We start from the raw sequence: 72,089 nt of genomic DNA, 5'->3' as shown, positions 1-72,089 counted from the left end.
ACAGAGAACAGCTAGGGAATTCCTAGAGGCATGGCATTCATCCACAAATTCCATCAACAGACACATCGACCTGGACCCAATATTCCCATCATTACAGCGGACAGCTGAAACTGACACCCGGAAGCGGCAAGGACAGACCACTATAAATGCCGGAAGAAACATCAAAGAAGCGCTTCGCAGGAGGGCCCACTGCACTGATGATGTCTCCTAGCCAGGGGACGAAACGTTTGCAACAAAAACTTCCAGCTCGGCGAACAGAACCACTACAATTATAGAATTAATCTCAACATGAGCCAGTAATGTGTTATGAACCAGAAGCGACCCCTCAAACTATTTTAACAAATTTGGCTAGACTATAAATCTTTCCTGGTTTAAATTCAGAAGTGACGTAGTAATTTCAGCTGTGTTGCAGATTTTAAACCACTCGGCTTCAATCAAAACTGAATTAACCTGAAAAGGTACATTTGAAACATTAACAACTGAAAACAAAATTTAGATTAATTTAACTATTGAAGCATTTAAGTGACCCGATGCAATAATTTACCTAACGAACTGTTCCAATCCTGGAGCATCCCAGAAACAGAAAACTAAAGGCAAAAATTAAATTGAAGGACGGATTCTTACAGGCAGGTAGGAATAACGCCGAAACATATTTCAGAGCGAAAGACAGTCAGAAATCATTTGACGAAGCTTGCAACCTTCATTGGCTCCAGCATTTTGTGATTATGCAGAGCTAAATCAGAGTAGAAAATCAAGGGACTGCGAAAACTAATCACTCCACTGCAACTGTTATACCAGGTTCTCCTGGACTCCTTGGTATGTTTGCTTTTTCTATGTCACTTGAAAACAGAACAAGTACAAAACAACCTTGTTAACGTGGCAGCGCCATCACATCCTCCTATTCCTCAAACAGCCCTTGACAAGCTGGGGTAAGTCTCTGGACAGGGATTATTACAGTATATATTGCATTGTTCGAATGCAAAGTGCCCTTCAGGTATTGAAACTGTAATATTTTACTTTGTTTTTATTTGTAAAATCCAATAATGTCTGCTGGAAATGACGCTTACAGATACAACTAGTTTTAACTTCCCTTTGCATCAGAGGCAGACCTTCACCTTTCATCGTTGCATTTTGTTCCTCTACCTTGAATAGTTCATTTGACTGAAAGATTTTCTACGTCTGCATCAATGAAGTTTAATTAAATTGAACATTTTCCTCCTTTCTGAGATCCTCTACCTGCAAGAACACGAGTTGAAGAATAGTTCAGGCATCATGTCACTAACAGTGAAAAACTAACTTTACCCAGTGTTGCTGCCTGTATTCCCCAAACAATAATCCATAACAACACTTCCACACACACGCCCCAATTATTTGAATCAATCACTTTCATTTCTAATCTTATCCATTTTATGTCAATTAGCTCTTTGCTCTGTGAACCTGCAGATTTTATTGGATATAAGTGATAGCTGGTAATTATATTTTCTTAACATGCAACTTTCTCGACTGCTTGTGAAGGATGTCTTGGCTCTTTCTTTCTATTTTGTTGGTTTTGAGTTATCTGATCATCAATCAGTAATTCTATTCCCACTGTAAGTCTTGTGCAGCGCAGTGTAGATATCCATTTTATTGGCATGAGTCGTTATCAAAGCCATCTGAATTTCAAACCATTGGTGCACTGAGCAAGTTCAAATTCTTGTCGTCATACAGGAGCTAACACAATTCTCCTTGGCGTCACGTATGTCTTGGATTTCAATGTTTTAACATCACGACCCATTTCAATCGCATTCTCTACACTCACTCTCATCCAGATTAGATGATAATCATCAATCATTTGTGGACAGTTGGAATTTCCCACTTCCATGCGCAGCTGTAGTCTGTCTGAAATTTTCAATGTACAATCACGTCTTCCCAACTTGACTCTTTAACAAATGAAGACATACTACTAATTATGAATGCATTTTTTCATATACCAAGCAACTAAGTATCTAATTATTTGCGTTCACTTTCTCTTGAAATTGTTTCTTTTGAATTTTTGATCACAATGCAATTGCTGAAAACACTGTTTGTTTTCTAAAGCATGTGCATTTGGCATGCTTTCTCTGATAAAGGCAGGCATGCCCTCCCATCTTCATCTATCATGTACTACATTTGAATTTCAGATTCTATTCTCCATCTCTGGCGCTCTTCTTTCATGCATATTCTGAATTTAACTGACAAACGTTTACATGACTGAATCTTTGTGTCCTTAAAAGTAACGTTTCTTAACATTCTACTTGTCTTCTCCGACAAATAAGAACATTCTGGATCCTCCATTGTAAAGCTCATACTGAACTGTCCATTGCAAACTGACAAATGTTATTTTTTTTCAGAAAGGGAATAGCAATAATCTTTGGAATTATAGACCAGTCAGTTTTATGTCATTGGTGGATAAATGTTTGGAGAGGATCCTGAGCGAGACCGGATTCTGAGAGAATCTGTTTTATGATTACTTGGAAAACGAGACTTGTATTTGAGGTATAAGCAATGCGTTGTGAGCATCATGCCACCTAAAATATGTTTTAGTCATTGTGGTAAGATATATTGATGAAAATAGAACAGTGGATGTAGTACACGTGGATTTTCACACAGAGTTTGATAATATTCCCCATGATAGGCTCATTCAGAAAGTATGGAGGCATAAGACATAAGGAAAACTGCTGGTCTGGATGCACAATAGACTTGCCCATAGAACACACAGCGGTTTGGAAAATGGAAAGTATTCAATATGGAGATCAGTGACCAGCGGTGATCCACAGGAACCCGTTCTGAGATCTATGCTCTTTGTTGTTTTTTTACAAATGATTTGGAAGAGCACGTGTAAAGGTGTCTTTTTAAGGGTAGAAAGGACTCGAAAGGTTGCGGAGTTGTGGATCGTGTGGAAGCATGTTGTAGCTGGCAATGAGACGTTGACAGGATGCAAAATTTGGATAATATGTGACAGATGTAGGTCAACCTGAAAAATTGTGAAGTAATTCATTTTGGAAGTTCAAATTTGAATGCAAAATAGAGTATGAAACGTAGGATGCCTGGCAGTATAGTGAAAGAAAGAGGTTGTGGGATCAAGGTCCATAGATTCACGAACGTTGCCTCACACTTTGATCGACTTGTTAACAAGATGTATAATGTATTGACTTTCATTACCAGAATTCGAGATTTAGAGGGGTGATGTAATGCTGCAGCTCTATACCACACTGGTTAGACCATACTTGAAATATTGTGCTCAATTCTCGTTGCCTTATCATAGAAATAACTTGCAAAGTTTAGGGAGGTTACAGAAGAAGATTACCAGGATGCTACCTGAACTGGATGGCATGTCTTATGAACAAAGGTTGAGGGAGATCAGAATATTCTCATTGGAGTAAAGAAAGATGTGTGGTGATAGAGATATCGAAGATCATGTGAAGCACAAAAAGAGTGGGCAAGCAAAGATGTTTTTCCTATGGTTGAAGTGCCTACCAAGAGGAGGTTTAATTTTTAAGGTAATTTGAGGAAGCTTTAGGGAAATGTTAGAGTTAGGGTACTGAGATAGAGAATGATGGCTAACTATAATGGACAGCCAGCAGTGGTAGTAGAGTTCGATGCATTAGGGGGATCTAAGCTACTCTTGGATAGGCACGTGAAATATAATAAAATAAAGAGTATGTAGGTTAAGCTGCACTTAGTGTAGGATGCCCGTAAGTATTCTTCCGCCTAAATTTCATCGTGCAAGCTACTATCTGTCTTGGTATTAAGAAGACTAGGTTGTCTCTGCAAACTAAAGCTAAACTTGAATGACTGGCAAAGCCAGAATACATTGAACCTTCAGGCGTCACTTCACAGCAGTCAAAAGGTGGTCATCTCGATGCAAAAGATGGCCTAATAAGAGAGGGGTGATAGATTTCCTTTCCTAAATAACATTATGGAATCATTTTTGTTGTTCTATGATTTTGAAAACCAGTAACATGAGTTGGGAAATGTAAAACAAAAAAATAAGCTCTGAAACTAATTGATTCATTCGATTTCCACCCGATTGATGTTGCATTTCAATGTATTTGCACGATGTCGTGAGCCTCAATCACTGACCGATTGGTTCTGCGGTATGGGCATGCTAGTGGAGAGAGTTGACGTGTTTTATATGAGGAGCTGTTGGAAATTAATTGCATTATTACATCCTCATTCAGGGAAATCTTTTGATTCATCTGTGTCCTTTAATTGAAAGACAGCACAGATGACGGAAGTCCAAGTGACGTAGTTGTTGATGGATCATAAACAATAAATAGTTGAGTACTACTGCTAAGTTAGGGAGGTCATCACACGTATGATTATTAAATCCAAAATAACTAGAGGGGAGCTCCTCGCCTCATAATCTGATGCAGACAACAGACAAGTGGCAGAGCCAACATCTCACCTCTACAATCTGCTGGAAAGTGGTGGCTAAATGAAATGACAACCTTTCATTAACTCTACAAATATCAAGTAACAATTTATTTTACTAATGCCTATAGAATAAAAAATGAGGTCTGCAGATGCTGGAGATCACAGCTGCAAATGTGTTGCTGGTCAAAGCACAGCAGGTTAGGCAGCATCTCAGGAATAGAGAATTCGACGTTTCGAGCATAAGCCCTTCTTATGCTCGAAACTTCGAATTCTCTATTCCTGAGATGCTGCCTAACCTGCTGTGCTTTGACCAGCAACACATTTGCAGCTAATGCCTATAGAAAACAAGCTACCAGAATTCCAAGCAAACTGAAATAACACTCTCTCGTTGCTTGAATAAAACAAGATTCTTTCGGTATGCTGATTTAATAATGTAGGTCCAACTGATCCATTCAAGTAAAAAGAAAATTATAAATTCAAACTTATTTGCTCAATGTTCACAAAGAATGGATCCTCAGGAATGATCCATGTCATCCTGCTCATTCTGTTCTCAACGATATTTTATTTTTATTCACTTGTGCTTTAATGCCTTTCTCTGTCGACTGTCTACCTTGAAGAATATTCACTCAGCGTGCGGTGTACCATGTGGATGGATGTTGCTTTTACAGAGAATGACGAGATTTCTTGTTAGAGCCAGGTACTTACTTCTCAGAGAAGAGGTTTGTTCTCTGTTCAAGTGACAGTTGGTTGCCTTCTCTCTGTCCAACTTGCTCTCTGTCATACAAACCCCAAGACACATCAAGTTCTTATAAAATGACTAGTTTTACGTTGTCAACGCCATCAGATTTAAATTTAATGGATAATTAATCTCTAAGTGCCTTCCTAAATTAATTGGCTGAATTTAACCTGTTGTCTGAGTAGAAATGCTGGTTGGGCCTGGTAACAAAAAGGAGTTTTCACACACTGTTCCAAGTCGACCACCTGCAGCTGTTTGCCCACGGGCTTTTCTTTTATATTTCTAAACATAAAAAGCGTGGCATTTTCATGGGAGAGCAAGGTATTTTTTTCATTTTTCCAATCTTACCATTTTTTATGCACCAGATTCGTGATAACCCCAAAAATAGTTGCTGCAAGAATCACTGTGGCACATATTTCGTTCTTCAAATTCTGCTGTCAATAAGTGAACGTCAATATCTAAGGTTTAAACAGAATGACCGACTATTCTTCTACTGGTAAATAACAAAAGTATTTTTTGCTCATTATCGTAAGCAAGGTGCATTAAAATTATGTAAGAACATTAAACTACCGTCACATGACATGTGAACTCAAATATTTAACTCAAAACGTTCCTTATTTATACTATTTCCGCAACAAAAATACCCTTTGTTCTTACCCGCCTCTTTATTTTCAAACTCTGAAGTGAGAAGAGTAAATAATGTAAATAACAATTTTGCATTTCTGAAATACGACAAAGCTGCAATCTTGTATACTAAAACAGAAATCCGTAAACGTTCATGTGAATAAATATGTTGTGAATTATATTTTTTCTACATTCTCAAATAATAGCATTGCAACATTTTTTTTCTCCAAATGAAATCGTCAATTTATGTTTCCTAATGAGAATCTTTATGTTTGAGTGTCACTCTCTATGAGCTGGCGAATTAACTTTCAGGAGACCTTTCAGTATATTTTTCCAACCATTTCTGGCATTAGGAACAGTGCAAACTATTTGACCATTGATATAATTTGATATGTTGCAACAACTACAAAGCGACATTAATTATATTTAATGATACTGGTGGGTTTCCAGAGACCTATGTATTCTCATTCACTGGCCTCACCTTTTCTCAACATAAGATCTGTAGACGGCATTGAATGGTAAATAAAACTTACATTTGAACAGCTTGAAAGAACATACAAACTTAGTGAGAGAAAAAGATGACTGTTCAGAGCAAGAAATGAATTATCAAATGAAAAGACAGACACATTGACATCACAGTTTATGAGCAATATTAAGTACAACCAAACGTGAGTTTCTACTTTTATGATTTCTCATTAATTCATTTCAGAAACCCAAATAATCCTGCAAAAATGTATCAGCGTTTTCTGGCATTATTCTAAGGTCAAACATTATCATAACAAGGCAGACCAACAAATTAAACGAATGCTAACACTGACGACATTTAATAGCTTTGCAAAACGTACTTGACATTTAATATATAGGACTGCTGAAGGCCTTCCAAAGTATTCGTTGACTGAGCAACTTGATTTTATTTTATTACAGATCAAGTCTGTCGCATTCTTTCTGATCGTCCAGCGATCGCAAACTTCATTAAAAGGGAAATGTATTGAATGCACCAAGCATTTCACCACAAATTATCACAATCATCAATGCTGCAGTCCAAGCGCAACTGTAACTGTAACTGTCAGACTGCACCATCACGTGACATTCCATCATTGCCCCAGATTTATCAACGACATATGTTCCAATGGTTACACTTCTTGATATTATACAACTTCGAAAGGTCAGACCAGTGCTGAAAGTTTGTTTGGCGATACACCTTGAAGTATTCATAACATGTCAAGACAATTATCATAGAAACCGACTGTCATAGGTGGCCCTGCATTACATTTGTTTGTAATCTGCATGTTATTGTCAAAATATTGTCATCACTTTTGCTCCCACGTTTCTTTGGGTCGTTTCTGGGTATGGAATATGAAACATGAAGAATGTGGATTTGCATACTGTAACTTTCAGTCAAATCATGGAACATAATAAATAAGATGATCCTGGATAATGAGTGGAAAAAGCACTGAGGGGTACATGCTATTAGGAATATAAACGATAAACTAAACGTGAAAAAGAAACCAAATGAAAGGCTAGGTATTCTGCTGGAATAACTGCACCAAAACAAGAATCTCCACCCTGGTGAGTGGTGGAGTTCAGGAAGATAATTTTACAGAGGTAACACCACTCGTCTGAATTATTCGAGTTTCATCAAACAGAACCCGTTATGTATATCCTAATTAAGTTTGTAAAGCATTTTTGGTCTTTTTTTCCCACGATCTATTCTAAATTACTTGACAATTGCCTTTTTTGTCACATTGCTACCTAATTTTCTCTACATCAGGTATTGTTAGTTAACATTTTGTCGTCAGTTGGGGTTAACTTTTTTTTGACTCTTGAAACCTGACACGTATCAAGGGCATTCAAGTATATTGCTCATCTTCTTTGCTGAATGCTTGTTTCCGTTAACGTTCTCTGCACAAATTAAACATTTATATTTTTGATTTTGCGACTCGCAAGGAATTCATGTACTTCCATGAAACTATTTTGTTCATGAACTTTTGTCATCATCGTAAACTCAAATATAGAGATTTTGGAAATGCCACGTGTTTGATTAGAACAATCTAATTTGTGGGCGGCACGGTGGCACAGTGGTTAGCACTGCTGCCTCACAGCGCCTGAAGACCCGGGTTCAATTCCCGACTCAGGCGACTGACGTTTGCACGTTCTCCCCGTGTCTGCGTGGGTTTCCTCCGGGTGCTCCGGTTTCCTCCCACAGTCCAAAGATGTGCGGGTCAGGTGAATTGGCCATGCTAAATTGCCCGTAGTGTTAGGTAAGGGGTAAATGTAGGGGTATGGGTGGGTTTCGCTTCGGCGGGTCGGTGTGGACTTGTTGGGCCGAAGTGCCTGTTTCCACACTGTAAGTCTAATCTAATCCGAACAGTAGTGTCTATATGTTCAAAGTTTAACGACCAAACTAAAGATCATTTCTTTGGGGAAAAAAAATTGAACCCTTACTCTTGTTTCTACCAATAGATCCCTTAATCTCATATTATAGTCATGTTACTTGCATGTCCTTACCGTGGTCCCTGGAATCATTGTCGATTTATTCTCAGTACTTTTGCAACAGAGCAGCCATTTTTCTTTCCATTCTGTTCACCAGTTTCGTTAGTTTAAATATCAACTAAGGCACATGTGTTTTTTTTATCTTTTCTGTACGACTGACATTTACCTCCACTCTCCATTTTCCTTTTCGTGAAATTTGAAATGTTAAGTATTTCTGCTCAATCGCAATGATGTGCCGTTGTGCAGAATTAATAGCTATAAATTTGTTGCTTTCCTATTCACCTTGAAATTGTCATTTGTTCTTCTTCACGGTAAAAATGTAATTCGTCCCCTGTGGCTTGGTGTGCATTCCTCATTTACGGTGTCTTCATGTAGAACAAAGACAAAGCGTTTGTGTAACTTCTTTTCCTTTGAAACAAAATGCTTCACTTCAGTTTACACAAAAGCTTTTAAATATCCCAAACAGTGTTAATTGCCATGCACGTTTCTCAAATTTATGATAACTTCAGTGATTATTCTCCTTTAACAAGAAAATACGACATGTAATATTGTCTTATCCTTGGGTTTGAAATAAGTACGTGTGTACTGCAACTATTTTCGACAACACAAACTATAATAAAATTCTGTGTCATTGGCGTCTCAACAGCTTTGTGGCGATTAAGGTCACTACAAGGTAGTCTCCGCATTTAGAATGTAAGTAGACTCACCAGTCTTTTCATTTGCAAGGTCTGATAAAAATGCAATTTAACACTAAATGCAATCACATGTTGCAATGGAAACAAATTCAATTACCTGCATTACATAAATAATTGGGGAGTCCTGGAGGCATACATCAAGGAAAAAACATCCTTCAGTCTAACCCTTCCATCTCAAACAGGCTTCTCATTCCAAAATACTCATATTTGAAAATGTATGGACTAAACCTTTCGTATTCATGTACTCGGACAAAAGTCCTCAAATGCTGTAACTCGATTTGCATCTATCAGTTTCGAAATCAGTTAAGGCCATATACACAATGCCCACTTCATGAAAATGTCACCCATCAGGTATGTTTTAAATATCTTCCCTCTAACATTAAAACGTTTCCGTCTAATTTAGAGGTTGTCCACCCAAAGGTGGGAAAACAAACTTGGTCAATTACCTCTTCTACTCTATTGTTGGATTTATATGCTTGCATCTTACCAACTGTCACCTTGCATTTCCAATGGAATACAGCATCATCAATTCAATCTCTCCTTAATTCTCTGATCCACAAATCACATCAAAAGCCTTGGAATATATGCTTCTGAACACTATCCAATTTAATAATATTTTGTCAATAGCACAGCTGTGTACAGTACTCCAAATATGTTCTCGCCAATACCTACCAAAATCCAAGACGGAATGCTCTGATCAATGAATGCAAGTTTGGCAAACGTTTTCTTCACCAGCCTGTCCATCGATGACACACTTACGAGGAGCTGTGACCTGAGTGTTCGAACTCTCTGTTTGACAACACCCACCAAGGCCGACAATTATCTGGGTAAGTCATCTCCTGGTTGTCTTAACGAAATGCAGTCCTAGAATAGCTCTGAATGAAATGGGATCTACCACTCCTCCGCATACTGGCTCCGCTCATCAAGACCCCGTTGTTCTCTTTAACTACTTTCTTCACTGTCAGCATATCATCAATTTTAAATAATATAAAGCAGATGAGTTAGATTTCTGTTTATCTTTCTTAACTCCACTCGCTTCTCAATTCAAATATTCTGCAGAATATATTGGTACAATATTTATCGTTTCATGAAGTCCCCTATGGACCAACATACCGTCACTATTTTTTCAACAAAAGTCTGAACAACATTCAAAAAGGTAATTCATTCAGAGGCTACAGTACATGCCTCCACATGATATTTAAAATATCATGGCTTGCTCGTACTTTTCAGAACTCCTCCTGGTCGGAAAGCTCCAGCATTTTGCTGGCAGGATGAGAAGGGTGTCCAAATAGTCAACACACTTCTCGATTTTACCTTTTTTGTCCTTCTGCTTTGAACAAACGTTAAACAGATCTTAATTAGTTTATTTTAAAATATTGACCTTGACAGAAAATCAGAAATTCATTTTTGTACACTAAATGGGTGACAAATATTTTCTGCACATATGTGGGCTTGAATAGTTTGTATTCCTAATCAGATTATTTTATTCATGTTGAGCCAGTTGGGAAGAAGAAGGAGTGATGTTATAATGATGTAGTTGGCTTAATCAGTCTGGTTGTACGTGCGAGCATTGGTTACCAGACACGTGAGGAGTACAGTATGCTGTGTAAGGGTTAGGTATTGCAAACGATAAATTATGTTAAGGTTTCTGTATACTGCGCTTCATGTTGTTATGGACTAGGCCCGACCTCCTTAAAACAATTCTTAAATCTTCTGGGTGTTTTTAGCAGGAATCGAGTGGATTGAACAGGAGCTGAGCAGCTCGTCAAACCCCTCTGCTTTCAATAAAACAGAATTCATTCACAAATGAACAAACGTGAACAGAATAGAAAATAAGATAACTGATCTGAAAAAAGAATTACGTAATGATTTTGCTCTAAATAATTGCAATATCTTCATGAACACCTTCTTGGTACAGAGAAGGACATATCACAAGGAGGGTCTTAGAAGAGAGACTTCAGAGAGCAGGAGGATCAGCATTAGACTGTTACTTTGGACACCCAGCTAATTGTTTTACCATTAGCTTCAAAGAGACTGCTTGCTAAAAGCAAACAAAATCAAAGTGAAATCAGAGATCGGGGCTCACACATTTCATTGTAAAAACATTTTACGTAAAAAAAGAATGAAAAGCTTTTTCTAATCGATACTTTTGAATACATCAGATCCTCTGCATTTACAACCTCTCTCGAAATAGATGAAGAAGAAAGAAATCTTGTTGAAATAGCGTAATTGTTACAATGAATTGGGCGTACGAAATCAAATAATTGGTTTGATAGTAAATGGCAAATTGGAAGTGGAGGCAAAATTTCGAAACAAAATGTACCTAAAATCACTTTCGTCAGATTGAAGGCATGGTGAATACGCAGATTTACCAGTTTCATAAACTGTCATATAGGAGCATGTGCTTAGTATGCCATTGGTTTATTCTCGATAACACTGATTTGATGAGGGTGTGCAGAAGAACCTCGATTATCCAAATGAAGTGAGTGGCACTGTTTCTTCAGAATAATCGATTTCCTCTAGGCCTCGGTGTTTTCTGTGAAGTCTGCTCCTCGTTCAGGATATGAGGCAGCAGCATATCAATCATTGGCCTCACCCCTGTCCTAAACTCTGTACTCCAATAATCTGTCTGCACACCCGCCCGCCCTACCACGCTCCCCGCCCGCCCCACAAATCCATCTGGTCCCACTCCACCCCCAAACCCCGTTCGCCCCTCCCTAACCCCCAAACACCACTGCTCCCACCTTGCCCCCAAATCCCCGTCTGGATCTACCCTGCCCACAAACCCTGTCTGCCCCCCAAACATGTTATCCTCCACCTCAGCCTCAATACCCTTCCAAAACAAAACCCTGTCTGGCCCCAACACCGTCCACTCCCATCCCGCTGCCAAATCCTGTCCAACCCCCAAAATCATCTCCCCAGCCTCCCCAAACCCCGTCTATTCCCGCCTCCCAGTCCACCCAAACGCCGCAACCCATGAACCTTCACCCAGCGTCCAAACCCTGCCTCCACACCTGCACATCTGCTGACCCCAACCCTTTCATCCCCCAGTGCAGCTAGACAGTACACCGACAGTAAGACTGCTGCTGTTTTTGTCGTGTAAGTCTCCAAACACGTGTGTGCGCTCATGGACACACAGACACAAACACACTACTTCTTGTCTGCAACGTGTGAATAGTTCCACCTTTGCTCTGTCGGGGACAATGTTGGATAGATCATTTGGGTCAGGCGGAGTTTTCAATACACACCTGTCTAGAACTACAGGAATGTATGGATGGAGAGTTAGAGGGCAGGATGTTAGTTATTAGGAGGCAGTGCCTGGACTGTCCAGGAATGTCTTTGGCAACTTTTCAGTGAGCCTAGTTTATTTTTACTCATTGTAGCTGTAGATAAAATACACGATCAGTGTTGAAACAGCTCGTTGACGTCATGTATTTGTCGGGATTTCAAGATCTCATTTGGAAAATTATATTCGGTTAATTGAGTTCATCTGCACAATGAGAATTTGCTAACTGCTTAATACGGAAATGAACAGAGTAATTTATTTTGGAGTCTATGTCTTTATGTGATGTAAGACGAAATTCTTCTTACATCCAATGGCAAGTGTTTTCCCTTGTCTGAGTTTTTCACGTATCTTGTCATTTGCATTTTAAGAGGTCCTCTCTAGGTGACTACCTAGGCGAAATAATAATCAAGGTGAGTGCTACGGATGAAAGAGTTCGCTATCTGTCTATTGTGCCTGACATGCATTTTTGAGAGTCGTGTCTGTGATGAGAGATACACGAAGGTTATCAGAATGTTTGATGTGATAATTGTTCGTGGAATGCAATGATTTAAACATTCCTTCAGCACTTTCGAGAATGTATATTATCCGACACTATTTTAACTATCAAATTACCTGAGGTTGAATTCATAAAAGAGACTGACTGTGGTGTAAATTTGGGGAATTAACCTGGTAATTTGATATGTAGTCAATAAACAATATACAATAGACAATAGTTGCAGGAGTAGGCCATTCTGCCCTTCGAGGCAACACCACCATTCTTTACGATCAGTGCTGATCATCGTTAATCAGTATCCTGTTCCTGCTTAATCCCGATAACCCATGATTCTACTACCCTTAAGAGCTCTATCCAACTCTTTCTTGAAAGCATCCGGAGACTTGGTCTCCACAGCCTTCTGGGGCAGAGCATTCAACACACACACACCACTCTCTGTGTGAAGATGTTTCTTGTCAACTCTGTTCTAAGTAGCCTACCCCTTATTTTTAAATAGTGTCCTCTGCTTCAGAATTAACTAGAATGATTTTACTATGACCTGAAACTACTACCTCGCCAATGAGCTGGCTACAATGAGATTTACAAATGCATTCCCTCTGGCATTTTGATTTTACATTTACTCACACAAGAAACTTGGATTTTTTTTTAGTCTAGTACAGCATAGCATATTCATTTTTTTCCAATTCGGCTATCCACCTCAGTGCCAAATATGATGTTACTAAATACTGTTGTTTTTTAAAAATATATTCAGGAATGTGATCTGTCCTTTAGTTTCGGCCAAATGAATTTGTTGTTAGTTGCATATACCTGCGTCCATTCAAAAAATATATGTTTTGAGTTAACCAGTCTCACCTTCTTGACACTTCTTCAAATCTGTAGAATAAATTAGTAAAACAGTTAGCCTTGTACATTTCTTTCTTTTAATATTCCCTGATTTTTTTTCCAGTTAACTATAATCATTGACAAGAGCGATGAAAACTTATGTTGGCTGCTAATCATGACACATACCCCTATTATTGGCAAATAGAATTCAAATGTGCAAATTGCACAACAGAACAGCAACGCAATTAAGCACTACGTGATTCACACTTAAACTATATCACTCTCTCACATTCCAACTTCAATCCATGACCAAATTAATCTCTGGCTTTCTGTACAGCTTTAGAATCACGCAGTTGATGCAACTTAACATACACAGAAAACATAAATTATATATAAATCCCTACACACGATCAAAGCAATCTATTGTGTCCTTTTTCAGTGATCAATGCTGTCACTGCAAAATCTAGACACTGCACATAAAGTTCCGATACTCTCTGGCTGCGTAATCTGCAAAGAGAAAAACAAAATCTTGAACAATGTTCGGCTCTATCAAATAGTCAGTGAACTGGATGCTGTTCTCATTATTGAAGAAAAATTAAACTTTTTTATTTCATGCTATTGAATTGATCTATGACTTCTTTCTCCTCTTCACCTTATTGCAATATATATTTGGACGTTCTGTTTAATAATTGTTGAATTCTATCATCATTAAAGTTTCTCACATTCTGTTGACCAAAAGTTACTGACATCAATTGTTTTTTTTTCATTTTTTAAAAAAATCCTGAACGTTTTCTGCTTACACCTGCCAGAACATTTATTTTTATTACTTATGTATCAACTAGACTTTTGTGGCGTTGCACGTGCCAGAAGGACAATGTTGTATGTCATAGATTATGAACAGAAGAAGTTATGAAGTGTTAATAGAGATGTGTTTTAGTTTTCACAACAATTCATGTAATAGACAAGTGCAGTTTCTCTTAAAGTAAGCTTTACAAACAGGTAAGAGCAAAGAATATGAGATGCATCGGGATATGAGTAATTTTTGTAATGGAGATGAATGTAACTCAAAGGGTATCATACGGTTATAAACAAACAGGCAAGCTCCACGCAGATAACTGACCAAACCTGGAACCGTGCCCGGGGCACTGGTGCTCTGAGATAGCAGTATTAACTCAGAGCAATCATGCTGTGCAAGGCTGCGTTGTGGGCTTATGAACAAAAAGTGGAGGATAGGGCTGAGTCGCTTTTCATGTCTGACGGTCCTCTTACTGCTGTGGCAGTTTTTTTTAGTGGGTGGCATTAGTAGATGGACAATTTTCAAACGTAAAGTGGTTTTTAGCACCCTGTTTAAAATGAAGTATGCATTTTGATCTTTATTTGAGGCAAGACAGATCTTAGTTATTAAGTTTGAAGTAGACAATTAGCAAAAATTTAATTCTGCTACATATTTGGAGGAAGAGACCACTAAACATTTGAGGGATACTGCAAAGAGTTTCAAATGAGCGCATAAATGCAACATTTACTGCGTGTTTGTGATATCGGACAATGTCTAAGCATTGTTTAATTTACTGTAGTTAACGATCAGGCATGTTATTACAAGTCAGGCAGATCCTCAATATATCTTTGATGTTACATAACGAGTTTAACATTCGTAGATAAGAAAAAAAATGACTTTTTTTTTACCATTCTCCTTACTTACACGAAAGCACATCTCCATTTTTTATTGGTTCATTTCCATCACCCTTGAAGAGACTTAACGTTTTCCTTTTAATCACATTTCATTGTTATTGCCACTGCATTGTCTACATTATGTCAGAGTTCTCACCTTTTTGACATTTTCTGTAGTCTATTAGACACAACAGATGAAAATGCAAATATGTAAGAAATCATTGTTAGATTTTGAACTAATCGTGCACGGTAAAAGCAATATGGATTATTCTTCACAACTTTTGCTAATTATCTGGAAACAGAATTCCGCAATATCTGGATGCTGTCTTTCATTTCGTGATCTAACACAATCCTAGCAAACAGGAAAAAAGTCTGTATCAGATTATGATCACCTAATGAATCAACAGGAGGATCAATGACAATTTCCTGCATAATGCAATCAATGCACATTGTTTAATCAAACGACCTGTCATATTGATCGTTGCTGCGTATGGTTAATAGCATTCAGTTTTTGTTTGATAAATATGTGTTAAGAGTTTTCAAACACCAATCGTTTAAATGATTTATCTCGCCAAGTGCTCCATGTGCACGTGCAGGCAGAATTCAGATATTGTGCCAATTAGGTAAGATTTAAATGTTCAGTGTAGGAGATGGGGTGATCCTCATTAGATTAATGTCGTGTATTGTGGTCTTGTGGAAGAAAGATTCCATTAACTGTTGGTATTTAAAGTTGTTTGTTAATGGTAGGGTGTGATGGGAGAGGATTGCATGTACGAATCATGTTCGGGTAAAGGAACTTTTTTTTGTTGGGAAAACAATGCTGATGTCGAGGATTCAAATAATATACTCGTGATTACAATGGCAACTGAACAAATGGCAAGGCTGACGCGCAGATTTCAATGTCAGTTTACATTTTTATGCAGTTACTTTTGAACTTATGCCATATAAACGTTTTGGAACGGATGAATGTTTAAAATTAAACTAATTGATAAAATGCAGATCACTGGTTTCCAGGAGAGAGGATGACGTCTATTTTGAAAGTTTGGGTTGTGATAGTTACCTGGGAGAGGTGTAGTGCTGTTGATTTTTAAGATATTAATTTGAAGAATGTTTATTCAAGCATCCAATGCGTTGTGAGTCCGGAACACAGTGTTATCATCTGACGCTTTCACATGCATCCTGAAATTGCATATCTGGAATTTGCACATAAATAATATGTGTGTAACTCGTTTGGTAGCATTTATTTTTGGCATAAGTAGCAGATATCGTCCAGTGAGAAATCAGGTGATATCAGTTGTCTCTTATGTCGACACTTAGAAAGTCATCAATCTTTGATTTTGTAGTGCAGTCTGCACTCCAAAGGGCATTTCATTAGTTTGTGAGCAGTTACATTACTGTTAATCTTGTGTAACGTCTCAGGCCTGAACATGAATATAAGTTATTGAGCTTGTTTCAGAAATGTTTAGCTTCCACAAAAAAGGGGCATTTTTCCAGAGACTGTCAAAATGCCATGTTGTGCACAACTCATGCAATGAAATAGTCTGTGTCACTACACTCGTCTATGGGGAACTATCTCGTCTCCAAATGTTCACATGTAAATAATTCCCATCTTTGTCTAAGAGTTACCAATGACAATAATTAGACAACGAGCATTTTACACTGTAGGAGAATTCTGAAATTTAACCTAATGTCAAAGATTTGATTGGCCAGTCATCCAGACGTATTCACAACTGTGTCAAGAAAATTACTACATAAACTAACTGTTGACAATAGCTTTCCATGCACTATCTATATTTGCATTGCAATGTACCACATTGTACATTGTGGTTGTCAAAATGGTGTTGTCACTTTCGAAGGATGTATGGATCGTTTCTGCATGGGAAAAAAATGGAACATGATGGCCATGTTTTTGTCAACAGTTACTTTGAAGACACCTTCCCAACAATGTATATCAGGTGATGTGGTAGTAAGTGAAAATAACATCTTGGCATATATGACAATAGCAGAATCAAAGCAGAAATTAAATGTCAAATGTAACCAAATCCATGGCCAACGCAATAGGGATAACGTCCCCAGAAAAAGTAGCTTCACCTCAGTGAGGGGTGGAGTTAAAAGAGGGTATTTTACAGCATCTAGCTCACATTCAGATGCATTCCAGCTTTAACAAGCAGGATGTATTTGTAAGTCCTAATTTAGTTCACACAAGATCGTTTCACCTCTTTATCCCACGATCTTTAAGAACTATTTGATATGGCCTTTTGACAGCATTGTTACTTAATATTTCCTGCATTACGTGTTATCACTTATCATTTTCTTGCAAATTAGGATTGACATACTTTACAGTTTTGAAAACCCACCCGTTGCAAGTTCATTTATCTAGCTTGATCAGCATCTTTGCTACATGTTATTTCGGTGTTGAAATTCTCTGAGTAGCTTTTTGTACTCACTGTTGAAACTTATGCCTCCAAACTATTCATTTATTTCCTTCATATTATTGGATTCATGAATTTTGTCATCGTTGTTAAAGTTAATATACAGATTTCTGAAAAGTTACCTGATGGGTTAGACCTATTTGAACAGTAGTGCGTACATGTTCAAAATTCAAAGGACAAAATTGACAGAACATTTTGGAAAATTAATTCGAGCATTTCTTTTGTCTCTACTCACAGATCCTACAAGCGAAAATTACATTCAATTTATATGGATCTCATCGCTGTCCTCCCATAAGTGATGTTGATTTTTGCTCAAACATTTGCAACAATGTAGCCATTTTCATAGTTTTGTGTTATCCGATTTTGGTGTTTTTCGTGTCAGCTAACGTCAATGTTAAATTCTTTTATTTCTTGTCTGTCTCACGTTTCCTTCACTTATCCCTTTTTTTTTCTGTGCTTGTACATGTCGAATATTCACCGGTTCTGCTCAATCCCAATCTTCCGCCTTCTTGAAAGTTTAGCATCATAGATTTGTTGTTTTTCCCTTCACTTTTACATTTTGACCCTTGTTCTTTACATTAAAATTGCCGTTCTTCTTCTACAGCGAGCTGCACATGACCCATTCAATCAATCTACGTATGGAACAAAGAAAAGGCAATTCTCTAACATTTTTACTCTGAAACAAAATTTCGTATGTTCAGTTCACCAAGAATTTTATTTATATCACATTTCTGTTATACATAGTATATGTATTTTTTTGAAAATGTTTATAACATTGGTTATATTTCACCATTTAAAACAAAATCCGAGATTGTGCTCTTCCCTTAATCCCACACTTAAAGTAAGGATATGCTGTATCACACGTATTTTCAATGCATGCACAGCATTATAAAATTCCATGGCATTGCCTTGTTAGTAGCATTGTGGCGAGTAAGATCACTGCAACGTAATCTCAGGAGTCGAATTATAAATGGCCTCACCAATTTTTTCGTTTATGAGATCTGCAAACGTGAAATTGGACTCTAAATAAAATGATACATCGAAACAAGCTCAATTGCTGAGTTCGTATTGATCAATATAGAATCATAAAATTCTGGAGACACGCAGCAAAGAAAAATATATGTTGCTTTAGCTTGTCCATGCTAACAAACTTTATCAAACTAAACTAATCCCATTTTCCTGCGTTTGGCCGATCTTCCTCTAAAGTTTTCCTATTCATACAGTTGCCATAACCTCTTTTAAATATTATTTTCTACCAGCTTCTGACACTTTCGATAACATTTCATGTCCAGTAAACTAAGCATGCTGTGTGAGAATCCTGCCCTTTGTGTTTTTTTTTCAACGTTTTCTCTCTCAATTTGAACCCCTGGCTTCTAGTTTTTATCCCATCTAACCTATAGAAATTACTATGGCTATTTACCTTATCTATTTAACTCATGAATTTACAACCGTGCAGATTATCACTCCTCAATGTTCTACTTTCCAGGGAACAAATGCTAGCCGATTCAACATCTCCTCATAACTATAACACGCTAGTATCAATAATATTCCAGTTCCAGTCACACTCTTGTAATTTTTCTGTTAATACACACTTGCCAATGTAATGACACAGCAGGGTTAGATGCACTGATGCAAATATGGCCCTGCCAATGTCTTGCTAAACGCTTTACAAAATGCTCTGAACAATAAAGGCAAGTTGTCCCACATGCTTTCTTCACCCTCAATCTTTGACGCCACTTTCAAAAAGCTGTGTACGTCAAAAAGCTTCTCTGTTGAACACTCCTCAGGACGTATCATTCACTGCGTATGTCAGGTGTGGCTTTTCTTTCAGACATGCAACTCTTTGAATTTACCTAAATTGAATCTTATCCACAAATGTCGGCCCATTGACAACATATATCAAGATCCCTTTGTACTCTGAGAATACTTTCGGCACTGCCTACGATGACATAAATTTCATTTAATAGAAAATGTATCATTTGGTGTGTTAAATTTTTTTTAAAAAACTACTTGCGCTGCAACGTAAATGACATATTGAAATTGCTAACCTACTCAAACTGATTTCATTATTTCCTACATGGATAAACATTGACACAGTACATATATGTTTTTTAAAAATAGAATTGTCTGGATAGCATTCAAAATCAGAAGTTATATCAAGAGTACATTACATGCTGCCTTGGATTCATTTGTAGTGTCGTTGCTTGCTCGTCTAAATCAGATCACATCCCAAATGGAAGACACTTACATTCATGATGTGATGGAATGTTCAAACAACCAACATATGTTTTTCAATCGTTCTTTGCTACATCGTGCATGAACGTAAAACAGATTTCTTTTTTCTTTTAGAATCACCGTAAAGGCAACTGAGAGATGAGGATGGAACTAAGTGGGAAAGGAACGGTTCCGCACCAATGATGTCTGTATGGTTGGCATGGCAAGCGGGATTTCTCCATAATGCCGAAACGGATGGCAGAAGAAAGGCTGATATAAAAATGAGGTAGTTGTCTTAATCCGTCGGATTTTAGGCGCAAGCATTGGTTGCTGATGAGTGACGACTGAGCTGTGTGCTGTGTAAGGGTTAGATGTTGCAGGAGAAAAATCAGTAAAGTTGCTGTATACTGTGGTTAGTGCATCGGCGTTGGAAATGAAATGTTTGAAGATGATAAATTAGAAGTGGCTGTGGTAGATGTAAACAAAATATACCTACGTGCATTTACGTCAGATTGGTCGAGTGGTGAAAATCCGGATTGCCAATTTCATAAATGCTCAAGCGAAAGACCACTGAACACCTTTTTTTTGTAAGTGTTTGGGTGAGCCTCTCTTTAGCTGTTTTGATAAGGGTGTTAAATGAGCAGTTGCTGAGGTGTTAGAATAGAAAGAAATTGAGTAATATGATTTTGCGTCTGCATCTGTATATGGTTCTTCACAAAATTCTTTTTGTACCGGCAGCCAAGCCAGATTCATTGACATAAATATGTTTGACTCGCTTTTGGTGAGTGTTATAAGCCGATTCTCCGACAGTTTTTCTCAGTGTTATGAATGCCCCAGCAAAAATCGCGTTACAAACTTCCAACTGAGACATCAGAATCTTCAATAAAAAAGTTGCATTCGGTCATTTTTAGGGTATGCATTTCGGAACAACATGATACAGCAATAACTTAGAGAATGCTGGCGACCTTTCCTTGAGAGCGAGCCTGGTAGATGGATTCTATAGAAGGGAGGTTGGCCTTCGTGATTGTCTGGGCTGAGTTAATCACCTTTTGTAACTGTCTCAGATCTTGACTGTTCCAGTTGCCATACCAGTTATTGAAACATCCAGACAAAATGCTTTCGATGGCAAGGGCATTAACCATCATCCTAAATTTCTTCAGCTCCCTGAGGAAGAACAGACATTGATGAGCCTTCATAACCAGTGCGCCTACATGAAGAGTCCTAGAAAGCCTGTTGTGGATGACCACTCCCAGGTGTTGACACTCTCCAATCTCCACTTTCCCCTCTCAACTTAAATCTTTACGTTTTTGTTCAGCGCTGCTGCACGCTGGGGAAAACGCCTTTATTAGTTACCTTATCTATTCGATCTTGGATTTGTAACTATGTGTATGGTCACCACTCAACCTTCTACCTTCCAGGGAAGACATCCTACCCAATCAATCCTTTGCTCATAACTTATGCACTGTAGATGTCTTATAAACATTAGATTTTTTTTTCTGCACACTTTCCATTTTAATACTTTCATTCCCACAACAGGGCAGTATGCAGTGCACCAAATATGGTCCTGCCAATGTCTTCCCGAATCTTTTACTTAATACTTGATCAATGAAACCAGGAAGGCCAAATCTCGTCTTCGCCATCTTGTCAAACTATGTAGCCACTTTCAAAGAATCCATCGACCTCTCATCTCACCAACTCTCTCCGTGGCCTATAATTAACTGGATAATTCCTGAAACAATTCATCTTCCAAAAACACAACTCCTCGAATATGTCTGCATTGAACATGTAGAACTTTAAGATAACTCTCTTCACTTTCCACTATACCACCTATTTTAAGTAATATAAAACGTAATATGGGGGTCTATTGACCTTTCTTAACTGCAGTTGCAGCTAAAACATTTGTCACAATACTTATATTTTTGAAACATAAAACGAAACAAAAATCTCTGAATAGCGTCCCGAATGGGATTTTCCACAGAGATTATAGTCGATAATTACTCAGGGGATTCATTCCAAAACTCATTCATTTGTCTTTTACTTCAGATCACCACACATTTGCAACGGTCCAAACATTTGCTGACAGTATCAGAAAGAGTGGCCGACTTATAAAAATATACTTTTTTGATTCTACTTCCATCCGTTTTCGGTGAAGGTGAAACAAATTTTAATATTTTTTCTTTAAAACACGTCAACCTAACAGATACTCAGAGATCAGACATTTGGAAAGGAAGTGGTGATGAACTGTTCTTTAGGAAGGCGTGAATCTTTGGTATGCCTCGTCGTAATGCAGTTCTTTGCCGACGAAAGTTGGAAGAATGGATGAAGTTGAAACCAGACAGCTGGCTTAATTGGTGTGGTGGTAGATGAAAGCATTTTTTGCTGGATGGGTGAGAATTAGATTCATAGTGTGCAGGTTGGAGAATAAGTTGTGCAGACAAAGAATTAGTATTGTTGCTGGATACAGTGGTTAATGGTTTTCGTTCAGGTAGATTCCTGATGAAGGGCTTATGCCCGAAACGTCGAATTTCCTATTCCTTGGATGCTGCCTAACCTGCTGTGCTTTAACCAGCAACACATTTTCAGCAGTAGTCAAATATTTGGCTCAGCGTTCGATGATGATAAAGCATAAATGGAAGCAGAGCATTGAAACAAAATGCACGCAGAATCACTTATGCATAGTGGATTGAATGGTGAGTAACAGGACTTGGCTGTTTCATAAATGGTCAAATGTAAAAATACTCAGCATCTGGAGGCAGGTATTTGTACGAGACTCTATATTGATTTTATTGCAGAAGACATTACTGTTAGAATGTGCTAGTGAGTCAATTTGGAAACAAAGAGAAGAATACATCTGCTGAGTTTGTGCCATTATGTGGTGACCCATGAAATCCTTCTAGTGTCCACAAACAACTTGTTTACCTATTGTGATTGCTTCTGTTTGGATTTCAAGAAGTTGTTAATAGACGATTATCAGAGACAAGGAGAAATTGAAATGTGTGCTGCTGTGGAATGGGGTTTGTCATTTGTCCGTTGTATTCAACAGGCAGTATTGAGTGTGGAATTCATGACGTTAGCCGTCCGAAATGTTTGAGAATTCTTCATGTGATTTTCGTGTTTGTAATTAATTTTTAGTACTTCTTAAATAGTTCTGTAAATTCATATTGCACAACTTGTTTTCTAACTATCAAATTAACTGCATGCGGATAAATTTGCAGAATAGATTGACTTCTGCATACATTTGGGTATTAAAAAGACAGTTCCATGTGTTACCAAATTGACTATCCTGGTTTCAATACTATGTACAACTTATTCCTTGGGCAGTTCACAGGTAGTTTACTGAATGCATTCCATCTTATATTCTGATTTCACATTTACTCACATGAGAAAGTATGGAATGCTAGTTTCAGTATGGCACATTATAAAATCTATTTACTACTCAATTAGTCCAATCAAGAGACTGCTAACTTTGTGCAACAAAATAATCTTTGTCGGGCATAAATAACGAATATTATGCGATTTTTAAATCATGGTTGAAGGCATTTTAATGACAAGTACATTTATTTTCGTCCGCTCACCAAAGATTTCTTTTTGTTCTCAAGTCTCACCTTCTTTGGACTTCTTCATATCTGTAAAACGAATTATTAAAGCATTAATCGTTGTATGTTTTAAAGGATCGCTGATTTTTCAGTCAGACAGGTTTATTGACAGCAATGCTTGGCTGAGGTTTCTCAGCAAACTGTCCATATTGCCGAAAACTAGTACTCAAATGTGCAAATTGCACAACAGATCAGGAATCATTTTGTCAGTTACATATAAATTATTACATTCTCTCATAATCAAACTCCAATTCCTGACCAAATGTATTCTGGCAATGTACACAGATCCAGAATCACTTGCTTTTGTCAACTGCACAGAGACAGGAAAATGTTTTCAAGTTTAATCATTTTCAATTTAAATTAAAACAGAAGAAGTTGTGTTGGATTATTATGAACATTGCATCACAGCAACTTCTAGTTTCCACACTAAAAAATAAATAAAATAACATGAAGGGGGAGAAAATATAGTTCAAAAATTTCTGCTGTGTCAGAATGTCAGAAATTGGACGCAATGCACATTATTGAAAGAGATTTGGAAAACTTAGTTCGCTATTAATAAATTGATGCACGTCATCTTTCTCCACATCACTTTATCGCAACATACATTCTCACAAAAAAAATGACATCAGTATTCACTTCTTATTTATTTTCCCATATCTTATTGACCAGAATTTCCTTATATCTACCGTTTTATCGCTTTGATCTAAATGTATTCTGCTTCCTTGTCGTAGAAAGCAATTTTTCCTTTCACCTAATTAAGTATCAGTCAGAATTTGGGGGCTTAATTTCAGCTGGCGCATCCATGCCAACATATTTCATGCTGATGGGCATTGAGATAGAACAGGCCTATGAAGCCCCACACAACATGACTCATTGACATTTACGTACATAAATCTGGCTTGAATGAGACCAAAGAAAATTGGTAATTTCATGAAAATGGTGCTCCTGCCAGATAGGATGATGTGATGATAATACTTTATTCATCACTGGATGATACTAGATTCGAAATGGAAAATTGGCGATTTGCAATAAATGTGTCGGAATTCCCGGGCAGTTTTTCATCCCATATATGGTGACTCTTGATTGCAAGACAGCGTTGTATGTTATTGATTACGAGGATGTACTGCGAGTGGATTGTTAATGGAGAAAGATTACAGTTTACACAGCACTAACTGTCATGCATGATTGTCTGAGATCACGGAGAATGTACATCATCTCAATATAGCCTAAAAAATCGTTTGCCAATGGAAAATCCGAGGATGACAAATCTTTTCGAACATGAAAAAGTAACAAAATGGATTGATGAGGGCAGGAGCGTTGGACGTGATCTCTATGAGATTCAGAAAGACGTTCGACAAGGTTCCCCATCTGAGATTGGTGAGCAAGATTGGATCTCATGGAATGCAGGGAGAACTAGATATTAGGGTACAGAACTGGCTGGAATGTAGAAGACAGAAGTAGGATGGTAGCTGTCTGTTTTTCAGACTGTAGGCCTGTGACCAGTGGCGTGTAACAATATTTGGTATTGGGTCCACTATTTTTTGTCATTTGTATAAATGATTTGGATATGAACATAGGAGGTATAGTTAGTAAGTTTGCAGATTATGCCAAAATCGGAGGTGTAATGGACAGCAAAGAGGGTTACCTCAGATTACAATGGGATCTTGAAAAGGTGAGATAGCCAACAGTATGGAAACGGGTGATTTGACCCAACAATCCCACACAAACGCTAGGAAGAACTCATACCTATTCCGTTATCATATATTTACTCCTGACTAACACACATAAAGCAATTTAGCATGATCAATTCACCTGACCTGCACATCTTTGGATTGGGAGAGCAAACAAAAGGAAATCCACACAGAGACAGGGAGAGTGCACAAACTCCACAGAGACAGCCGCCTGAGGCAGTAAACAAACATGGGTCCCTGGCAGTGTGAGGCAGCAGTGCCAACCATTGAGACACCATGTTGCCCATAATGGGTGAGGAGTGGCAGATGGAGTTTAATTTAAATAAATGCGATGTGCTGCATTTTTGAAAAAAAAAATCAGAACTTAATGACAAGTTTTGTGTGAATGTTGCTGAAGAAAGAGACCTTGGAGTGCAGATGCATAGCTCCTTGAAAGTAGAGACGCTGGTGGATAGGATAGTGAAAAGGCCTTTGGGATACGTTCCTTTATTTGTCAGTTCACTGAGTATAGGATCTGAGAAGTCATCTTGCTGCTGTACAAGACGTTAGTTAGGCCGCTTTTGCAATATTGCTGGCAAATCTCGTCCATGTCTATTCGAAAAATGTTTTAATTAAAGTTCACAACCATTTACAAGGATGTTGTCAGGTTTGGACGAAATGACCTTTGGAGAGAGTCTGATAGGCTGGTTTGTTTTCGCTCAAGAATTGAAGTCAGAGAGATGACCTCATCGTAGTTTATATGTACATGAGGGACATGAATAGTATAAATAGTCAATGTCTGTTTCCTGGGGTGGGGGAGTCCAGAAATAGAGGACATAGGTTTATGGTGAGAGGGAAATATAGAAAGGACCGAAGAGGCAACATCCGCACGCAGCAGATGCTGTGTGTATGGAATGAGCTGCCAGAACATGGTGTGAAGGCTGGTAAAATTGCAACATTTATAAAGGCATCTGTATGGGTATATGAATGCGAAGTTTAGATGTATATGGGCCAAGGGCTGGCAAATAGGATAAAGTTAGGTTGGGATATGTGGTCGACATGGATGAGTTGGAACGAAGGGAGTGTTTCTGTGTTCTACTTCTCTGACTCTATGACTCTCAGAGTCGTTTTTCTAATGAGGAAAGAGATTAATCAAACGGTGGTGCACGAATAAAAGCTAACAGGTAATAAGTGTCCGAGAAACATGCAGATGTACAGATTGGAAACAGATCATTGCATCCACATTGTACACGTGAATCAAAAATCCTAAACTAATTGGGGCTCTTTTGACGCAATTTGGCCCATATCAATTCAACGCTTCCTATTCACATACCCATCCACATTTTAAAAAAAAAATTATAGTTAGAACTTCACCACTTTCTTTAGCAGCTCATTTCACACTGCGTGAAAACGGTGCCCCTTAAGTCCCATTTAAATCTTTCCCATATGACTTTAGTCCTATGCCCTCTGGTTCACGACTACCCTACTCCAGGTAAAAGATCTTGGTCATTACCACTTGCGTTGTTTGCTTACTTGAATAGCTGAAATCGAGTGAGGTAATGGACTAGATTGCATGCCTTTTCATGTCTGAGGGATGTCTTGTGTTTTTGCTTGCCAAGAAATGGATGGCTTTACTGGATCGAAAATTTTGAATGTAAAAATGTTTTGTGCATCGTGAATCCCGAAACGTATTCATGTCAGTATTCATATGAGTCAGTATATTTGTCATTTATTGTGTTTATTGACGAGAATTACCGTACATTTTAATTCTGCTGCTAATTCTGACGATGCTGCACCTTTAAGAAGGTTTTCATTTCTACATTATTTTCAAAAACTGAGTTGTAAAAGTTTTCCGATTTTTTCTGATGGTAGAATACGCTGATTATCGCTAGAACTTACTACCCAGGCAAACATCAGGGAAAACTAATGACAGGTTTTTTTTTATGTTTACGAATGATTTTACCATGTAGGGGGAGATACCATTTCTCCCAACTCAGTGTTTTTTTTCTAGGTTGGTTTGCTCTTGCTGACCGCCACAAGAAGCTGCTAGGAAAAAAGAAGGATCTATGTTTTAGTCACGGATCCTAGGTGTAACGCTGTCTGCCATCGTTCTCTCCTGTAAGAAGCTTTTTTAAAATTTAACTTTTTTCCAACAGGTGTGATTTTGAATGTTGCACGTTAATTTTCCAGCCTCATTCCTGATGAAGGGCATGGGCCCAAAACATTGATTTTCTGCTCCGTGAAATCTGCCTGCCTTGCTGTGCTTTTCCACTTTCACACTATTAACTCTGGTCTCCAACACCTACAGACCCCGCTGTCTCCGAGCTGATTTCAACCTTACTGCAAAGCCTCTTCCAAGGATGCCTACGTTGAAAAATTATCCTCCTCTCTGTGCAGAAATCTCAACGAGTCTGTCTCTTACTGTTCTCCCCAAGTCCTCTACTCTGCTCTGAAATTCTTCAGCCACGTTCTCAAGCACACTCGCTACCACAGCCACATTTCCTTCCTCAGCACCCACCTAATGAATCGTCTGGTAGTTTCATTCTTGATGAAGGGCTCCAGCCTGAAACGTTAATTTTACTCCTCGTGGATTCTCTCCGATCTGCTGTGCTTTTCCAGGAACACACTCTCAACTTTGTTTTATTGTGGGAGGTATCGCATCTGTTGAGATTTCATATAATTGTTATTTTGTCTTCTGGTTACCTTGCTTGTCGTTCATGCACTAGTCTGTAAATAACATCAGTTTGTTGCATACTTCAGGAGTGCTCTGAACACCTGCATCACTCCTGAAGTATGCAACTTATATCTCCTTAAGAAAAGTAGAAATTTTGCATCCTGGGCAGCTTCTTGAAATGTCTTGAAACGAACGGACAGGTCCATTTCACTGGTTGCAGTAAGAGATCAACGTACATGTCATGAATACTGCCAAGTGTTACGACTGACTGCATAAATGCCAATGTTCTGCGTATTGTGGTGATACACAAAATTGAACTAGTTTTTGAAATATTGAAAGTTACTCTTAGGCATGTTTATAATAGGCAGGCAGATTCCCAATATATCGTTCACGTCATATCTCGAGTTTAAATACCTGTAGAGCATATCAACTGAAATTAGTTTAATAATTTCCTTTCTTGTGATTAAAGCACTCGTTCGTATTTTATTAGTTCAGCTCCATCAACCTCGAATATATATAAACTTTTGGTGTCATTTATTTGGCAGAGTATCTGCAGAATTTTGGAGTTCTCTCTTTCTTGATATTTTCTGGCGCTGTAAGACACAACAGAAAAGCTCAAACACGGAAGAAGGCATTCGCTATTCATCGTGAAAGTAGGAGGAATTTTAGTACAATTCTTTTGCCAATGTTCTGAAACCAGAATTCCACAATATCCAAAGATTCAATCTAACACAACACTGGCAGATAAATAATTTCATATCAGTTCATGACCATTCAATAAATCCAAAACAGGAAGAATGACAAGTGCCTACACAATGCAAGCACTTCACATAGATTAAAGGAAACTAATTTATAGTGATGCCTGCTGAGGAGAAAGTGACATCTGCAGAAGCTGGAGATTATACATCGAAAAGCACATCCTGTCAAGTGGCATTCGAGTAACAGGAGAATCGACCTTTTGGGCATAAACACTTCATCAGAAATGAGGCTTGTGGGCCACAGAGCATAGAGGTAAATGGGAGGGCATCGATTTCGAAAGGAAGGTAGTTGAGAAAGCAATAGGTAGATGAAGGTGAGGGAGAACTTGATAGGGCGGATATGTGGGTGAAGCGGATAGCCGGGAAAGGGAATGGACTGATCAGGAGGCCGCTGCCTTTTTGGTGGTTTGGGACTGGGAATGTAGAAACCGTTGACATCCACATTGATCCCTTGTGGGCGCAGGTTCCCAAGATAGAATTTGTTGCATTTTTCTTCAAGGCTTCGGGTGGCTAGGATATGGTGATGGAGGAGGTCCTGTGTCTGCATGCCCTTGGTGGAGTGGAAGTGAGAGTTTAAGTATTCAGCTACGTGATGGTAGAGTTGGTTGGTACGGGTGTCCCAGAGATGATCTCTGAAATGATCCACAAAAAGACATCTTAAATCATCAATGCAGAGCAGACCACATCGGGTGCAATAAATAGAGCAGATGAAATTGTTCGAAGTAGAGTTATATTTGCGTCGGGTGTAGAATGATCCTTTGGGGTCTTGGACAAAAGTGAGTGAGGTCGTGTGGGCGTAGATGTTGCACTTTCTGCTTTGATTGAGGAAGGTGCTGGGAGAGTGGTGTTAGCTGCAGTGGGGCCGGAACATGACCATGCAGTCGAAGAGGGAATGTTATCTCCAGAACGCTGATAGGGATGTGGAGGGAATTATGTCTCTGCCTGGGGGGGGGGGGAGGAGGGGGGAGGGGTGTTCGCCTGGAGGTGGTAGAACACACAGCAGATGATGAGATCTATGCAGAGGGAGTCAGTTGGAAAATCAGGGCTGAGGACTGCTGTCCTTGCTGCAATAGGAGCTGTGTGTTTCATCTATGGTTGTGTCGGAAATGGAGGAGATGCACTGGAGGGTATGTTCGAACACGTGGGAGGGAAATTGTGATCTTGGAAGAAGAACAACATTTGGAATTTTCTAAGGTGAAATTCAACGTTTTGGAAATAGATGCAGAGGATCCAGAGGAATTAGGAATCATGATGTCTTTTTTTTTAAAAAGAGGTAGGCTGGGAGGTGGTTTTGTCTCGATAACTATGGGACTAAGTGGGTTTGGAGTAATGTCCGCCTCTGCTTTTATTCCTAATGAAGGTCTGTCGCCCGAAACGTCAATTTTACTGCTTCTCGGATGCTACCTCAACTGCTGTGCTCTTCCAGCACCACTAATCCAGAATCTGATTTCCAGCATCGACAGTCATTGCTTTTACCCGGTTTGATGTAATGTTCGTGGTCAGTCTGTCGCCACAGATGGAGATATCCAGGAAGGGGAGGTAGATTTCCAAATTGGTCCAGGTCAATTTGAGGTCGGATGAAAGGTGTTGGTGAAGTAGAAGAACTGTTCAACTGAGACAATGAGTGGATCGGGAAAGTCAGGTTTGTAAATTCTTGATGGAAAGTAGAAACGGGCGGAATGGCGTTCACACACGCAGATTGGATACTGCGAGTGGGAGCTCTCCAGAGGCGATGAGATTGTGGGTGGTCTGAGAGACGATGGTTTGGCTATGAGAGGCGAGGTCATGGTCGTGAAGGTGTTAGGAGGAGGTATGTGCGAGCTAGTATCTGGCTTCAATGCTGTAAATATCATTGCTGCAAGCTACGTGTCTATAGGTTTGATGGTGAATTTGGGGTTGGAGCGGATGGAGTGGAGAGCAGCGCGTTGTCGGGGCAGGAGTTTGGAGTGAGCGAGAACGGTTGACAGGTTGAGGTGGTCGATGTCATGGTGGCAGTTAGAAGTGACGAGATCAACGGCGGGTAACAGGCCAACACAGGGTACCCAGGTGGAAGGGGTGTGTTGGAGACGAGAGAAGAGGTCCTTGGTGGGTGGGGTATAAACCTGATTGAAAAAGTGGGCCCGGAGTTGTAGATAGCGGAAGAAATGTTGAAGCTCATTATTTCTGTAGAACTCGTTTATTTGAGATCATGGAGGGATGAAGGCCAGGCCTTTGCCGAGATCGAAACGTTCGTCCTCAGTGAAGGGGTGGTCTGGGGGAAGAGTAAACATATAGTAGGGATGGCAACTAGGACCTCGAGTGTGACTGGAACTAAGTGTGTTGCGGAGACATTCACGTGAGTGGGTGTGATTTCGGGGTCAAGGGTAACGACATTAACAGAAGTGACGTTGGACTTCCAGCGTTGCACAATTGTGGCAGAAGTGACATCACGTGTGACGGCAGCAATGGAGTCATTCGCATCCAGGATAGTGATGTTTTTAAGAGTGGAAGTGGCTGTGATGGCAGCAACTACGGCGGTGGAAGTGACGTGCAGAGCAGGTATTGTGACTGTACCAGGAGTGGTGAATCTGGTGGTGAATCTTCCTCCTGCTCCTTGACCACGACCTCAACTTACACCATCAAACCATCATCTTTCAGAACAACCACAATCTCACACCTCTAGGGACCTTCAATTCAAAACCTCTAAAATCATTGTCCAAAAATACTGCACTTCCCGTTTCTCCCTCCTAAAATAAGTCATAAAAACCTGACATTCCCGGTTGACCCATCGTCTCATCCTGCTCCTGCCACACTGAAGTCATCTCTGCATAACTTGACACCGTCCTGTTACTCTTCTTCCAGGAGCTCCCTTCTTGTATTCAGGAGAACACCAACCCTCTTCACCTCCTCCAAGATTTTCGTTTCCTCGGCCCCCATATCGATGTCCTCACCATGGACATCCAGTCACTGCACACATCCATCTGGCACGACAAACGTCTCTAAAACCTCAAATTCTTCCTATCACACCGTCCTATGCAGTACCCTTCCTCCCACTCATTCCTCCGCCTAGCTGAACTAGTCCTCACCCTTAACAACGTCTCCTCCCAATCCTCTTTCTTTCATCAAACCAAAGGGTAACCATGGCCACCCATATGGAGCATGGCTATTCCTGCCTCTTTGTCGGGTGTGTGCAACAGTCCATCTTCCAAACTTATGCCGCATCAACCCCACCTGTTCCTCTGATCCATTCATAACTGTATTGGCGCTACCTCGTCCTCACACGAGGAAGTTGAACAGTTCATCTCCTTCACCAAAACATTTCACCCCGGACTCAAATTCACCTGCACCATCTCGGACAACTCGCTCCCCTTCCAGGAACTCTCCATCTCCATCTCTAGCGACAAACAAAATATGAATATCCACTATAAGCCAATCGACTCCCACAGATACAGAGACTACACCTCCTCCCAGCCTACCTACTGAAAATAACGATTCCTTCTTCACAATTCCTCTCCGTGTGCCGTATCTATAACCAGGATGACCAATTCCATATTGGAAAGTCGGAGATGGCGTTCTACTTCCAAAATCGGAAATCGACTTCCCTCATGGTGGTGGATGCAATGCAGCACATCTTCTCCACCTGCTGCACTACTATCCTTGAACTTCACCCCTCCCAAAGCAGCAAAGACAGAACCCTCGGTCCTCACATTCCATCCCACCAACCCCCACTTACGTTGCATCATCCTCCACCACTTCCATCACATAAAAATGTATCCCACCATCAGAGACGTATTTCTCTCACCACCTATCAGTGTTCTAGACATATCATTCCCTCTGCAACTCTCTCGTCCTGTCCACACTGTCCACCAACCCACACCCGCACTCGTGGCACCGTCCCCAGTCACCACAGGAAGTGCAAAAGCCACACAACCCCCACTCCCTTCTCCTCCATCTAAGGATCCAAAGGACCCTACCACAAATGACAAAAATCTACTATTACCTCCAGTAATGTTCCCATATGCATCCGTTGTACCTAGTATTGTCGTCTGGGCATCGGGGAGACAGGACGCCTGCTTGTGGATCATTTCAGAGAAAATCTTCTGGTCAACCGCACCAACGAACCCCATCGTGCTATGACTGAACACTTCAACTCCCCCTCCAACTCCACCAGGTACATGCAGGTCCTCGACCTACTTCATTGCCAGAACTTACCCACCCTCGACTCGGGGAAGAATGCCTCATATTCTGTCTTGGGACAAAGCAACCAAACGGGCTCAATGTGGATATTAACAGTTTCTTCCATTTACCTCCCCAACATTATCCCAGAAACAAGTCACGAACTTGGCAGCTATCCTCTCTCTACCCTCCACGCCATCCTATCACCTTCGTGCTCACCTTAATCTGATGATTTCTCAGCTGTCTTCTTCTCCATACTCGCCCTCTCTCATGTATCTCCCTTCCTACTGCCACAAGTCTCATTCTGGATGAAGGGCTTATTCCTGAAACGTTGAATCTCCAGCTCCGTGGATGTTGCCTTACCTACCTTTTCCAGCACCACATTCCGGAGTAGTATTTGGGATTTGTGTGATAAATCCAGTGCTAATCTGTTCAGCAAGCCCTATATTAAGAGTGCGTGTGCCAGACTTATTTGGATATATCTCTAATTTGGTGAGATTTCGGGGTTCATTGGAGCTAATGGGGAAAAGCTGATGGTTTGTTTGCAATGCCCAGCACGAATTATTTATATTGAGTTCTTGCTGGAAAATATTTGATTGTACGTTGGTGCTGAAATGTATTAGTTCGTAGTTTGATGCAACGGAGAATCATTGGACGTCGTGTTCATAACAGAATATCTAGAATTTATTGTTTTGAAAACAAGATGGACGGATAGGATTCCCTTCACATGGTCGATTACTGTGGTGACTGAATAAGTTGAACCTTGACAGTTAGATTTAATTCTCAGTTTACATTTGTGTGCAGTCAATTTGCAACAATTATTATAGAAACATAGATGATTTAAAATTCACAATGAAACCAGTTGTAGTTGAAATGGATGAGATGCTGGCCGTCGGGTGCCAAATGAGACAATGTCATCTTTTTTGTGAACTTATATGAAGATAATTATTGGTGAGAGTGCCAGTCATAGCGTCACACAGTTCACGAAACATACTGGACAGAAACATATGCATTGGTCCAATATGTTCATGCCGACCAGGTATCCTAAACTAACGTATTCCCATTTGCAGGCACAATACACATATCCATTCAGACACTTCCCAATCACGCAATACCCATTTGTCGTTTAAATATTTTAAGTTTTCCAGCCTTCACATTTTGGATTGGCAGCTCATGGCCGATACGCAACACCCCTGCATGAAAACTTTGTGCCCATTGTTACATTTATTTTTTTTTCCACTCACCATAAATCTATGCCCTGTCATTCTGAATTCTGCCAACTCGGGAAAACACGTTATCTATTTCTCCCAACCAAGCACCTCATGGTTTTGTGAACTATGTAATGCCACACCACAGCATACAATGATCCAATGATAGCATCGCTGCCTATTCACCCTCTCCAATGACTCAAATTCTCAAACACTGGCAATATTCTCATAAAATGTTTCCGAACTCTTTCACGTTTCACAACAAACTTCTGATAGTATTGAGACGCAAATTGCATGCAAAATTCAAAACGTGGACGAACCAAAGTCCTCTAAAGTCACAAGATAATCTTGCAAATCTTATACCCAATGTTCTGACAAATAATGGAAAGCATACCAAAGGTCTTCTTCATTATCTTATCTACCTGAAACTCCAATTTCAACGAGCTATGAAACTGCACTCTAAGGTTTCTATGTTCAGCAACACGCCCCAAGATCATGCATTATTTGTGCTCGTCCAGCTTTGATTTGCCTTTCCAATATATAGCACCGCACATTTCTCCAAATTCTTTCTCCCCTGCCCACTGGCCCAACAGATCAAAACTCCAAGTCTTCTTCACTGACCACTATGTCTCGGATTTTGTTGTTATCTATTAAGTTACAAACACAATTATCGATGTTCAAATCCAAATTCTCTAAATAAATAATGAAACACAGTGGAGCCGACTTCGATTCTTACAGCACAACACTGATCATATGCCTCTGGTCTGAGTAGCAACCATCTATCACCATCATCTGTCTTCGACCAGGTCTGTTCACTTTTCAGATCTTCACATGAGTAAACTGTATTCACACATCAAACAACTCGAGTGTTCATTGGACAGTGTTAAAGTTTGATGTTTTATTTTGTCTATTACTGTAACTTTCCTGTAGACTATGCATATCCACGTCTGGGGATATTACTTCGCACACCTTATTTTGAGCCTAAAGTGCAGGTGGTAAGCAATGAGACATTAGGTGATATCATGTGTACTTTTTGTCAGTACTCAGAGTGTTGTCAATCTCTGATGGCATGGTGCACTGCGGAGTCGAGAAACAAATCCTGTAGCCCATTAGCCATTATATGACAGTTAAAATTACTTCACTTCTCATGCTTGTGCATTAATATAGTTATTTCTGCATAGTCGCCAAATATTCACATTCCACATTAAATTAGACATATTACAGACAACAAAATGACTGCAGATGTTAAATAGCAGAAAAATAACGTATAGCACTGGCAAAACGGCAGCAGGTCTTGAAGCATTCGAAGATCAGTAGAGGTAACAGTTGGACTCCTAATGAAGGGTTTATGACTGAAATGTGGATTCTGTTGCTCTTCTGATGCTTTCTCACCTCTTGTGGTTTTGCCAAGCCACTCTTTTCTAGAGAGGCCAAGGTGCCATGCAATACACAATTTAATGTTTCAACTCTCCTGGCATCCGAAACATGTGAGTCAGAATTCATCAATTCACAGCAAACTACGACTGGGTAATATCCGTTCTCCAAATGCACAGTGATGAATATTTTTTCCATGTTTGTTCCATAATTACCAATGGCATAAATTACTGGAGAACACTTCATTGTATTCTGCCACTTCGAATGTTCAGCCTTAAATCGAACGTTTGCTTGCAAACAGTTTGAAGCATTCTTAAGTATTTCAAGATAATTACTATACAAACCAACCGTGTATGTTAGCTTCAAAACACTTCATTTCTTTTTGATCTACATGTTCTTGTCAAAACATTGTCATCACGTTTGCCCCATGTCTCCTTTGGCTATAACGTCGCAATTTGATTCATTAAGAGTACAGTGAAAACTACCCTGAGTAAATTAGTTGGGTTACTATAAGGTTTTTAAACAGACAAAAGAAATCACAAAATTACACAATGCAACACAAAGAACAAAACAAAGAACCCATACAGAACTCAGCCCACCCCAGCTAGAATTAATTTTGGCCATTTTGAATACATGCAACAGTTCCAAAATCTAACCCCCATTAACACAATAAGAATGAAGCAAAGACTTGCAGTTTGAAGTTAGACGGACAGAAGGAGAGAGACTGTAGCAGCTTGTTTCTACACAACTCACTGCTAAACTGCTCAGCTTAACTTCAGGCTCCAGGACAGGCCACCCCCATTCATTACAGAGGTCACTTCGAAACATTAAAACCTTGTCGTAAATTCTCATCTGTATATGTCTAAACAATAAGGCCTCTCAGTACCCTTTTTTAATCTTTATGCGAAACATTGCGGTTTTGGAGCCTGGAGTGTTTCACAATGTTTGGGAAAATGCCCTGAAACACTTGAGTAAAGGGACAGTTTTCAGAGAAAAAAAGAATCAGTTTTGTGACAGTGGACACACTCTTCATGTAGACCAGTGCTTTGAAACCAACTTTGGCGGATAAAGAACAAAGTGTTCAAAGGTGGGGAATGAAAACATATTGCAGCACATAAGCCATTAAATGTTTAAACGCAGAAATTGAAAATGAAATACAAAATAATTAACAGGCTGTTGCCCGGTCTCACTGGATTAAATATATGCAGCCACACCTCGGTGAGGCTAGGAGTGCATGGAGATGATTTTTCAGTGATAACGCCATTTCTCTGATTTATACGAATTCCACCATTAGAACATGTTTAAATCCAAATTTCATCAAGGAAAACTTAATTTGACCGTTTTTTTTTGCCCAGGACGTTAAACAATCTCCTTGGCAATTGCCTTCTTTGCCATAAACGTGCATTCAAATATTTCTTGCATGGCTGATATCACTATACATTTCCGTGTTAATTGCTATTGAATTATTTTGGATGACTGATAACCCAAAAAAAACCCAAACACATTCAATTTATTTGCTCATCTACTTCGCTGAATGTTTGTCTGTATTGTTGTTCTTTGAGCTATTTTTGGACTGAGTGTTGACATTTCTGGCTTTAAAATCGTCATGCATTCTCTCATTACATTCATGAATATTGTCATTGTTAAGTTAAATGCACAGATTTTTGAAATAGAACCTGATAGATTATAACTATCTAGTCAGTCCTGCTTACTTTTTTCACATTCAAGAAGAAACTAGAAAGCATCTTTGAAAAACAATTTCGTGCCTCACTTTAACTTATAGTGACAGATCCCAGAAACATAACTGTTTTCACGTTATGTAGATCTGCTTGTTATTCCCATTGTAATCAATGTTGAGTTATATTCTGCTTTTGCAAAATTTCGACATCATGGTCCTTTTCTATTAAAAGATTTCTACTGGTTTTACGACAGCTCACGTCACGGTTTTTTCTATGTTTTGGATATCCCATATTTCTCTCAACTCTCAATTTTTAAATCTAAGGAAACATGTAAAAAGCACCATTTGTGCTCAATCACAAATTCCTGCTGTTCTTCAGAATTTTACGGTAATAGATTTGTTGTATTATTCTACATTTGTAATAGTTGTTAGGTCTTCATCACATTAAAATTGTCATTCATCCCCGAGGGTTAGGTGTACATCCGTCATTCAATTTATGTTCATTTCGAAGAACCGCTAGTGATTAATATAAATGGTCTTTTATCTGACACAATACGTTTCATTTAAGTTCAACAGAAAAAAAGCTATGTACATAACACTTCCTGTTATTTGTTGAATGCCTTTTTCAATCTGTTGATAACTTTAGTGATAATTCGCCAGGTAGAATAAAATATGCCATTTACCTGTTATCTTAATTTAGTTATTAACGTGAATATGCATTATGTTATAAGTATATCCAACACATGTGCAGTATATTAAAATTTGATGACATTGCCTTATCACAGCATTGTGGTGAAAGACGACACTACAAGGTAGTTTAAGGAATCCAATTACAAAAAAAAACACAAATCGTTTCGTTTGCAATATCTCAAAACTTGAAATTGAACATTGAAGAAAATTGCTTGCTGAAATGAACAAAAAGATACCAAGTTCATGGACCAAAGTCATAGGACCCTGAAAACGCACGGGAAATAAACATACACCTCAGATAAATTGGTTTATTCCAAATATTTTTCCCAAACTAACATTTACTTGCGTTTGGACAAACTAATCTAAATCTTTCCCATTCATGTATTTGTCAAAATGTACTTACATGCTGTAACTATCACCTGCATCTATCACTTTATGTAGTAGTTAATGCCTTTTAAGATGCATTCTCTGCATTTATACTTTGTTCTTCAGGAGATTTTTATGTAATTTCCCTGTCAAATTCAAACATTTCCCTGCAGTTCTGAACTTTTCTGCGGGAAAACTTCTTAGTAATTTAATTTGGCGATTCCCTTCTTGGGTTCCGAAAAGTCTATAATTTTACCACTCAAAATTCTACCTAACTCGGAACAAATCCCAACCAAAACAACATTTCCTTGTAACTCAAGCCCTTTTGTCAACGTCGAAAATATTTTTGTTTTCTGTTCTGTCATTGTATTAATATCCTTACCACATCAGGGCTCTTTGGAGTACTCCAAATATGGCCTCGCCAATGTCTTCCTACATTCCATATTTTGATGCACTGACCAATAAAGTGCCATTTGCCATCTTCCCCACGCTGACAAACAGTGGTATCACCTCACGAACCTATGTACCTGTACCAAACCCCGTGAACTCTAAGAAATAGTATAGACAGTTCCTTGGACCCAGTCAACAAGTTCCCGTGGATATCTTCCATAACCATGTTCACTGTCTACTATACCATGGATTTTACGTGATATAAAGTGTATTAGTCGGTACTTCGTTTATCTTGTTCAAACATATTTACACCTCAGTTATAGCGATGTACAGAGAAAAAGTGCAGCACTTTGTTGTGCACTTCCTAAAGTCCCTTATGGTCAAAACATTCCACACCATGACTTTAAAAAACAGTATTTTCTGATTAACGTATGAAATAGATTTTGTTACATATACTAGAGTACGTGTTTCCTTAGGTTCAGTCTAAACATAATTTCTTTAGCGTTTAAATTCAGATCATATCCCAAATGCAAGGCTCCAGAAATATCATGGAAGTACTGGAAAGAACAATCAACAATTCTGCATACGCAATCTGAGGATGCTTCCTTCGGTTTTCTATGAAGGTAAAACTTGTCTAAAAATTTAGAAAGTCACCTTACCAGAAACTGACAGATGGGATTTTTGAAAACTAAGTGCTGAGGAATGGTTCTCCAAAGGTGAGGATTGAGTGATTGGTATGACACGTTGGAATGCAGCTTTCTGTCTCTCTGGTTTGGAAAAAAAACATGAAAGATTATGTAATGAGGTATTTGACATGAACTGTCTCTAGGTAGATGCGAGCATTTGTTGCCAGATGACTCACAACTACAGTGGTTGTGCGTTATGTGAGAGATAAGTGTTGAATTTGAGAAATTAGTACAGTTACTGCATATGGTGGTTAATGTAATGTGTTAGAAGTCAAATGATTGTTTCAGTTTGCGAAGATAATAAAATTGAAATATGAGCAGAAGTTCTAAACAAAATGTGTACAAAACCATTTGCGCTCATTTGGTTGAGTGGTGAGTAACAGGATTTGGCCAGTTCATAAATGATCAAACACAACAGCACACAACTTCTCTTAGCAGATTTCTGGGTGAGTTTGTATATTTCTAATGTCATGAGGGTGCACGGTGAGATGCTAAAAGGTCAATTTGGAAATAAAGAGTATGATACTTTGGGTGAATGTGTGACAGTATGTTGTACACCATGAAATTCTTCTACACACAGGAAGGTAGTATATATATCCTGTTTGCTTCAGTCATATTGTATTTCGGAATGCTAGAGTTTGCTGGTAAGTGACTATCAGGGAAAAGACAAAAATTTGGTCTACCTTGCTGTGCAATACTGCTCACCATTTCTGTGTTGTATGCTTCAGGTAGGTTTGAGAGTGACATTTTGGATATCAGCTGTGCAATCCTTTTGAGAAGACATGATGAGAGTTTCTTTATTGTAATGCAATGATGTTTACATTTATTCAGTGTTTTACTAAATTCACATTACTCGACAATTCTCTCCTATTACCTTACCTGAGGATGCATTTCAAGAATACATGTACTTTGGCACAAGTTTAAACTATATGTTATCAAATTAACCAGCATGGTTTTAAAATGACCTGAAAATAACGAACCGTGCAATGTGCTGTTACTTTAGCAAATACATTCCCTGTTATATTCTGATTTCCAATTTTCTCAGATGAGAAAAATCTGGAATGTATGATTAGATCTACCATGGTATAAAATACTACCCATTGTTTTCGGATAACAACACTGCCAACTTCGTGCTATCATTAAACGTTGTCAGAAAGAAATGTCTGCATATCTTCTGTCATTTGATAGTCCAAAGAACTCTAATAGCCATCCGCGTACCCTCATCAGTTCCCCAAAAGATATTTTGTTGAAGTGTCTCAACTTCCTCGTACTTGTTTTCATATCTGCTAGACAAATTAGTAAACATTAATATCTGCTTTTGTTTTAAACACAAAAATTTGCATATTCATTCAACCATTACAATTCACACGAATGCTGCAAAGTAGTCTTCATTGAGAATTATGCCGCGATGTCCATATTCCCGAAAAATAGAATGCAAGCCTGTAAATTACACAACAGAAGAAGATATCAAGCTAGCTCTATTTCAATCGCATCTACTTTATATCAGCCTCTCATTTTCCAACTCTGATCCATGATGAAATATATCTCTGGCTAGCTACACAGCTCCGGAGTTGTGCGGAGATAGAAAAGATATTTTTTTCCTTTGATTATAAACACAAAGGTCCAATTTGTATCAGTTTATTGCGAGCATTCGTATCACAGCAAAACCTAATTACTACTCGTAAGCTCATCATATTATTAGGCCGCATTATCTGCAAGTGGAGCAAATGGATTCTGATTACTTTGCTGCTATGTCAAACAGTCATCAACTGGATGATGTTGTCATTACTGAAGGAAATTTGGAAAATTCAGTTCCATGTTAATGATTTGATGCTCGCCTTCTTTCTCCACTCATTTCTACTGCAACATAAATTTGTTTTTATATTCTGACAGTGGCACAGTGGTTAGAACTGCTGCCTCACAGTGCCAGAGACCCGGCTTCAATTCCCGACGCAGGCGACTGACTGTGTGGAGTTTGCACATTCTTGCAGTGTCTGCGTGGGTTTCCCCGGGTGCTCTGGTTTCCTCCCACAGTCCAAAAATGTGCAGGTCAGGTAAATTGGCCAAGCTAAATTGCCCGTAGTGTAAGTTAAAGGGGCAAATGGGTGGGTTGCGCTTTGGCAGGTCGGTGTGGACTTGTTGGGCCAAATGGCCTGTTTCCACATTGTAAGTAATCTAATCTGATCTATTTCCAGACTCACTGAAATTGAGCTAAATCTGTCTGACTTGAATGAGACAACCGTTCTTTTATGAATTCACTTACAAAACATTGTTGCATCCAGATAAAATGGTTTGAAGATAACACTTAATTCACCACCTGAGGAGAACAGAATGAAAATGGAAAATGGACAAGTTTCCAAACATTGGCCGTTGTCTGTTACTATGATGTAATATCGACACTGCCAATATTTCAAATGTGCAACGTATTGCAACAAACGTGTAGGAGCGTGTTTGAGACTTGCTCATCCCATGCATCGTGTCACGTTCCTGAAGGACAGCGTGACATCTTTTTGATTATGAAGAAGTAATGACAGGTGAATTGTTAATCGAGAAGAGCTTCAGTTTCTATGCAATTTTTTAGTCATTCCTCTCTTCTTGAAATAACTATTAACTTCAGGGCTTTCCTTGATTCTCTCTGCCGACATCCCCTCCTGGGTCTTCTTAACTTTCTCGTCATGTCTTCCCTGACTAACTTGTAACTCTCAAGCAACCTAATTGAGTTTTTCGTTTCATCCTAACATAAGCCTTCTTCTTCCTCTGTTCAAGAGAATATGATAATGAAACTTATTAAATATTTCATGTTTGAACGTAAATATTGGCATTTCAGTATGACCTACAAATAATTTTCTTCGCCATTAATTCTGACATTTTCTACAGAGTAGGAGAAAGTTAAGAATGCAGATGCCATATACCAGAGTCCAGGAGTGTAATGCTGGATGACAGATTATCATGCAGCATCCAGGTTGCAGGAGATTCGACATTTCACCTCCTGATCAAGAGCATATATCTCAAATTTCAACTCTAATGCTCCATGGAACATGACAGCTTTTCCAGTCAAGCATTGACACCCATTTTCCAGAGAGTCCAACGTGCTGCGTTTAATGTAATTGAACATTTCAACATTTCTATCAACCAAAGCACATGTGTCAGTGTTCATCGTTTGACAGCTATCTTCAATCAGAAAATACCTGTTCTCAAAATGTTCACAGATAAATATGCTCCCATGTTGTTACACAATTAGCAGTGCCACAAATTACACGGGTAACATTTCATAGTATTATGTCAATTGAAAATGTCAGTCTGAAGTCGAAACTTTGAATGGGCAATGGACTTTACGTATACTACAAAAAGAAATCTGTCGCTGTAAGCTTTCATTTCTTTGTAATCTCCATGTCAATGTGAAAGCATTCTCATCGCTTTCACTCCATGGCTCTTTCAATTGCTTCTCGGCAGAACAGATTGAATGCAAGCTATCTATTCCTGTCAACAATCATTTTGAAACCACATTTGGAGAAAAATGAACACTTGATACCGTGTGGAGACTCGGAAAAACACCACAGCAAATATACAGTTGTAAATATAAAACTAGAAGATAAAGTTGAAACCAGAAGATTATTAATAGTTAGGCTTTTCACTGGAATATCTTCGCCAATATATGTAGCCTTTACTTGGTGAGAGGAGTAGAGCAGGAACGGTGTTTTACAGTAGTAATGCCATTCTTCTGAACTAATCAAAAATTGCCACAGAATATGTCTAAATGCTAATTCCATTCAGTACAATTAATTTGGACTTCTTTCTCCCCACGATCTTAAATAACAGTTAAAAATTGCATTTTTGTCACATTCTTACGATTTAATATTTCCTGCATTAGCCATTGTCACTTAACAATTTTTCACCAATGGGTTTGCTTGTTTAGTATGTTTCGAATACTCATTTACTCGGATCAATTTTAAGAATTATGCTCACTTTCTTTGCTGAATATTTGTTTGTGTTGACATTCTTTGAGCCGTTTTTTGCACTTAATGTTGAAACTTGAGTTTCCAAATTTATTCGTGTATTACATCGTTGGGTTCCTGAATATTATCATTGTTATTTATCCAAAATGTACATGTTTCTGAAATTCTACCCAGTGAATTTGAATATACCGTAAAGTAGAACACATGAGTATCAAAAAAGAAACTTGAAAACTTTTCTTTAAAATAAATTTGGCCCTTACTTCTACTTCTTCTAACGTCCACCACACACTTAAGTTATCATCACGTCATATGCATCTCCATTCTGTTGTCCCTGTAATCGATATGAATTGACATTCTAATTTTGCTGTAGTTAAACATATTGTCCCTTTTTCAGATGAGTTTTTTTCAATAGGTGTCATGACAGACAGCGTCCACTTTCTTTTTCTGTATGTCTCATGTTTCCCTCACCTTTCCATTTTCCATCCAAAGAAATTTCCATGCTAACCACTTCTGGTCAATCACAGTATTTTGCACTTCTTCAGAATTTTACATTAATAGCTTTGAAGTTTTCTTCCTCACTTCCACCTGTCGATTTTTCTTCACGGTAATTTTTTTGTTCCTCCCCTACGGTGAGGTGTTTGCTCTTCTTTCAATTTATGTTCATATCGAGAAAAAGTTCAAGTTTTTTTTTACATCTGATTTTTCACTGAAACAAAATGTTTCACTTCAGTCTGTTAGTTGTCACACAATATTTTTAAAGCGTTGATGACTTTACTGATGATTCACACGTAAATAAAATACCCGATTCACCTAATCTCTTAATCCCATTCGTAACGTGACCATTTATTAAGTATTATCAACACAAGCAGAGTATATGAAAATTCTGTGGCAGTGACTAATTACAACATTGTAGCGAATAAGGACTCTGCAAGGTTTTTTCTGATGACTAAAAAAAACTCACCTATTCTTTCATTTTCTAGATCTGCAAACATGACATGGAACAGTACGTGAAATCATATGTCAAAATGGAAACAAATTCAATTACTGCACAATATTAATCATTAGAAGGTTCTCGAGTTCTGAATACACACCCAAAGGAAACATACCCTTCAGTCCAATTGGTCCAATGCAACCTGATTTTAAAATTAAACCTGTCCCCTCTACCCTGCGTTTGATCAAATTCCATCTCAATTTATCCTATTCATGTTCTTGATAAAATGTGTTTTAACTGCTGTAGCTCTGTCTACATCTATCACTTTATGTTGCAGTTAATGCCATTTACGCAGCACCATCTGCACTTAAACCTTGATCTTCAGATGTCTTCTAAATATTTCCTCTGTCAACTTCAAACTTTTGATGAGAGTTTTGAAGTCCTCCGCACTTGGGAAAATACCTTGCGTATTTAACTTATTGCTTCCATTTTGGATTTTTAACCCTGTGTAGGTTACCCTCTCAATTTTTGATCCAACAGGGAACAAATCACAGCCCATCCAACCTCTCCTCTTAAGCCAAACCTGTAGCATCTGTAGAAACCATGAATTTTTTTAGAACATGGAACATAGAACATAGAACATTGCAATACAGTACAGGCCCTTCGGCCCTCGAAGTTGCGCCGATCTGTCATACGAATCTGAAGCCTATCTAACCTACACTACTCCATGTACATCTGTATGCTTATCCAAAGACGACTTAAATGTACTTAACGTTTTGCTGTTCATTTTACATTGTAATGCAGTGCTGCGTGCTCTACTCAAGATATAACCTCGCAAATGTCTCCAAACGTCTGATTTTGATGTTTGGATCAATGAAGGCAGGACAGCCAAACGCATGCATCCATACCCTGTCAAACTGTAGTTACACTTTTAAGGAATGAAATGCCTGAATTCCACGACCTCACGACTCAACGACATTTTCATGAGTTTTCCATTAACAATGTAATGACTGATGTGATTGCCTTACAAAAATGCAACTCCGTGAATGTATGCGAATTAAACTGCATCGGCCTGTCTTCTACCCATTGTGCCATCTCATAAAGATATTATAGCACTCTCAGAAAAACGTCTTCACTATCCACTACACCATCAATTTTATGTAATGTTCAGTTTATTAGTTGCTTTGTGTTTATCTTTCTTTACTAGATTTGCTTCTCATTTAAAACAACGTCAAAAAATCCGTAACACACCGTTCCACATGTCATTAAGTTCCAAATGGACAAAACTTGGCACATCATGTATTGTTCAAAAAAATCAATATTCTCTGAATGGCGTCCAAACTGGGATTTCTTACACTGGTTAGAGTGCATGCTTTAATAAGTTCATTCCAGAAATGATTGCCTTCTTGTTCAGTTCAGATAGCATCCCAATTGGAAGACTCCACAAATTTGCTGGCAATATCAGAAAGAATGGCCGAAAAGTCAATGAAGGTAAAACTGAGTTTAAAATTTACACAGCAAATTTCACAGAAACTGAGAGACAAGATTTGTGTAAATTACGTGGTAAGAAACAGTTCTCTACCTACGATGTTTGAATGGATTGCAAGACTGTTCCAAATGCAGTTTTGTGTCAAGGTAGATTGGAAGAGCAATGGATGATCTCACAACGAGTTAGTTGCCTTAATTGGTCTGTTCGTGGATGCAATTATTGGTTTCCAGATGAGTGCGAAGTCGTTTAGTAGCGTACTATGTAAGGGATAAGTTCTGCAGAAAGGAAATTAGTTCAGTTGCTGAATATGGTGGTAATTTCATTGTTTGCAGGAAGGCCAGTAGTTGGCTCATTGCTCGAAAATAATGCAGTATAAATTGGCGCAGAAGATCGAAACAGAATGTATCCATAATTGTTTATGACAGATTGGATGGGTGGTAAGAAATAGGATTTGGCTGTGTCATTAGTGGGTTAGTTTAGAAACACTAAGCAACTGGTGTCAGGTTGTTGGGTGAGTCTATGTTATGGGTGCACAGTTAGAGTAAAGATTAGAGTGGTGCTGAAAATGCACAGCAGGTCAGGCAGCATCAGAGGAACAGGAAAATCTACGTTTCGGGTAGGAGCCCTTCATCAGGAGTTCAGCCCGAAACTAATATTGATTCTAATCTCCAGTAGCCACTCCCCTCACGTTCGCCTGTACAGTTGGAGTAAGCTAAATGTTCTATTTGGAAATAAAGGAAATAATACATCTGCTGAATCTGTCTTGCAGGATGTCGTGCCCCATGAATCCCTTCCTGTGCGCATAAACTCGTGGAACAGCTGTCCTGATAGTTCCAGTCAATTTGTAGTTCGCTTCTAAAGAGGGTATTAATAGGTCAGTCTCAGGGAGACCACAAAATTGAGATGGGTGTTGATGCGCAATCGGGTTTACATTTTGTGTGTTGTACCCTCCAGGTAGTTTTTAATGTGGCATTTACAATGTCAGCTGACGAAGTCTTTCAGAATGATTGATATGACTTTCGTTATTGGAATTCAATGATTTTTATATTTCTTCAGTAATTTAGGAAGTTTGCATAGGTAAGAATCATTTCTGTCTGTCCATTGCCCTGAGGATGCATTTGCACAACGGATTTACTTGTTCACAGTTTTCGGGAATTACTCAGGTAATTCCATATGCTATCTAATTTACTAGCATGGTTTATCATGGCCTGAAAATCGCTTCGTAGGCAATCTGCTGTTCGGTTAATAAATGTTTTCCCTGTTATATCCTGATTTGAAATTCACTCACACTTGAAAAATCTGGAATTAAGGTATCAGTTTGTCACGTTATAAGCTAAGTTCATTATCAAATTCGTCTAACAAAACAGTGCTAACATTAAGCTATCAATAAATTTTGTCATATGTAATGTTATAGATTTCATGTGTTATTTGAGCATAACAGAAGGGATTTTAATAACCAATCAATGCACTCTTCTTTGCTTCGCAAATGGTCCTTTATTTGTTAATGATTCTCACCTTCCTTGCACTTCTTCAGATCTGTAGGACAAAGTAATAAAACATTGATCATTGTGTACACATCCAAAAAGAATTCTCTCCGTTTTCAGTCAACCATCAGTATTCAGATCAATGCTGCAAAGTTATGTTGGCTGAGAATTGTGTCCCAAGGCCCATATTGCCAACAAATATAATTCTAGAAAGCAAATTGCACAATTGAACAGGAATGCATTTTAGCAATATTCTCTCACAACTGCATTATTTCAGTGCATTATATTCCAACTCTGACACTTGACCAAATCTATTTTTGGCTCTGTTTACAGTTCCAAAGTCAGTTAGGTTTATACGGGCATTACTACCACAGACAAAACTAAACTCACGTAAACTCACCGGCTTCTTTGTCTGCATGTTCTGCAAGGGGAAAATAAACATTTTGTATTTTTCTGCTTCACCAAAGAATAACGAATTGGAAGCAGTAGTCATTACTCTTAGATATTTAGAAGATTTAATTCCACGTAAATTCTAAGAAAATTGTGCTAATCATTGATTCCATAGTTATTTGATTTTCCCATAATTCGTTGATCAGAATTTCCTGATATCTGTTGTTTTATCGTTTTGTTCTGCAAAGTATTTCACTTACTCGTTACAGAAAGTCTTGCTTTCTTCCAATTTCTCATGTCTTGCTGGTAACGTTATGAGTTGAGTTCTGCTGGACCTTTCATACCAGCAGATATCAAGCTGGTTGACATTGATATAGAATAGACATATAACGCAGAACATGCAAGACTCACTGACACTTATGTATGTCAATCTGACTTGATAGAAACAAAGCCTCTTTAGTAAATTTATCATAGTTAAGTTGCTGCCAGAACAGATGTCGTAACGATAACAATTCCACGTTAATGAATAGATGCAAGCCTTCGTTCATCACGTCACATTATTGGAACATTAATTCCGATAAACAATTGGTGATATTGATTCTCTAATGATTTGATTTTCCCGTAATCTATTGATCTTAATTTTCTGATACGTTTTATTTTATCGTTTTGTTCTGGAAAAAAAAATCCGCTTACTCATTACTGAATGCATCTCTTTCTTTTAATTTCTGACATCTTGGTCTTACGTTTGTGAGTGGATTTCCCACTGCAGCTTCCACACAAACACATATCATGCTGATACACAATGATCTAGCATACGCATGTAACGCACAACGTGTCTGATGCACTATGATTTAGCTAAATCATTCTGATTTGAACGAGACAAAACATCCTCGGTAAATTCATCAAAAAGATTTTGATTCTAAAGCGGATGTAGTGATGCAAACACTTAATTCATCACCTGTTTAGAACAGATTAGGAATGCAAAATGGCGGTTTCCCATTATTGTCCATTTGTAAGTTTGTTTTGGTGGACTATTCATACTGCAAATTTTGGGAGGACATCAAACGTGCAATAGATTTCTCCAATCACGCATGGGCTTCCTTGTGAATTGTTTATCGCATAAGTGACATTTTCATGAAGGACAGCATTGCATGTGTGAAGATATAATAAAGGGTGAATGTTTAATTCAGACGGGCTGCAGTTCACACAGCACCGACTGTCATTGATGATTGCCTGTGACATTACTGAGAATGAAAATTGTCTTCAAATAGCCTGTAACAATGTTTGCAAACTGGTAAAGTAAAGTTTGTCAGGCGTTTCTGGAGATGACTGTCTATTGTAATGAGGAAGAAGCTAAATCACAGTTCGGCACAGGGATAGAATACAACAGATGATAAGTCTCTTAGAATCCTATAGATGTACAGCACGGAAAAAAAACGACCTTTAGTCAAACCCGACCATGCCAATCAGAAATTCGAAAACTAATCTACAACCATTTGCCAGCACCTCACCCACATCCTCCTAAAATTATTCTATTCGTTCCCCCATCCAAATAAATTTTATATGTTTTAATTGCACCAGCCTTAGGCATTTCCTCTGGTAAATCATTCAATATAATGCAATGCAATGCAATGCGTGGAAAGATTTCCACTTAGGGCCGGTTTAAATCTCTCGCCGTTACCCTGAGTCTAAGCTCTCCATTGCTAAACTGCACCACCCAGGGAAACGACCTTGGTTATTACCTCTTGAGTTATTTGTTAACTTGAATAACTGATTACATTGAAAGCAGACATCGAGAACCGGTAGTTCTTCATTTTGGAGTGACATGCTTGTCCTTGGTAATTGGCAATAGCTGTCTTTAGTGGATGAAGCGATTTCGAATGTAAAATTGTTTTGGGCATCATGAATAGGCAGCTGTATTTATTTTAGCATTCAATTGAATCAGACCAAATTGCGTTTATGTGTTTGAAAATGGGAATTAGTAGAGATTTAAATTCAGCTTTGTAGTGTGATGAAGCTGCTCCTTTAACAAGGTTATGTTTTGTGTAGTACTTTTCTTTCTAATAACGGTTGTTAAAGGCAGAGATTCGCTTATGTCTGAAAATAGACTACTTTGATTATGGTTGCAAATTCTACGACAGCCAACAACCAGGAAAAATGGCTCATTGCGTTGATTTCTGGCAATCTTTTGCACAATGAGGAAGTATTGGCCAGTTCACCCAGTTCAGAAATTTCTCCAGTTTGTCTCATTTTATTTGCTTGTGACCCCAAAAACCTGCTGCCAGAAAAGAGCTTCTCTGATTTAGACAGTGATCACTGGAAGATCCATTCTGCAGTCTCTCTCTCCTCCTCCAATCTCTGCTTCAGGCTAAGGAGTATCATTATCGGATGATAGGAACTCAGAGCAGCTCTTTCTAAGTTGTGCTGATATTGAGTTCGTCGAGCTTTCAAATACTTGTTATTTTAAATTATGTTTTCATTTCCTTGTTTTTTTTTTTATTCAGCAGTTTACAAACAAATGGCGTCTTGTTTGAAAATGAGTGAGTTGAACAGTTGCATCACTCCTGAAATATCCAACTTAAAGCTGCTTAAAACTTGAAGAAACAATTGGTCTTGAATAGTTTCTTAAATAAAGTCTGGTTGAAGATTTGTAGCTCGGGTGTCCGTTGTTGTGGTTCTGTTCGCCGAGCTGGAAGTTTTTGCTGCAAACGTTTCGTTCCCTGGCTAGGGAACATCATCAGTGCTATTGGAGCCTCCTGTGAAGCGCTGCTTTGATGTTTCTTCCGGTATTTATAGTGGTTTGTTCTTGCCGCTTCCGGGTGTCAGTTTCAGCTGTAATAGTTTGTATGTGGGGACCAGGTTGATGTGTCTGTTGATGGATATTCTTGCCGTTTCCGGGTGTCGGTTTCAGCTGTAGTGGTTTGTATATGGGCTCCAGGTCTATGTGTCTGTTAATGGCAGAATGACCGTCATCTTAGATAAATCAGACTACATCAACAAAGCACAAAAACTACTCGCAGACACCAACACCTACCAAATGAAGGATTCCGACCCCACACCACAACTCACCAATAGAATAATCAACACACTAAGGAATCTGCAAAAAAAATGGACAGATAACCAAAGCGGACCGGCAAAGAATGAAACCTGAAAGCAACAACAACCCCAGATTCTACGGACTACCCAAAGTACACAAACCAGACATCCCACTCAGACCCATAGTATCACTACCAGGGACACCAGCATACAAACGGGCCAAGAACTACAACAAAAACTGAAACACCTAGTCAGCGGATCCAAACACTCCATACAATCAACACAGGAATTCTTGGACATCATCAGGAATACACACATAGACAAAGAAGATACCATGATCTCATTCGACGTGACGGCACTGTTCACATCAATTGATAAAACCCTAGCCAGAGAAACAATAGCCAACCTACTGGACATACATAACAGAACACAGGAGGCAGAACCTATCAACAAGGACGGCATACTTAAACTACTGGACCTGTGCCTCACCAAACACTTTACATTCAACAATCAGATATACGAACAAATCAACGGAACACCCATGGGATCACCAATCTCGGGACTCAAAGCAGAGGCAGTTATGCAAAGGTTAGAACATACATCCCTACCACAAATCCAACACAAACTCTGGATCAGATACGTCGATGACACCTTTGTAATCATCAAAAACACAGAAATAGAAAAAACACACCGAATCATCAACGCCACACTCACAGGAATACGATTCACGAGAGAAGAGGAAAAGGATAGCCAACTCCCATTCCTAGACGTGATAGTAGAGAGAACACCCAACGGAGAATTCACCACAAGGGTACGCAGGAAAACAACACACACAGACCAAGTCCTAAACTATGAAAGTAACCACCCCAACACACACAAACGAAGCTGCATCAGGACACTATTCAAAAGAGCCACAACACACTGCAGTACACCAGAACTGCGAAAAGAGGAAGAGGAACACCTATACAAGGTATTCGCCAAAAACGGATACCCACGCAACTTTATCACCAGATGCCTAAGAGATAGACCACGGAACGAGGACATGCCACCAACAAAAGGACTAGCCACACTACCATACGTCAGGAGCGTCTCAGAACTGACAGCCAGACTACTGCGACCCTTAGGACTCATAACAGCACACAAGCCAACTTCCACACTCAGACAACAACTCACTCGAACAAAGGACCCAATAGCAGCACGAGCCAAACTAACATAGTTTACAAAATACCATGCAAGGACTGCACAAAACACTATATAGGATAAACAGGAAGACAGCTAACAATCCGCATCCATGAACATCAGCTAGTCACAAAACGACACGACCAGCTATCCCTAGTAGCCATACACTCAGACAACAAGGAACATGAATTTGACTGGGAAAACACTACCATCATAGGACAAGCCAGACAGAGAACAGCCAGGGAATTCCTAGAGGCATGGCATTCATCCAAAAACTCCATTAACAGACACATAGACCTGGAGCCCATATACAAACCACTACAGATGAAACTGACACCCAGAAACGGCAAGAAGATCCATCAACAGACGCATCAACCTGGACCCCACATACAAACTACTACAGCTGAAACTGACACCCGGAAGCGGCAAGAACAAACCACTATAAATACCGGAAGAAACATCAAAGCAGCGCTTCACAGGAGGCTCCAATAGCACTGATGATGTTCCCTAGCCAGGGAACGAAACGTTTGCAGCAAAAACTTCCAGCTCGGCGAACAGAACCACAACAGTTTCTTAAATGCATTGGCGTTGCCTGATCTGGTCCAAAACCATCTTCTCAGTAAGAGATCAGTCTATATATCCTGGATATAGACAAGTATTTCAATTTAGTGCATAATTGCAAGTATTGTGCATAATTTTCATGTCCTGCAGCATTGCTTTCGTTTTTAATGTATTGGAAATTAATGGTTAGACACGTTTTTAGAATTCAGGCAAATACTCAATACCTCGTTCCTGTTATATCTTCAGCCTCCCCCTATAGCTCAGATCTTCCAACCCGGGCAACATCCTTGTAAGTCTTTTCTGAATCCTTTCAAGTTTTACAGCATCTTTCCAATAGGACGGAGACCAGAATTACATACAATATTCCGACAGTGGTCTACCCAATGTCCTGTACAGCCACAACGTGAACTCCAAATCATTTATGTAAATGAAAAAATATTAGAGGGCCCAGCACCGATTCTTGTGGCACTCCACTGGTCACTGGCCTTCAGTCTGAAAAACAACGCTTCACTATAACCCTCTGTCGTCTACGTTTCAGCCAGTTCTCTATCTAAATGGCTAGTTCTCCCCTGTGTTCCATGATAGCTAATCTTGCTAATCAGTCTCCCATGGCGAACCTTGGCGAACGCCTTGCTGCTCTTTGAGAGGCTCTTTTCTCTCCCTAGTTTCCCCTTTTAACAAATATATATTTGTAAAAACCCTTTGGATTTTCCTTAATTCTATTTGCCAAAGCTATCTCATATCCCCGTTTTGCCCTCGTGAATTCCCTCTTAAGTATACGCCTACTTTCTTTGTACTATTTTAAGGATTCGCATATTATATTAGTCAAGTACCATCAACCTTCAGAAGACATAAACTTTACGTGTTGATCGAATTTCAGTATCAGAGTGCCTGCAGTAGTTTAGAGTTATAACCTTGATATTTTCTGAACACTGTAAAATGCAACAGAATAACACCAATATGAAAGGAGGCATTTTTTCTTTTTCCTTTTATCCATGCACAATCATTCCAGTGCAGTTTTAAAACAATTCACTTTGCCAACGTTCTGAAACCATTCCTTCACAGTATCTGAATGCAGACATTCGTTTGATGATCTAACACAACGCCAGCATATTAATCAATCTGTATCAGTTTGTGATCAACCAACGGATCTAAATAATACGAATGATGTTTCTCTACACATTGCAATCAATTCATATTGACTAAAATAACGTATTTCATATTCATAGCTGCTGAGAAGGCATAATAGCATACAGGATTTGTGTGACAGAATTGTGTTTCGAGTGCTCCAATGCCACGTCATAAACTATTCATCAAGCCTGGTGTTTAGTCTGAATGTGCTAGAGTTGTTTGGGTATTGTTCCAAATATGTAATATTTTGAATATACTTCAATGTGATTGACGGTGGAAATATTATAGCTTGTTTTTATTGCACATAGTGATGCATTTTTATCGCGTTCTTGGTGACGAAATATTCTCTTTTTAGTTGTGATTCAAGAGTATCAAATTTCAGTTTGATACGATTGGAGATCTTCTGTGTGTCGGGATCATAACAGGATAACTTGAACGTATTGTTGATCAAACAAGACTGATGTCTAGGATTCCCTTAACACAGCCGGTATTACAGAGACGGCTGAATAAATGGGAAGGGTGGATGTCATACTTAACTGCCAATTTAAATTCATGGTCAGGCAATTTTCCTAAATGTGTTGTGGAACACTGAATGAGGTCAAGTTCACAAAGTAACGCGCTGATGAAGAAGTGGATGAGATGCACTTTCTCGGAAGCCTAATCAGACAATAATATATGCCCATGCGTTTGGGTATTGGCAGTTATCACGTGAGAGTGTAGGTCAGAGAGTGATGAATATATAAAGCACAGAATCAGACTCTTTGTACAAATACGTCATTACTGACCAGATAACCGAACTTAGTCTCATTTGTCAACACCTTTCACATATCACTCCAAATACCTCCCAGTACTATACCCACTAACGTTCCTTTTAAATGTTGCAAGTGTACTAGCCTCCACCGGTTCATGTGGTATCTCAATCAGGAAGTGCAAGAAGAAGTGCCTGAAAAAAATTATGTCTATGTCGCTGATATATTTTTTCCAGCTCTGACCCTAAACCTTTGCTAGTTCTGGACTCCGGCATCCCAGGGAACATAGTTTGTCTATTTAACACATCCAAGTCTCTCATGATTTTATAAATTTCTGCTTGGTCACCACTCCAAGGAAAACAGTCCCAGCCTATTCTGCCTCTGCTTTGCCTCAAATGCTGGAAACATGACAAAAGCATTATCAATTTTTGTGATGCCATTCAAATTTCTCAACACATCTCGGATAGGATGGAGACCCGAATTAACAACCTATCGAAACGTCGCCGAAACAATGTCGTCTACCATCTCATCACTATCTCCCAACCAATGGAATCTATGCTCTTAAAAATTTTGGAAATCACACTAAAAGCCTTCTCACTATCCTATTTACCTGCAACGCCATCTGTGCAAGATCTGTTTGTTCAGCAACACTCCCTGGACTTCACAATTAGGTGTATAAGGTCTGTTCTAATTTGCCTCTACAAATGTAATTATGCGATATTTGTCAATCCTAAGCTCATTGCTTCATTTAATCAACATTCCATTGTACTCTGTGGTAACCTTCTATGCTGTCCAGTACAGCTCCAATTTGGTTTCATCTGTAATTTTTTTTGTACCTCCTATGTTCACAACCAAATCATTTAAGTAACTGATGTAAAGCAATGAATCCAGCAATGATCATTGTGGCACTGCACTGAAGGAGGTTTTTAGTGTGAGTGTCATGTCTATACCAGCACGCTCTGTCCTCTGCCATACTTGTTCACTCTACTGAAATTCACATGAGGCAAAAATATTCTGACATCCAACCATTCGATTGTTCAAATGGGAGTGCTATCATCTGACGTTCTTATTTGTCTCCTGTGTTCCTGGAGAGCATGCATAACCTATTTTTGGGGAATTTGTTCTCGTCAATTATTTGAGCGTGATGCGCAAGTGTTATGCAAAGAAGCACAATAGCATACGCACTTTGTCAAAATTCAGAGTTCACTCAATCTCAGATTGAATGGTGCTTTGATGAATCACGGAGCTTTTTCTTGACTTCATAAGCAATTATATGATACACAACTAATTAACATCTCATACTTGAACATAAATACAGCCATTTTAGCATGCGCAACAAATATTCACCCTCATCAATAAATTGGAAATTTTGCAGGGTAGGAGAATGTGAGGAATGTATTTGGAGTATAACAGAGTTTTGAAGTGTGGTGAAAAGACACAGAAGATCAGGCAGCATCGGAAAAGCAGGGGAATTCAGTTTTCTACTCCAGGTGAAGAGCTTTTGCCCAAATGGTCGACGCTCCTCTTCCTTGGATGCTGCCTAACTTGCTGCAATTTTCCAGTGCCAAAGTTCTCGACAATTTCCAGAGAGTACAAGTTGCTGTGTAGTGCATATTTCAACAAAAATGTGTTTGTAGGCTTACATCATTCTACAGCAAATTTACACCAGGAGATATCTCGTGACCAAATGTTCATAGATTAATTCCTTTACTTAATTGTTCCAGAAATGCCAATGTCATAACCTACCCAGGTAACGCTTCATGATATTATAACAAATCTCAAGTTCGACCGAACATCCATTAGTTGATTGACCAGTCAACTATAAGTATTCAGGTATACTTGAAGATAGCCATGATATAACCCGACTGCCTGTGGAAACTTCCCATGCATTTACTTTCTTTGAAAACTGCATGCCATTTTCACCACTTTTGCTCCCACGGCTGTTTGGATCGTTTCTAGACAGACCGGACTGAACGTGGGCAATCTGTTCCTTTAAGCAATGATGTTGTAGCCACATTGCAGCAAAACAGAGTAATCCAGAATGGGATGTGGAAATAGAACTGCAGAAACGATGCTATTAAATGGATAATCCTAGAAATGAAAAGCTGAATTAAAAATCAACAGACTTTCCTCTGTAATAACTTGGCCTCGACGAGTAGCGTTACCTCTGTTAGATTATTTTACAATGGTAATGTTATTGTATACACTTAATCAATTTTCATAGAGGGGAACTATGAGGACGTGTGGGATTGACTGCAATTTATTCCCTGAAAGGTAGAATATTATTTAGTGATCTTTAATAAATTATGAATCCAAGAGGCAAATAGATAAGATAAATATACAAGGTATTTTCCCAAGGGTAGATGAGTTCACAAACTACAGGAAAATGTTTGAAGTTGACCGAGGAAAAACTTAAAACACACTTGAATATCAACTGCTTAATTGCAAAGGGAGCCACTCAAATGATATTAACTGCTTTACAAAGCAATGCATGCAGGTAGAGTTGCAGCATTTGAATCATTTTATGTCAAGGACATCAACATAAAAGATTTGGAGGGATGCATGTCATCTGCAGGCAACTGGATAGGTTTAATTTGAGAAATCTGATTGACACGGACTAATTTTACAGAAGAGTCCAAAGTCAAATAATTGTCTTAGTGGTCGAAGAGAATAATGAAGAAATGGGAGCAGAAGATCTCAACATAATATATCCAGAATCATTTACATTCTATTGAATTCTTGGTGAGCAAAATGAATTTTTTCTGTTTCATAAATCGTCAAGGGTCAACTCACAAAGCCCGCGCTAGCATTTTGTTGGCTGATGAGAAAGGTGGTTAATAGGTGACGATCAGGATGAAGGCGAAATTGAAGTGGGCATTTCTGGACAATGGAGTGTTGAGTGTTGAGTTGGCATTTATAATATCATCTGTTCAAAGAATGGATTTGCAAGCGAAATTGACTTTGGCACAGTTTTAGTGAATTATTGAGGTAATTCCATACATTATCAAATTGACTCGCATGGTTTTAATATAACATGAAAATTATTACGTTGGGAGGTGCAGTCCCTGCTACATTTGGTGGCACGGTGGCATAGTGGTTAGCACTGCTGCCTCACAGCGCCAGAGACCCGGCTTCAATTCCCGACTCAGGTGAGTTACTGCGTGGAGTTTGCACGTTCTCCCCGTGTCTGTGTGGGTTTCCTCCGGGTGCTCTGGTTTCCTCCCACAGTCCAAAGATGTGCAGGTCAGGTGAATTGGTCATCCTAAATTGCCCATAGTGTTAGGTAAGGGGTAAATTTAGGGGTATGCGTGGGTTACGCTTCGGCGGGTCGGTGTGGACTTGTTGGGCCGAAGGGCCTGTTTCCACACTGTAATGTAATGTAATGTAATTTCAGTATCGAATTTACTCACACTAGAAAATCTGGAATTTAGGTTCCAATCTATCAGTCTATCAGGTTATCAAATATGTTTATTATTTATTTCGTCTCATAAACCACAGTGTCAACTTTGTGCTACAAATAAACTTTGCAGCAGATAAATTTATGAATATCATGTGCCATTTCAGCATAACCAAATGCTCAATTATAACCAGTCCATCTCCTCCCATCCGCTCAGTTAAGAATTTTGTTTTAGTAATGAGTGTCACCATTATTGCATTTCTTTGTATCTGGCAGAAAAATTAGTTAAACAGTAATCGTTTTTAAATACCAGCACGTGGCCCACATCTCTCTGAAAGCTCAACATTAAAATGTCCATTCAGACGCCATTTAAGTCATATAATAGACTTGAACTTCCTCTGGCATACACGTAGCTCAGTCCAATCACGCTAAACATATGCTGTCTAGTTCTGGAGTACCTTACCCACGAGAAGAGGAAATGGGTTTTAATTCGTGAGAATATTTTTAAACTAACATATTCGAAAACACGGAATGGAGAGGACAAGACAGGGTGGCTTTTCCTTGGCTGTCAGTAAATGGATAGCTTTTTAGATTAGATTACTTACAGTGCAGAAACAGACCCGGCCAACAAATCCACACCGATCTGCCGAAGTGTAACCAACCCAGACGCATTTCCCTATACTTATCCTTTCACCTAACACTACAGACATTTTAGCACGGCCAATTCACCTAACCTGCACATTTTTTGGTGTGTGGGAGAAAACCGGAGCACTCGGAGGAAACCCACACAGACACGGTGAGAATGTGCATACTCCACACAGTCCCTTGAGGCGAGAATAGAACCAGGGTTCTGGCGCTGTGAGGCAGCAGTGCCACCGTGCCGCACATAAATGTTTTCATGCATTTACAAATTTCTAATGGTAAATCGTTTTCAGCATCGTTAATGCACAGATGTCTTAATTTCAGTTTTGATTTGAGGCAACACAAATGTCGTTTGTTGGTTTTTTGAAGACAAGAATTAACGTACTGATGCAATGCTGCTGTTTTAACAAGGTTATATTTTCCGTACTGTTTTCCAAAAGGGATAGTAAAAGGCAGGATTTATGATGCGTCTATGCCACTTTAAAGTTATGCCTCTTTAATTGGGGGAAATAGATACTGCTCCAGGCAAGAATCGGGCAAGGGAGCAGATAGGTTTCTTCTTACAAGCATTTCTACAATGGAGGGGGAGTGAGTACTTCTCCAAGTTCAGGGATTTCTCAAGCTTCTTTCAGATTGTCATGGAGACACTGAGAAGATGCTGTTAAAAAAAAAGTGTTTCCATGTTTGAGCTCGTGATCACTGGATTATTGTCTCTGCAAACTCCCTACTGAACAAAAACAAAGCTGTGGTAGAATTTAACTTTTTGCCAACTGGTTTGTTAATGGGAACTTGCAGGAAATGGGAATAGCATTTTGTTAAATTGGATTTCATATCCATCGAGTATTCAAATTGTTGTTTGGTAAATTCTGTTTTATTTGAATAGCTTTTGTTTTATTTTTAAAAAATGAGTGTTTTGGCAAGCTAAATCACTCGTTGAATATCCAAATTTTCCCTGCATAAAACAACTAGAAAGGTGAGGTTCAGGAATAAATTTTGTTATGTTTGGAAGGGGCTCGGACTGGTATATAACAGTGTTCATCTTATGAGATAAATGTTTACGACCTGGACACGACTAAGCATTTTGATTGAGTGCGTGAATGAAGTGTTTTGTGCGTATTTGTGGTAAAGTAGAATATTGCAAAATGCTTTCTAATTTCCAGCCCTTGCGTGAAACGTTGCTCTTTATGTCTCTTTAATCTTTCTCCTGACACAGTAAACCTACGCCTCCTCATTCCAGACTACTTTACCCACCGGAATTGACTTCCCCTTTTAGTTTTATTTTGATTAAACAGCTGAGAACAAGGAAGGTAGAGGAAGAGGCATTGGGGCTTTTCCTTTGTTGTCAGTAAATTGATGAGTTTAGAGGATGAACAAATTTCTAAATTAAAGTGTTCTTTTTAGGCATTGTGAGTACGTTGATTAATTATTCAATTTTCATTTGAGGCAACACAAATACCATTCATTGTTTTAGACGTGAGTTACTTTATTTTGACAGTGCTGTTGCTTTTACAAGGTTATGTCTTCTGTACTATTTTCTTCCAAATGGAATCGTCAACGGCGAAGATTATCATGTGTCAGGAATTATTCCACTTTGATTTGTGCTGACAGACGTTGCTCCAGGCAAGAATCAGTGGATGGGGCATACATAAGTTTGTTTTTTCTAACCGGCATTTCTATAATTGACAGAGAGTGAGCAGTTGTCCCAATTCACGGACTTTTCTAGATTCCTTTAGTTTTTGCTGGGAACACCGAGAAGCTGCTATGAAAAAAATGAGGTTGCATGTTTCAGCAAGTGATCAATTCTCTCTGCAATCTCTCTCTCGTAAGAAAGCTGTGCTTGAATTTAACTTTTTGCCTATTGGTTTGTTTGTGGGATTATACATGTAAACTGAAAGGAATTTTGCTAAATTACGGGTGTATTGCATCCAGCGAGGTTTCAAGTCATTGGTTTTGTCAGTTTTGTTTTCTTTAGATAAATTTTCTTTCTGTGCTTTGTAAGTAGCTTCTGTTTTGTTTACAACTGAATGGTTGGACTAGCCGTATCATTTCTTACATACCCAAGTTACAACTGCTTAAAACAACTAGACACATTCTATACTTGATTAGCTTTCTGGATGTTTGAAAGGGGTGTGGTCTGGTCCAAAAGAGAATTCACCTTAATAGGTCAATTACATAACTTGGATATTACCAACTGCTTCATCTGCGGGCATGAATGCAAAGTTTTGTGTGTATTTGTGAGAAAAAGTACAATATTGCACATTTTTAGAAAATGCTAGCAGTAAATGGCCAGTTACGTTTTTAAGCGTTGCACAGATTCTTAGGATATCTTGATATTATATCATGAGTTGAAGTATCTGTAGATAAAAACAACTTGAATTATTTTCATCATTGCGTTTCTTTAGATTAGAGCATATGTTCATTTCACATTCGTCCAGTTCCATTCGCTTTGAACATACAAAAACGTCACAGTTTCATCGCAATCTTTTGTCAGACTGTCTGATTTCTCACCTTCTTGATTTTTTCTAAACGCTGTAAGAAGCAACAGAAATGCTCAATTAATTAAGAAGGCGTTGTTGCATTCCCAATTAATCATGCACAGTTACAGCAGTTAGGATTATAATACAACTCTTTTGACAACGTTTTGAAACCAGTTTTCCACAATATCTGAATGCTGACTTTAATTTCACCATCTTTCACAACGCGAGCAATGCTCGCATACAAATCAGAATCAAATATATATCATATTATGATTACTCGATGGATCAAAACAATTATAAATGATAGATGCCTGCAGAAGTGCAATTACAGGACAAATATTAAATAAACGAAACTCATATTGACATCTGCTTAGAACATTTAGTAATATATGGTATTTATGTGATAAATGCCTACTTGGAATTCTCAAACACCCTGTGTCACACTGGTCATCAAGCCCGCTGTTTTGTTTATATGTTCTAGCCGTTTTGGATATTGTTCCAAATAAGTGATATGTAGGGTTTCAAGGCAGGTGAAGAGGTAAATATGATTGTGTGTTCGTGATGGTTGTGATTCTCTCGAGTTCTTGGAGAAAACATATTTTCTTGATAGTTTGTGTTTAAAAAGTTTTCGTTAACAGTTTGATGTAATGGGAGAACTTTTGGATGTCAAACTCATAGTTGCGTTACTGGAAGGTTTGTTGGGAAAACAAGACTGAAGTCTAGGATTCCCTTAACACACGAGGGATTTCACAGACGAATTAAAAAATGGGAAGGCTGCATGTGGATTCAAGTGATTACTTACATTTCTATGCAGTCACTTTGCAACATGTATTACAGAAACCTGGATGAGTGTACGTTCACAAATAAACTACTTGAAAGATGAATGAATGACATGAAGGTCTTCGGATGGATAATAACAGAATAACGTCTTTTCATGAGTTTAGATGTTGTTAATTACCAAGAGAGCATGCAGGTCATAACGATATTGTTATGTACAGCACGGAAACAGAAGCTTTGCTTAACATACGTCCACGCTGATCAGATATCAGAAACTAATTTAGTTCAATTTGCCCACACTTTGAACATATCCTTCGAGATCTTCCCATCAGCTATCCACCCAAATGCCGTTTGAATTTTGTATATGTAACAGCCTCCGTCAATTCGTCTGCTGTTCATTCCATACACGAAACAAGCACTGCACGAAAAAGTTGCTTTTTAACTTTCTTCATTTTTCCCCTCCCACATGAAACTGCATGATTCCATCCCTGGTAATATCTTTTCTGACACTTTACAAATTTCACGACATTGCGGTTCTGGAGGAAGTCGGAGATGTCACGAGGTCTCCAATGAATATGCGGTTTAAATTTCTTCAGTTACTGGACGCAGTCGGAGACATCCTCTAAGCAAAAAAAAACAGTGCGCTGGTTGACATACAGGGTGACAACTGTTTTCTTTCTGTTCTTTTTTTTGGTACTCTATTTTGTAAGCTAGAATAGCGGAAATAGACCTTTGAGCAGTGGAATGTTGCTCCTGCATTATGTGGAAGTTAAGTGTCTCCCCTAGTATCCCTGCTGAACTTATTTGTGGGAAGTTCATCCAACTACAGCCTCTCGAGAACCGTGTTAGGGAACGAGAGCTGGAGCTTGATGAACTTCGGATCATTGAAAAAGCCGAGGTGGTTACTTAGATGAGTTACAGTGCCGCTAAGCTCGTCCCTTCTTTTTTTCTGAAATCTGTTCCTTGTCTCATTGATACTCTAAGCCTACTTTTGTTCCACAGAGGGGCAATAAACCGGTCTGGATACCGATCAATCTCGTTTGGAACACAGATGAAACGGTTTTTGAGAAGTGTTGTGTTAATATGTAAACAGATGAGTATTCAGACCAAATTGGTCGTGCTTTAGAATTGACGTGTGTAATGAAATGGGAGTCAAAATCGTTAGCTTGCTGAGCTGAGCATTTTAGTTAAGCCCTGAGCTGTGAGGTTCAAGAAGGAACTGTGTGAAAACTCTCTTTCTTTTCTGCTCTTCAACTTCAATCTGACAGCATGTGTCCCATTTATACTGGCTTTAAAATGCAGTTTCATTATTGGGACCGTTTTGTATATTCTGAAAACCATAGTTATGTCCAGCTGGATAGGTTGAGTTCTGTAGGAGTTCATTGTTCTATTATTTGTATTTCATTGTGCAATTTTATGAATAAAACTTTTGTCTCTTTTGAAATCTAGTCGTCAACCTAGCTACCTTACTCCAGCTAATTTTCAATGTACACTTATTGAAACAAATTGCAAACTTAGATTTACGGCTGCCTGCTTAAGAACATTTTGAGTGGTCTGGCCTTGTCCATAACAACAGAGTTATTTTTTTCCATAGCCACGTGAAGAAGGTAGATGTTCTCCTCCAGCGACAGGAAAGGGAACAGGCAGGTACTGCAGGGATATACTGTGGTGGTTCCAGCTCAGGAACAAGTATACTCTTCTGGACATGTTCGGCGGGGGTTTGGGGATAACGTACCCAGATAAGCAATGGGACTCATGTATCTGACGCAGAGTCTATCAATGTTGCACAGAGAGGGAGGGCATGACGAGCAGAGCTTTCATCATTGTTCAGGGGGCAGATAGGACATTCTGTGGGACCTAGAGAGACTCATGTTTGATTTGTTGTATGTCAGATGCTAGGATTGAATGCACATTTGGCATCATTGAAGGGAAGCGGGGACCAGCCCTAAGTCGTGGTCCACATGGGCACCAACGACAGATGTAGGAAATAAAGTGTGGATCTGAGGCAAGAATTCAGGTAGCTGGGGTGGAGTCATTGAGGTGTTACTAGCAGAATTTGTATCTCTGTTTTATTGCCCATGCCACGTGATAGTGAAGGGAGGAAGAGAGAGAGAGAGAGTGTGTGGAGCTGAACACCTGATGGCAGGGATGATGTAGAAGGAGATCTTTTGGTTTATTGGATAATTGGAGCTCTTCCTGAGGAATATTGTACATCTCCGTACAAAGTAGCCTTCATCCGGAGGCAAAGGAGCACCAGTACCAGTGGGGGGCGAATTTGCTAATGCTATTTTGGGCATGGTGGGTGGTTGTTAAACCAGTGAAGCGGGGAAATTGTAACCTGAATTATAGTTCCAGTGTACAGGAGGCTCCGAGTGGTGAGTTCAGGAATAGGTTTACAAGGTCATGCAAGGTACTGGCAATCAGGATGTTGGTTTGAAATGTGTATACTTCAATGCCAGAAGCATCCGGAATATGGTCAGTGATCTTGCAGCATGAGTTAATATCTGGGATTTCAATGTTGTGGCCATTTCAGAGATATGGCTCCTGAACGGAGAGAAATGGTTGTTGCACATTCCTGAATTCAGATAATTCAGCAAGAACACAGAAGGTGGTAAAAGAGGCGGCTTGTGGCATTGTTAATAAGGGTAGTATTACAACAGCTGAGATAACGTTTGAGGACATACCCACTAAGGTATTTTTGGCTGTGGTTAGAAACAGGAGTTATGTTTTCATACGTCTCCAAATTGTTCCAGGAATGTTGGTGAAAGGATAGCAAACAAGAGTGAAAGTAACAGAGTAGTTGTTATGGGGGTCTTTAACTTCCCCGCTGTTGACTAGGAATACGATTGTTCAAGTAGTTTTGATGTGTCGTTTTTTGTTCAATGTGTGCAGGTGGGTTTTCTGATACAGAACGTAGACAGGTCAACAAGGTTCTGATTAGATATTCGATTTGGTACAGAGGAATGAACCCGGCCAGTTGTTAGATCAGCACATAGGTGAGCACTTGGGCGATAGTGAACAAAATTCGGTGATATTTACGATATTAATGGAGAGGGATAGGAATATACTGCAGGTAAAGGCAATCATGATGCTATTAGGGAAGATTTAGGATGCGTAGGATGTGGTTGGAAACTGCAGGGGATGGACACTATTGAAATGTGGAGGTCATTCAAGGAAAAGCTACTAAGTATATACCTAATAGACATGGAGTTAATTGTTGAGCGAGGGAATCATGGTTTCCCAAAGTCGTTGCAGCTGTTATCAAAAGGAAGACTAAAGTTTCTATGAGGATAAGCCGTGATGGTTCAATTTAGAGAGCTTGGGACGTTTAAGTTCGCCAGAAAAGCTCTAAAGGGAGGGCAAAGAAGAACTAGGAGGGGCTAAGATAAATTCTTAGTAGATAGGATCAAGGAACACCATAAGGCTTTCTATTGGTACATGCGGAATAAAAGAATGATTAACGCATGGTTAACGTAAATCAAAGATAAGTAGTGGAAAAGTTGAGTTTGGACTCTGAGGACATAGGGGAAACACTTTATGAAAACTTTTCATAAGTATTCACATAGGAAAAGGGCAACGTTAGTGAGAATATGATGTGGAGGCTATAAGATTAGATTGGATTGAGCTTGACAAATATGAGTTTTATGTAGTTTTAGAAGATCTGAAAAAAGATAAGGCCCCAGGGCTGTATGGGATTTATCCGCGGTATCTCAGGGAAGTTAGGGAGGAGATTGCAGAGTCTTTGACTTCGACCTTTACATCATCATTGCCGGCATGAGGAGTGGGAGAAGACTGGAGTCTTCCAAATGTTGTTCCCTTCTTTTAGAAGGGGATTCGTGACAAAACTGAACATTTTAGGCAAGTGAGCCTTACTTCAGTTTGGTAGGGTGTTCGAAAGGATTAAAAAACATAGGATTTATAATCATCTGGAAATGAATAATCTAATTAGGGATAGTCAACACTGTTTTTTGAAGGGATCTTCATGTCTTACTGACATTATTGAGTTCTTCGAGAAGGTGACAAAACAGGTGGATGAAGTTCAGACGGTTGACGTGGTGTATCTGAACATTAGTATACGCTTGATAACGTTCTAAATGGTAGGCTATTGTACAAAACACGGAGTTTCAGGTTTGAAGGTGACTTAGCCGCTTGGATGAGAAATTGTTTAACTGAAAAAGGCAAAGCGTGTTACTTGATGCAAAATGTACATTATTGAGCTCAGTTACCAGAGGAGTGGGGCAAAGATCCGTTTTGGGACAACTGCAGCATGTTGATTTTATGAATAATTTGGAGGTGGGCATAGAACAACGGGTTAGTAAATTTGCAGAAGACACCAACAAAGGCAGATTTGTGGATAGTGCTGAAGGATTTTTTTGGATTACAGAGGAACATGAATAAGATACAGGGCTGGGCTGAGATGTGCAAACAGAGATTAATGCGGAAACGTGTGCGATCGTTCACTTTGGAAGAAGTAACAGGATTGCAGAGTACTCGGATAATGGTAAATATCTTGGCTGTGTAGGTGAACAGAGAGAACTCGGTGTACAGGTGTATAAATCCCTGAATGCTGCCACCCAAGTTGAGAGTTTTTTTAGAAGCCTTTATTGGCTCAGGGGTTGAGTTTTGGACACACAAGGACACACTTCAGCTGTACAAGACACCGGAAAGGCCACACTTGAGTATTGCGTGCAGTTCTGGTCACCGCATTACGGGAAGAATGCGGAAGCTTTGAAAGGATTCAAAGGGCATTTACAAGGATGTTGCCTGATATGGAACAACGGTATTATGAGGAAGGGCTGGTGGAACTGAGGCTGTTTTCGTAGCAGAAAAGATGGTTGGGAGGTGATGTAGCGTGGGCAGTGAGAGCTTTTTACCTCAGATGCGAAGGCTAATCCGAGGAGACATAGGTTTAAATTGCTGTGTGATAGATTTAGCGTAGGCATTGGTGTAGATTATTTCCTCAAAGAGTAGTAGGGGTTTGGAATGGGCTGCAGCAGCATTAGCAGACTCGCCAACGTTAAGGATGTTTAATCCGGCATTTGGCATACTTATGGATAATAATAGAATGTTGTAGGCGAGATGGGCATCAGATATATTTCACAGTTTTGCGCAACATTGAGGGCCGAATGTTCTGCACTAAGTTGCAAAGTTTTAAGTTCAATGCTCTATGTTTTATCTATCCGACCATAGGGAGAACCAAATTGCATACAATATTCCTCAACTAAACTTACCAATTTCCCCTACAGCCGCAACACGATCTCTGAACTCCTCTACTCGGTGCTTTGATCAATAAAGAACAGCATACCAAAAGCTTTCTTCACTATCCCATCTTCCTATGACTTCAGTTTCATGGAACAGTCAAGCTATACTCCAAGGTCTCTTTGATGAACAACGCTCCCCAAGCCCTTACCATTAAATGTGTATGATCAGCTCTAAGTTGCCTTTCCAAAATATGGAACCTCACATTTCTTTAAGTTAAACTCCATCTGTGACAATTCAGCTCATTGACCCATCTGATCAAGACCACATCAGAATCTCAGGGAACCTCCTTCGCTGTCCACTACATATCCAAAGTTGCTGTCATCTGTAAACCTATTAACTATACCATCAATGGTCCCACCCAAATCAATTTTTTTAATGAAAAAAGAAAAGCAATAGCCCAGCACCGATCGTCCTGGCATACCACTGGGTCAGTGAACCCTACACTATCACCCTCGATCTTCTACCAAGTCTGTTTACTTTCCAGAGTTTCAGGCAAGGAAACAATCTTTTACCCTCCATACATTCTAGTGTGCACAGGGGACCGCTTCCATCTGATGTTTTTAGATCTCTCCTGCCATTGTGTTTCTGAGAAACCATACATAATCCACGCCTCGGCACCACTCAAGTACAGCTTATTTTGACCGTAACATGCAGCTGTTATCCAATAAGACAATAGATAATAGCATGTGCACAGCGTGTCAGTACTCAGAATATAGCCAATCAGTGAATGGTGCTGAGCAGAGTTATTTTGCTATTCAACGTTTGTGCGAAGATTTGTAGCTCGGGTGCTTGTTGTCGTGGTTCTGTTCGCCGAGCTGGAAGTTTTTGTTGCAAACGTTTCGTCCCCTGGCTAGGAGACATCATCAGTGCTGTGGAGCCTCCTGCGAAGCGCTTCTTTGATGTTTCTTCCGGAATTTATATCCACTATAAATGCCGGAAGAAACATCAAAGAAGCGCTTCGCAGGAGGCTCCACAGCACTGATGATGTCTCCTAGCCAGGGGACGAAACGTTTATTTTGCTATTTCTTTAAATCAGAAGCTGTTATTTGACAGTGGAGAACCGGTTTTTTCTCAGTTAGCTGGATCGTTCATTTACAGTATGATACCAACAGCATGGGTTCAATTCCCATTGCAGGTTAAATCACACGGCCCTCCCTCTCCCCAGTCGTTCCTTTCGAATAAGAGAGCAGCCCCTGTGCTCTGGTCAGACGACAGCAAGATAACTTAATGTCCCATTTTTAAACATGAATATAGATTTTTCAGCGTACTGGGCAAATGATCACCTTCACAATATACCAGATAATTTCCAGAGAGGAGGATAAAATAAGAACTGCTGATGTCAACGAACAGAGTCGATAAACTTTGCTCTGGAAAAGCACAGCAGACCGGCAATATTAGAGGCGCAGGAGAGGACACATTTTGAGTTCTGTTGAATGCCTTATGCACAAAACGTCGACTGTTCTACTCAGTTGATGCTGCCTGATCTGCACTGCTTTTGCAGTAACACACGTTTCAACACAATTTCTGGATTGCACAACTCGATGTGTCATGCACAATTCATTGACTGGACTGGAACCCAAATGTGTTTGTCGGCATCCATCAGATCACATCAAGCTTCTATCAGGAAATGTTTGATCTACAAATGTTCACTGATAAAGGTATTTTCATGTTAGCACAAGAATTGCTAATGGCATAAATTACACGTGTAAATCTTCATAGAATTATTCAACTTCTACGCGTCGGTATAATATCGAAAATTTGATTGGACAATCAGCTTGAATCACGACATTAATATGATTACTGCCAAATCTGACTGCTTGTGACTGCTTCCCATTCATTTCATTTATTTACAATCTGCGTGTCAATGTCAAAACATTGTCATCATCTTTGCTTTCATGGCTCGTTGAAACGTTTCTTGGCAGAAAATTTTGAATGCGGGCAACCTGTTGCTGTCAACAGTTGTTTTCACTCCACATTTGGAGCAAAGTAAACAAAGTGCTGCAAGAGAGTGAGTGGAACAGACACTGCGGCACTTATGCCATGAAACGCATGATCCAATATATCAAATTTGAAATCCGAAATAATTAACAGATATGCTATCGACTCGAATAACTTCACCACAATATGTAGACACATGTTGATGAGCGGATGGGAAGTGATAGATTATTCTAAACCTGTATTTCCATTAATCTGAATTCATCCAGGTTTGGCAACAGTTCGTGTATTATTCCTAATTTCGTTCAGCAAAATTAATTTGGCTTATTTTTCTTCCAGGACCTAAAATAATCTATTTGACTATTGTGCTTTTACAACCAACTTGTTGCCTAATATTTCGTGTATTAGCTGATGTTACATAAACTTTTATTTTGTCAATTGGTTTTGATTTTCTTTGGATGTTTCAAAACCGACTTACCCGAACCACATTCAATTGTTGTGCTCACATTATTTGCTGAATGTTTGTTGTGGTGACATTCGTTCACATACATTTTGCACTGAATGATGAAAGTTGAGACTCGAAATATATTCATGCATGTTTGGTTCATTTGTTTCATTAATTTCCTCATTGTCACTAACTGAAATGGACAGATTTCTGAAATATCACCCAGTGGATTGAAATTACTCATTCAATAGTGCAGATTTGCTTATAATTCAAGGCAGAATGAAGCACATTGTGAAAATAAACTCGGCCCTGACATTCACATTTACGACATGATCTCACAAACCTAAACCATCATGAAGTTATGCGGATCTACCCACTGTTCTCCTCGTCGTTGGTGTTGATTTGTAGTCTTTTTTTTCCCCAACATTAGACGTCTTGGTTCTTTGATCAATGTTGATGTGAATTTTCGTTTCTTTATGCCTCAGGTTTCCATCGGTTCATAATTTTCCATCCAAAGCAATGTGTAATATTCACCATTTCTGTTATGTCACAATCTATTTGCTCTTCTTCAGAATTTTTTGGACATAGATTTGCTGCTTTCTACCTCCCTTGCAATTGTCATTCCTTCTTTTTCATGTTGAAATTGTCGTTTGTCCCCAAAGGCTAGATGTATATTCCTCATTTAATTTATGTTCATTTCGATAGAAAAATGCAAGGAATTTATATAATTAGCGTTTCTCTGATACAAAATCTCCCACTCCAGTTTAGCAATAAAAAGCCTTTCCATGCAGCAATTTCTGTTATTTGTCGAATACAGTTCGCAAGAAGGTGTGAACTTTGATGACAATTCAATTTGTTGAACTAAATCAGTGATTCACCGATTGTCTTCATCACTTTTTTTCACACAAATATATTTTCAACAAATACAGAACGAAACAAAATTCACAGTAATGGTTTCTCACATCCTTGTGACGAAAAAGGATACACATTAGGTTTAAGGAATGTGATGAGAGAAAGACTTACCAATTCTTTCATTTTCAAGATCTGCAACAGTGAAATCGAACAATAAATAAAATCAGATGTTAAACACTAATGCAAAATAAATTATCAGCATCATTTTTTAAAAATTATAATTTAATAGGATCCTGGAGAAATACAGAACGGATCATAATCTTCAATCCGAATTGTCCACCAGATATCAGGTATCTGGAAGTAAGTGTCTCCCATCACCTGTGGTTGGCCAAAATCCTCCCAACCCTCATCTCTTTGTGTACTTGACAAATTATGTTTTACATAATATAATTCTACCGGTATCTATCACTTCATGCAGCAGTTATTGTAATTTGCGCAGCACTGTCTGCAATTTCAAACGTTTCCTGGTATTTTGAACTCCTCTGCAGAGGGAAAGGGCCTTATTCATTTATGTTCACTATTAACTTCTGAAATTAATACACACGTATAATGTCACCCCTCAACCTTGTACCTTTCAGGGAACAAATCTCATCTAATCCAAACTCTCCTTATAAGACTTCCTGTAGTCCAGGAAGAAACCATGCATTTATATTTTTGCACATTTGCGAATGTCATAATGCCCTCCCTACAGCAGGACTACATTTGGTACTCCAAAAAATGGCCTCGTCAATACCATCCCAAATCCAACAGCTGATGATCATATAAGTGAAGTCAGGACAGCCAAATACCTTTTATCTCACGTTGTCAAACTCTGGCATTATTTTAAAGGAATATGCACCTGAAACACTCAACTTCTCTACTCAACAAAACTCTTCAGGGTCTTTCATGAACTGTAAAATTTCTGATGTGAGTTGTTTTACAAAAAGGCAACTCACGAAATGATCTAAATTAAATATCATCTGCCACTTCTCGGCTCATTAACTCCAATTTTCATGATGTGATAGCACTCCACAATGTAACTGCCTTCACTGATCAGTATAGCACCAGCTGAAAGTCATAATCAAATACATAGTGTTCTGATTATATTTCATTTAAAAAGCGGCAAGGACAGACCACTATAAATACCGGAAGAAACATCAAAGAAGCCCTTCGCAGGAGTCTCCAGAGCACTGATGATGTCGGCTAGCCAGGGGACGAAACGTTTGCAACAAAAACTTCCAGCTCAGCGAACAGATACACAACAACGAGCACCCGAGCTACAAATCTTCGCACAAACCTTGAATCCTGGTAATTCCACAAATCTGGTCCCAAAGTCAAACTATTCATCAAATGCATCCTGAATTAGATTGATGGTCGGAATAGTTTCGTTGATGTGAACTTATCAAACACTGAAGAATTGTCAAACACATTGAATTTCTTTGAACGAAAATCACGACAAGCATTCACAAGCCCTTCGTACATCTGACATCACAAACGCCCCGATCAAAACCACCTGTAGGTTACGACACATAAATGGTGAAAACTTTGCACAGCAAGACACATATCATTTTCGCCTTCTCACTCAAAGTCATGCACTTAAAAAAAACTATTGAAATCTGAAATTCACGATAACTGAAGCAATCAGCACTGAAACATTCTGTTTCTGTGGACACAAGAAGAATTTCACGGAGTGCAAACTATTGCCACAGATTCATCAGTGATGTTATTATGTTTATATATAAATTGATGCATTAGCGAATTCTTACCCATGCACCCTCATTCAAACAGCAATGTACAGGCGCATCCAACAACTTGCTCCCAGTTGCCTATTTCTTTTACGCTTAACAGTTTATGCAAAACAGAAATAGCGTTACGCACCACTCCTTCAATCAGACGTAAACGATTCTTGGTACATTTTTTCTCGACCATTTCTACTTTACTATCTTTGAACAATGAGGCATGCATTTGAATTCCCACAGCCAATGTATTTATTACCATGTCCAGGAACAATACAAATTTCTCATCTGCAACACGTATAAATTACAGAGCACACGACTACTCTACTTCTCAGTAATCTGTCAACCAATGCTCCCATCTACCAGCAAAGCGATTAAGTCAACTATCTCGATTCAACATCATCAATTTTTCCTTCAATCTATCTCTGCTGAAACCTGCATTCTGTTGGTTATATAACACATTCAAACCTTCATTTGCCGAGCACCGTTCCTCAACACATTAGTATGCAAAAATTTAC

The sequence above is a fragment of the Hemiscyllium ocellatum genome, chromosome 38 (assembly GCF_020745735.1).
Source record: "Hemiscyllium ocellatum isolate sHemOce1 chromosome 38, sHemOce1.pat.X.cur, whole genome shotgun sequence".
NCBI classification, from domain to species: domain Eukaryota; kingdom Metazoa; phylum Chordata; class Chondrichthyes; order Orectolobiformes; family Hemiscylliidae; genus Hemiscyllium; species Hemiscyllium ocellatum.
The sequence above is the reverse complement of the archived record's forward strand: the minus strand, read 5'-3'. Positions refer to the sequence as shown.